Source organism: Prunus mume, linkage group LG5 (genome assembly GCF_029339155.1).
Source record: "Prunus mume cultivar Tortuosa linkage group LG5, ASM2933915v1, whole genome shotgun sequence".
Lineage (NCBI taxonomy): Eukaryota > Viridiplantae > Streptophyta > Magnoliopsida > Rosales > Rosaceae > Prunus > Prunus mume.
In genome coordinates this window covers 10,146,403-10,218,491 of record NC_142702.1, presented here as the reverse complement: position 1 = coordinate 10,218,491, position 72,089 = coordinate 10,146,403, and the positions used below count along the sequence as shown (strand labels likewise).

General features: G+C 39.3%; 1 protein-coding gene, 1 long non-coding RNA gene and 1 pseudogene across 2 annotated transcripts; 2 read left to right on the top strand and 1 right to left on the bottom strand.

Moving 5' to 3' along the window:
• The first annotated feature begins 43,561 nt into the window (after nucleotides 1-43,561).
• Nucleotides 43,562-44,921, top strand: LOC148916872 (uncharacterized; annotated as a pseudogene).
• A 7,998-nt stretch (nucleotides 44,922-52,919) lies between these two features.
• Nucleotides 52,920-55,279, top strand: LOC103331073 (Duplicated homeodomain-like superfamily protein). Its single transcript, XM_008233688.3, has 2 exons — nucleotides 52,920-53,484; nucleotides 54,673-55,279. The coding sequence occupies exons 1-2, from the start codon at nucleotides 53,120-53,122 to the stop codon at nucleotides 54,998-55,000; spliced, it is 693 nt and encodes a 230-aa protein (XP_008231910.1). The 5' UTR covers nucleotides 52,920-53,119; the 3' UTR covers nucleotides 55,001-55,279.
• Nucleotides 55,280-58,287: 3,008 nt separating this feature from the next.
• On the bottom strand, nucleotides 58,288-60,720 carry LOC148916871 (uncharacterized). Its single transcript, XR_016127289.1, has 3 exons — nucleotides 60,349-60,720; nucleotides 58,968-59,041; nucleotides 58,288-58,526 (listed from the first exon to the last, which is right to left on the bottom strand). It is a non-coding gene; the product is annotated as an uncharacterized LOC148916871 (long non-coding RNA).
• Nucleotides 60,721-72,089: the final 11,369 nt, after the last annotated feature.

Here is a 72,089-nt window from a genome sequence, read left to right as displayed (position 1 = left end):
ATCCTTGGAGAAGCGTCACGCAGGACTCGATGCTCGTGGCCGTTGTATTGGTGGTATCGGCAGAAAACTCATGTATCCTTGTTGACTTGCCGAGGGAGCTTCCGGAGGCTTGGCTTTGGAATCATCTGATTTTCGGCCATGAGGACATGTTCGTAGGTTGAGTTAAGAATGGTGAAGACCTCGTGATCGGTCACTTTTGGTACTTGAAGTCTCGCCACCCTTTATTACGTTTGCCTCCATCCTGCCGACCCTAGAACAAATCCCTTCGCCTATCTCTGTTGTGCAAGGTGCGGGCACAGCGGGTGCCGTTGGTAAGGAGCTTGATTAGTGTTACGGTGTGGCGGTCATAGGTGGATGCCAAAGGATGACTTGCACTTCTGTCGGCGAGAAGATGCCGAAGGCATTCCTTTAGAGTTGAAGTATTCGGCCTTGGCGTGAATGGCTGCTGATAGGTGGTCAATTGCTGCTTGTGTACTAGGTAGCGAGTGGGAGGCTCGGAGACCACTATTGAAGGCGCCAGAAGGCTGCTCGGTCATCGGTTTCGAGCAAGAGTACTCGTGGCTGAATCTAGCCACGTACTCCCGAAGGGGCTCACGCCTCCTTGCCGAATGGTGTGCAGTCGTCGGCAGAGTATAGACGATCGTCTGTATCATAAAATGATTGAGAAAATTTTGTTTTAAGCTGGTCGAAAGAGTCTCATGCACAGTTTCAGCCGATAAAACCAATTGAGTTGCCCGGCCAAGGTAGATGGGAACAACAGGCATTGGCCTTCATTGGTGAGCCCCTTGCAGCCCAAGGCCGATTGAAATGTATGGATGTGGGTGACGAGGTCTTCCACTCCCGAGTAGAATGAGATTCGGAGGGCCTGTACCTCTTTTTCAGGTCGGTAGGATCGGATTCGACTAGTGAATGGTCCCGGTTGTACCTTTCCCCAGGTTGGTGTCCGAATCTAATTCTACTCTTCCTCGATCCGATTGACTTTTTGAAGGAGGAGGAGGATTGTAGGGTCGGTAGAAGGGAGGTCGGTCCGAAGGTTCTGCCGTTTGGGGGCGATTGGGGCGACCCGCGTGTCCTTGTGCCTCGTGCCCGACCGGACTTCTTGCCGCCGATCGTTCCTTCGGCCGATCCGGATGTCGTCGGCCCAGTGGGAGTGTCGTGCCAAAAGAGGTTGGAATGTAGTCGGATTCGTCTGTTTCCTCTAGGCCGATCATGTCGTACCTCCGTCGATGGGGAGATTTTGGTCCCAGTACGTCCAGGATGCCGATCGTTAAGCTTCGCTTGGATGGGAATCGGTGATGCCTGCCGTTCCCGTCGTCGGTCGTTGATTCTATCGCAGCAATCGGAGTAGACTTGGTATTCCCGATGGTGTTATGCCGAAGTTGGCATGAACAGTCTTTGGGAGGCGGACGGTTCGCCTCGAGCTAGCTGCTTTCTAGCCTGTCGATTGTTAGGCCTTGGTACGCTCTTGATGATCGTTCGGCCCGAAGCTGCGTGGTTTGTTCCAGACCATCCTGCGGTTGGGCTAAATGTGATTGTTGCTCGTGAAGCTGTTTCTGGGTGTCGTCCAGTTTGGAGGAGAGGTTATTGTTGTGCTCCTGCATCCGATCATTTCCATGTAGGGCTTCCATCCCGTCTTCCGGGTGTTTTGCCCGACTAGGCGTTTCCACTCGGGGTGTCTTGCGGGTAGCGAGGTTCTCTCGGTCGCGAGGCGAGGATGGGACCGGCGACGCGAGCGAAGCGAGGTTCATAGTTTAAGGAGTAAAAGGAGATATGGGCTGATTGTCAATCGGCTTCCCACAGACGGCGCCAATCTGTTCGCGCTAAATTAGAACATATAAGAGTTTAGGCTAACTTACAAGTGTGCTGATGGTTGAGGATTGGATTGACCTTCTTCCGTGATGTCCGAAGGTTCAAGCGGGGGTCGGATCTGAGCTGAGGAGGGGATACCGGTGTGGTACCTGCCAAAGGCACTCCGATGCCAAAGTTAATAACTAAGAGCAATTCTATTGATAGTGGAAGCACTAGTCAAGTCAGAAAGTCTTACCACTTGGCTGGGCCAAGGGACTTTATTTATAGAGAGCATTTGTGATGCTCTTAGCACTTAGTTTCGATGTGGGACTCGTGGGAGTGTCTTGGAGGTCGACACGTGATTGGCGAGCTCTGGCGGAATTCTAAGGTAACCTGTCAGAATCGGATTGATGTGATGGTTAGTCGCTCGGTAGACAATACCGAAGGTTGGCAGAGGTAGTGATACTACGTTATCAACCTGAATCGGTCTTGAGTGCGAGAGAACATTTAGGTGTGGCCAGTTGAGTGGTCTCTGGCATGAGGGCGTTCTACGTGTCACGACGTGAGTGGGTGGTCAGATATGGTACAAATAGCTCCAATTGAAAAAGCGCTTTGAGTTTAAGACGCCAAAACTAAAGAGAAGTCAAAACAAGGTTAGTCTTTTCCTTTGCTCTTTTCTGTCAGAGTTAGACTATGTGGCCCATTAAACTATTAATTGAGAGTATGGGAATTTAAAGAGGCAGCGTCTGTTTGTCAAAGTATAGAGCTACTTCTTCTCTGTTTTTTTTTTTTTTTTTTTGTGGCTTTTCTTCCTTTCTTTTGTTGGTTTCTTCCTGTTTTTCCAAAACCCCCTTTTTTTGTTCTTGCTTTCTTCTTCCATCTTGGGCATGGCAAGAGGTTGAGGCTTCTTGGCTTGAAATTGATGAGCCATCTTTCCCTTTTTGCTTTTGGACTGAACCATTAATTTGCAGCCCTGTATACGATATTGGCTGTTTGTCGTGCACCTTTGTTTTTGGTGTCGAGAGAAAAGGAAAATAAACTCTCTTCTCTTTTGGGATCTTTGTGATTTTATTTTCATCATTTCCTGGAAGTCTTGACTATGTTTTTGTTGGGTCCAAAGACAATTTGGAATTCTCTGCTCCCTTCCAATGTCTTGGTGATTTTCCTTTTCTTATTTGAACTTTGTAACAACGATATGATGCTTCGGTGCAATTTTTCTTTTTCATTTGATTGCATGTTTCCATTTGTAGTCTGAGATCTATTGGGAGGGTTATCATACCACCAATTGAGATAATGACTTTGTTTTTGTCTCATTTGCCTCACGTCTTACCAGTAACATAGTGAGAACATTTTATGATATTTGCAAATTGCTACATAGGAGTGTTGACAAGTTCCGACCCAAATTCCACTTTGGAATCTGAGCCAAACCCTGTGCGTGTCTGACAGGAGCCAAGCATGCTTGACCAAATTGCCTTCCTAACTAAAATTCAAAAATTTCTTTAGGGTTTGACTTCTGGCAAAAATTCGGCTGAGTCTCCTCTGTAAATTGCTCGTTCCCAAACTTTTTCACATGTACAACAGGAATTCAAATATCCACAACTGTTCAACATGAACAAAGTTAGAATTCATGTAACTCAACAACAACTCTTTATGGCCTAAGGCCTTACAGAAATCCTAGGGTAATTTCAGAGCAATCTAATTCAATAATTTACAAAAAAAGAATAGTTACAAGAGAACATCCTACATAGAGGAAAATGAGGAGTGATGAGTGATGACCGCCCTGTCGTGGTGCTCAGTACACTACTACTGACTCGGCGCAAAACATTTAAAAGTGCGAGCGGACAAAAGAAAGTTTTGGAAAAAATAGAATATCAACATACTAACCCCACTGTTAAAAAATTTTAAAATTCATTTATATCCATATTCTATATTCGTACAAAAATCAAGACTCAAGGGACACTTGGTCAACCTGAGCCACATCCTAAGACTCGTGGGGCAACTGTCAAATGCACGATAACTCAACCGAAGGCAATTAGGATGTCCGTGGACATCACTATAATGAAGGCAACAATTTATCCGAAGGCAACATTTTGGGTCATTATGGTGGTTTAAAAACCTTTCCTAAAAAATTATAATACTATTTCTCCTTAAATCCTTAAATCCTGTTATCATCTCCTTTTCTACCTTCCAAGCCATTCACATTTAAACATAAACATAATTTAATAAAAATATTTGAATTCAAACTAATTGCTTGGAAAGCAAAACCATAAATAATTCATTCAAGCGAAATAGTAAAACTTTTATTTCATAAAATTCATTTACAAAACAAAAGTCAACTCACTGAGCATCCGAGCTAGCCTGACCCTTCGAGGGTCCTTCCTGTGGGTTCAATAAAGCCCGAGTACCTTTTTAAGCAATTAAAACATAATAAAATAGTTCAACCATAAATATTCAATCAAAACCCTGACCCCCCGCCTCAAAAGTGCGTGTACATAACTTACGAAGGTTCCAAGGCCCATTATCAACATTTTAGACAAGTGGAATGGTCTAAAAATACTCGAGATTGAATAAGCGATTAAATTTCCATATTGGTCATTTAGGTCCTCGTGGGGTCCATGACCTACGATTTATCAATCCGAGAGTTCCAATAGGTTCAACACAATTTACTAAACATGCCCTGCAGGTTTGGTCCGAACTAAACAGTCGGATCGCTCGCGATCGCAAGATCGAGCGATTCTGTTTACCTAAACTTTGTATTATTGAATCAAAGTATCCAGGATTCCGATTCTTGATCGGCGAATTTCTACACCATCCAAGAGCTGCCTAGATCAACATATTTGAAAATAATGTCGATCCAAAGGTCCGAACATATCGAATCCAGATAACGCCTAGTATGCAATATCCGATCAATATTCAAACGGTAACCAAAATGAAATCCGAGCATACCGTCATGCTCGGGACGACGTGGGGATCATTTTAGGACCAAAACCCAACCTTGATACCCCGCCGACGAGCCGCCACCGCCGATGGGTGTGTAGAGCAATTTTCCAATGATCGGAAAACTCCAAACCTCCGGCCAGTATTCATACCTACAGATCAAGCACAACAAGAGGAGTAACTTTATACCTTGGCTCAAAGATCAATTCAACCATTAAAGCCCTCGAATGAACGATTTCCTCTTTGAGAGAAATCACATAGGGGAGGTAGGGGAGTGTTTTGGAAATGATTTGGTGGCAGGTGGAGGCCGAAGTTGACCGGAAATGGCGTCGAAATTTCTAGTTTCAAAACACCCCATTTTTGGGCTCTGTTTTCTATTGATTTTCTTGTGTAATCGCTTAGAATCATGGCCAGATATAGGTATGTATGGAAAGAGGAGAGAGAGATGGAGAGTTTGCAAGTTGTGGAGGAGAAGAAGAGATGAAGAAAATTTGGGTTTTTTGAAAAACTGAACTTCGAAATATTTGCGATTATGCCATTAACCTTCCGTAGATCATAATTTCTTCAATATAACTCCGATTTGAGCCAACTACATGTCTACGGACTTATTTTGACGTGCTCTATGCAACGGTACAACTAGAATCCCAAGATTCCTTCTTGAACGAAAGGTCAACTTTTAAATCCATTAAAATATTCTCGGGGTAAAATTGTCTTTTACTTGAATAAATTAATAATTAATATTAATTTAGGATCGGGTTAATACACTCTACCCCCTTACAAAAATTTTGTCCTCGAAATTTCATACCAGTCACTCGTAGAGGTAAGGGTACTAGGCCCGCATCTGCTCCTCGGGTTCCCAAGTGAACTCTTCCACAACGTGACTCCTCTCGAAATTTCATACCTGTCACTCGAAGAGGTAAGGGTACTAGGTTCGCATCTGCTCCTCGTGTTCCCAAGTGAACTCTTCCACAATGTGACTCCTCCATATGACTTTTACAAGTGGAATTTCTCTAGAACGTAATACTTGAATCTTCCAGTCCAAAATCTGAACTGATTGCTCCACATAACTCAAATCATCCTTCAATTATATTGGTTGCGACTCCAGAACATGAGAAGGATTTGAAATATACTTTCGGAGCATGGAGACGTGGAATCGTCTTATGGCTGAGAAAGTTCCGAAGGTAAAGCAAGTCCATAGGCTACTGGGCCCACACACTCCAAAATCTCATATGACCCAATGTAACGAGGGCTTAACTTCCCCCGCTTTCCAAATCTCACTACATGTTTCCAAGGTGACAACTTTACGAACACCCAATCACCAACTTCAAACTGAAGATCCTTCCTTCTATTGTCTGCATAGCTCTTTTGTCAATCCTAGGCTACCTTGAGCTTTCTCTAATTAGTGTAACTTTCTCCTTTATTGCTTCAACGTCTTCGGATACTTCCAATCTTTGCTCACCCACTTCATCCCAATAAATTGGAGTTCTACACTGCCTTCCATACAAGGCATCGTAGGGTGACATCCCAATACTTGATTGATAACCATTACTATATGCAATCTCCATGAGAGGTGGTTTATCATCCCAATCTCCCCGAAACTATAGCGCACAAGCTCCTAACATATCTTCCAAGGTTTGAATCATTCTTTTTGACTGTCCATCAGTCTGCGGATGAAATGCAGTACTGAACCTTAATTCAGTCCCAAAATCTTCATGCAACTTTGTCCAAAAACGAGATATAAACCGAGGATCTTTGTCAAACACGATAGATATTGGTACCCCATCCAATCTTACAATTCCAGCAATAAAGATTTTGGCCAGTTTATTCAGAGTATAAGTCGTTTTCACTGGCAGAAAATGAGAGGACTTGGTGAGTCGATCCACTATTACCCAAACTCCATCATGATTGCTCCGTGTCCGAGGAAGTTTGAACACAAAGTCCATAGTAATGCGCTCCCACTTCCACTCAAGAATAGGAAGTGGTTGCAGCAACCTCCATGGTTTCTGGCACTCTGCCTTGACTTGCTGATAAATCAAACACTTACTAACATATTTTGCTATTTCCTTCTTCATAAAAGGCCACCAATAATGCCCCCTCAGGGTACGATACATTTTTGTGCTGCCAGGATGCATGGCGAAGGCCAAACAGTGGGCCTCCTCAAGAATTTCCTCTTTAGTGCTTCATCCCCAGGAACATACAATCTTGTTCCTATTATCAAGGCTCCATCATTCCTCACCGAATAATCTGTTCTTGTACCATTCTCGACTTCCAACCTTAATGTGTAAATTAACAGATCCTACATTTGAGCTTTGATAATTCGTTCAACCAACACCGGTCTTACGTAGAGAGTAGCAAGTAAAGCTCCCTGATCATCCAAACTTAACCCAACTCTCGACTTCCTCAACTCCACCAAGAATGGAAGATACTTCCCTCGGAGATGAGCCAAATATCCGGACGACTTCTTGCTAAGAGCATCAGCCACAACATTAACTCTCCAAGGATGATTTTCAATGGTGCAGTCATAGTCCTTTATCAATTCTAACCACCTCCGCACGTTTCCCCGTAAAGATAATGTCGCCAAATCTTTAAGGCGAACACCACTATAACAAGCTCCAGATCATGAGTGCTGTAATTCAATTCATGCTTCTCAATTAGCCTAGAAGCATAAGCAATTACTTTACCATGTTGCATCAGCACACAACCTAACCCTTGTCGTGATGCATCACTGTAGATAACAAAGTGTCCACTATCATCAGAAAGTGCTAATATTGGGGTAGTTGTCAACCTGGTTTTGAGTTCATTGAAGCTTTCTTCACACTCATCTGTCCATTCAAACTTAACTTTTTTCCTTGTCAAATGAGTGAGAGGTGTCTCTATAGTAGAGAAAACCTCCACAAAGCGACGATAGTACCCGGCTAGCCCAAGAAAACTCTGTACCTCGGTGGCAGTGGTTAGTCACTGCCAGTTTACCACCGCTTCCACCTTTTGGGGATCCACATATATACCTTCAGCAGAAATCACGTGCCCCAAGAAACTCACTCTGTCCACCCAGAATTGACATTTGCTGCACTTTGCATACAACTGCCTCCTCCTTAAAGTTCTCGACACAATTTCCAAGTTCTTATGCACCTTTTCACTTTTAAAATACACAAGAATGTCATCTATGAATACAATCACAAAGCGATCTAAGTAACGTTGGAACACTCTGTTCATGAGTTCCATAAACACTGCTGGCACATTCACTACTACAAAAAGTGAAAAAGATGACCAGAAAAAGACGACGGTAGAAGAAAAAACCGTCGTTGTATTTAAAAAGACGACGGTAATAAAAAACCGTCGTGGATAAGTGACTTAAACAACTAAAAACCGGAGGTACTGTTGAATATTTTTTATAACAGCCACAAATAAAAAGCGTCGTCTTATTAAAAGGTTTTCTTGAGTTAAAATCGACCCAAAAAACGCAGGGTATGACAAGCATCGTCTTTTAAAAATCAAGTGTCATTTTTTTGGTAAAGATGTGGTTGTTTTGATAAAAACCGTCGTCTATTATATGTAAAGATGACGATTTTCATACAAACCGTCGTCTATTATATGTCAGATAGCGCTTTTTATAAAAACCGTCGTCTATAGTATGTAAAGATGACGCTTTTTATAAAAACCGTCGTCTATTGTATGTAAAGATGACTCTTTTTATAAGTCGTCGTCTATTGTATGGAAAGATAACGCTTTTTATAAAAACCGTCGCCTATTGTATGTAAAGATAACGCTTTTTATAAAAAAAAGTTGTCTATTATATGTAAAGATGATGCTTTTTATATATAAAAAAAGGTCGTCTATTGTATGTAAAGATGAAGCTTTTTATAAAAACCGTCTTCTATTGTATATAAAGATGACGCTTTTTATAAAAAACCGTCGTCTATTATATGTAAAGATGACGCTTTTTATAAAAACCGTCGTCTATCGTATGTAAAGATTACGCTTTTTATAAAAATCATCGTCTATCGTATGTAAAGATAACTCTTTTTATAAATCGTCATCTATTGTATGTAAAGATGACGCTTTTTATAAAAATCGTCGTCTATTATATGTAAAGATAACGCTTTTTATAAGAAAAGGTCGTCTATTGTATGTAAAGATGACGCTTTTTATAAAAATCGTCGTCTATTGTATGTAAAGATGACGGTTTTATAAAAACCATCGTCTATTCTATGTAAAAATGACGCTTTTTATAAAACCGTCGTCTATTGTATGTAAATATGACGTTTTATAAAAATCGTCGTCTATTCTATGTAAAGATGACGCTTTTTATAAAACCGTAGTCTATTGTATGTAAAGATGACGCTTTTTATAAATAACAATCGTCTATTGTATATAAAGATGACGCTTTTTATAAAAACCGTCGTCTATCATGTAACAACTCGGTCCTTAATTAATTTTTAATTATTAATTTATTCTGGTAAAAGACTACTATACCCCTAGAATATTTTAATAGTATAAAAGTTAACTTTTTGACCGGGAAGGAATTCGGGGATTTCAGTTAGACCTTTGCGTAGAGTGCGACGAAATGAGTTCACAGACACGTAGCGGACTCAAATCGGAGTTGTAACGAAGGAGCTACGATCAAAAGAAGTTCAGTGGCACAACCGTAAATATTTCGAAGTTCAGATTTTATAAACCCAGATTTTCTGGTTTTCGGGGGGGAAGCCAGCCGACTTTGGGAGCTGTTTTCTCTCAGCTCCAACCTCCGATTCCGGCAAGACCAGTGCCAGACGGACCACCAAACTTCCCTCTTCCAACCTCAGCCCTTCGCCCCCTCTATCTGCCGCCATAGTCTCCGGAAACAACCGCCAAGCGGCGGTGTTCGATTTTTTCGTAAACTTTCACCAGCTCGTTCTCCGTCATCCGGCCATCATTTCCGGTGATCCAGGTATGGAAACTCATCTATTTCTCGAGCCCTAGCTACTGGTTGGGTAGGATTTCAGAAATTTCTAGCGTATATAACTCGATCTTGGATCCAAAGTTTAGCCGAATTTGGGTTGAGATTCCAGCCACTTCCAGCCAGTTTTTGGGGTAGGTCCAAGAACAAAAGTGGTTCCAAATAGGGTGTTTTACCTAGGATAGGAGTCTTGAGCTTAGATGTTGAGATTTTTTCGGCGAAGCGTTATCGCTTTAGGCACCACGCGGCTGCGTGGCGTGAGCGAGAGGGTGGAGACCACAGTTAGTCCTAGAATGATCTCCTAGTGCTCATGAGCGCATGTGATTTTGCGGATCTTAATTCGGATATCGTTTGAACCCCGAACGGATCTCGCCTATGTGCGATTTTCGGGTTCAATACGTTTGAACCGTTGGATCGTAGTTAATTCCAAGTATGTTAATCTAAACTTTCCCAGGATCGTATAGTATTTGACAGATCGTAAAATGGAGTCCCGGATACTCCAGAAATGTCAGCCCTAGAGTGAGGTTTACTGATAAAATAAACGATTCTGGTCGGAGCAGAGGAAAGAACTACGTGTGGCTTGATCCTCGAAAGGCGTGGCGACCTACGATTATCAGTGCAGCCACGAATCGAGTCCCGGTTGTATTCTTGTTTTGAGGACATTTTGGTCATTTACGACCCACGTTTACAGTGTCGATTTTAAGCGAGTTTTCACTCGGATTCCAAAGTGGAAATTAGGTCAGTCGTTTCATATCGTATGTAAAGATGACATTTTTTATTAAAAAAACCGTAAATCTATTATGCGTAAAGATGACATTTTTATTAAAAAAACCGTAAATCTATTGTATGTAAAGATGACGCTTTTTATAATAAAACTGTTGTCTATTGTCGATAAAGATGATGCTTTTTATATATAAAAAAATCGTCGTCTATTATATGTAAAGATGACGCTTTTTATAAAAAACCGTTGTCTAACAATTAAGAGTTTATCTATACTTTCGTTAAATATAACATAAGATTTTGTGGTATCCACTAGTGTAAATATTTTAAATTGAAGAAAAAATTCAGTCATTGTATTCATATAGGGTCAAGGAGTGTAGCTGTAAAAAATCATCAAAATCGGAGTTAAAATAACCTTTAATTCATGATTTTTCATTTATAACCATTGAAATTTTTTGTCTCGTTACTTGATCTCTAAATGTTTATTTTTTCTGATTTTTTGCGTATATGATCTCGAAGTATAAACAAACAAGTTTAACGGTTGGATCGTTGAAACTAGTTTCTTAGAATGAGTATGCCATCAAAACAATATATTCACTAACAATTAAGAGTTTATTTGTACTTTCGTTAAATATAACATAAGATTTGTGGTATCCACTAGTGTAAATATTTGAAATTGAAGATCAAATTCAGTCATTGTATTCATATAGGGTCAAGGAGTGTAGCGGTAAAAAATTATCAAAATCGGAGTTAAAATAACCGTTAAATGATGATTTTTCATTTATAACCGTCGAAATTTTTTGTCTCGTTACTTGATCTCTGAATGTTTATTTTTTCCGATTTTTGGCGCATATGATCTCGAAGTATAAACAAACAAGTTTGATGGCTGGATCATTGAAACTAGTTTCTTAAAATGCGTATGCCATAAAAAAAAAATATTCACTAACAATTAAGAGTTCATTTATACTTTCGTTAAATATAACATAAGATTTTGTGGTATCCACTAGTGTAAATATTTTAAATTGAAGATCAAATTCTATCATTGTATTCATATAGAGTTAAGGAGTGTAGCGGTAAAAAATCATCAAAATCAGAGTTAAAATAACCGTTAAATGATGATTTTTCATTTATAACCGTCGAAATTTTTAGTTCCGTTACTTGATCTCTAAATGTTTATTTTTTCCGATTTTTGGCGCATATGATCTCGAAGTATAAACAAACAAGTTTGAAGGTTGGATCGTTGAAACTAGTATCTTAAAATGCGTATGCCATAAAAAAAAAATATTCACTAACAATTAAGAGTTTATTTATACTTTCGTTAAATATAACATAAGATTTTGTGGAATCCACTAATGTAAATATTTTAAATTGAAGATCAAATTTAGTCATTCTATTCATATAGGGTCAAGGAGTGTAGTGGCAAAAAATCATCAAAATCGGAGTTAAAATAACCGTTAAATGATGATTTTTCATTTATAACTGTCGAAATTTTTTGTCCCGTTCCTTGATCTCTGAATGTTTATTTTTTCCGATTTTTGGCGTATATGATCTCGAAGTATAAACAAACACGTTTGACAGTTGGATCATTGAAACTAGTTTCTTAGAATGCGTATGCTATCAAAACAATATATTCACTAACAATTAAGAGTTTATTTATACTTTCGTTAAATATGACATAAGATTTTGTGGTATCCACTAGTGTAAATATTTTAAATTGAAGCTCAAATTCGGTCATTGTATTCATATAGGGTAAAGGAGTGTAGCAGTAAAAAATCATCAAAATCAGAGTTAAAATAACAGTTAAATGATGATTTTTTATTTATAACCGTCGAAATTTTTTGTCTCGTTACTTGATCTCTGAATGTTTATTTTTTCCGATTTTTGGCATATATGATCTCGAAGTATAAACAAACAATTTTGACGGTTGGATCATTGAAACTAGTTTCTTAAAATGCGTATGCCATAAAAAAAAATATTCACTAACAATTAAGAGTTTATTTATACTTCCGTTAAATATAATATAAGATTTTGTGGTATCTATTAGTTTAAATATTTTAAATTGAAGATCAAATTCAGTCATTGTATTCATATAGGGTCAAGGAGTGTAGCGATAAAAAATCATCTATTGTATGTAAAGATGACGCTTTTTATAAAACCGTCGTCTATTGTATGTAAAGATGACGCTTTTTTTAAAAAACCGTTGTCTATTGTATGTAAAGATGATTCTTTTTTATAAAAACCGTCGTCTATTATATGTAAAGATGACCCTTTTTATAAAAAAAACCGTCGTCTATTATATGTAAAGATGACAAATTTTTTTAAAAAGCGTCGTCTTTTAAAAAAAGCTAAAAAATGGCCGCTTAAGTGAATTCGCGCTCGACAAATTTCAAATTTTCACCCGTCTTTGAAAATCTTATCTTTCATTAACAAGCGTCGTCTTTTAAAACACGCTAAAAAAAGTCTACTTAAGTGAATTCGCTCGACAAATTTTCAGAATTTCCCCCGTCTCTGAAAACATTATCTCTCCCTCCTTGAAACCCTCCTGCACTCTCTAAAACACCCTCATGAAACTCTCTACAAAATTATCAAAAAATCGATATCAATAAAGGAGTTGAGAGATTGAGGTCTTAGGAAATCCATAAGATGTAGAGGGATGTTCTGTATTTGAGAATCAAAGCTGTTTGAAATGTTTGATCTGAAAGTCACCTAATCTCTTAATACCCTTCTATATCTTGCTAGTGAATTTTGGATTAGTCTCTTTGTGTTTTTGGTATGTTTTTTGTCTCCCTAATTTCATATTTTGTCTCTCTTGATTTGTCTGATTTGTTTACATATTTTTTTTATTTATGGTTTCTTTTTAGATTTTCTGATTTGGTTATCAGGAGATGAGGAGGAAGCTTGCAGATTTATAACTTTTTCTTTCAGGTTTTCTATGTGAGTCGTATGTTTTTTTGTTGTTGAAAATTTGCAGGTTCTCGATGGTCTTTTTTATGCTCATTTTACAAGTTTTCTATGGAAATATGGACCAATGGTAAAATTTCTCTTCCACCTAATTTTTTATGTTTATAATCTTAGCTTCTTTTTTTTCTCTCTTTGTCATTTTGATTTATTTACAGGGAGGACGGAGGAGACTTCAGTTGTGCATCATTTGTATGTTTGGATGAGGAATGCTTGGATTAGGAGTACGTAAGTCTTGTTAGGAATTATGTTTATTGTAGAATAAAGATTGGTTAACTATGTAATAACTATTGAATCTTCAAGTTTTATGAAAGAAACTATTTTTGATAAAGCATTATGGTTGGTTTTCTAGTTAAAATCGTTGTATAGCATCATAGGAAGTCAAAAAGCATTATTGTACGTAAAAATGACGTTTTTTTATAAAAACCGTCGTCTATTGTATGTAAAGATGACACTTTTTATAAAAACCGTCGTCTATTGTATGTAAAGATGACGTTTTTTATTAAAACCGTCGTCCATTGTACGTAAAGATGATGCTTTCTTATAAAAAAACCGTCGTCTATTGTACTTAAAGATGACGCTTTTTATAAAAAACCGTCGTCTATTGTACGTAAAGATGACGCTTTTTATAAAAAAAACCGTCGTCTATTGTATGTAAAGATGACGCTTTTTATAAAAAAAAACCGTCGTCTATTGTATGTAAAGATGATGTCTTTATAAACAATCCACGATGGTTTTCATAAAAAAATCGTCATCTTTACGTACAATACACGACGATTTTATTAAAAACAGTTGTCTTTCCTCCTATAATTAACGATCTTGACCTCTAAACAACGACGATTTTCTTTAAAAACCGTCGTCTTTACAGATAAACAACGATGGTGAAAAGCCGTCGTAGTTTGAAACCCAAATAGACGGCAGTTGATTTCACGACGGTTTGAAAACCAAATACACGACGGTGAATTCCCGTCGTCTGTGGCCTTTTTTGTAGTAGTGATTAGTCAGCTTAAAAGGCATCACCAAAAGCTCATAATGGCCATACTTCATTCGGAAAGCAGTCTTAGGTACATCTTCTTCCTTGATCCACAACTAATGATAGCCTGATCTCAAATCAATCTTAGAAAACACCTTAGCAACCTTGTTCAACTGTTTGTAATCAGTGCACAACCTCATGGTGTCATCCTTCTTCTTCACAAACAGAATTGGTGCACCCCAAGGAGAAAAACTAGGTCGGATGAAACCCTTGTCCACCAACTCTTGCAACTGAGTTTTCAATTATCTCAGTTCAGCTGGTGCGATCCTATACGGCGCCTGAGAAATAGGATTTGTTCATGGCATAAGTTCAATAATAAATTCAATCTCTCGCTCCGGATGTAATCCAAGAAGATCTTCTGGAAACACATCTAGGAACTCCTGTGCCACCAGAATTTCTTCCAACCGCAATCCATTATCCTGTGTATCGATTACATGAGCCAAGTATCCTGATGATCCCTTCCTAAGTAACTATCTCGCCGTCATGGCTGAAATGAGGCAAGATGGAAGAACTCTATGCTCCCCATAGAAAGTCACCTCAGGTCGATTGGGACTACTAAACACAACCTCCTTCCTAAAACAGTCAATCTACGCATGATGCTTGGCTAACCAATCCATACCCAGAATAACATCTAAATCTATTATATCCAAAAGGATTAAGTCCGCCTCCAAGAATACATCCCCTACTAAAACCAAACCATCTCTATACACCGCACCAACCATAAAAAATCTCCCATGGGTACAGAAATAGCAAGCTCCTCACGCAGGGTAGCGAGTCTCACATCAGTGTTGTTGACAAAACTATGTGCAACAAAAGAATGTGTAACCTCGAGATCGATCAAGACACGTGTAGGAATTCCAAATACTGGTAACATACACTGTGATGGCGTCTGGTGATGCCTATGCCTCCTGCTGAGTCATATTATACACCTAGCCGATTCTGTAGAGCGTCCACCACGTCCCCTTTATTGATTTCCTCCCCTGCTAGCCGCACTAGTCCAGGCCCCCTTTGCTAGATGAGGCTCCCACAAGCTGAGATGTACCACTGCACTCGACTCTGTACACCACTCTCCTGAGGTGGCCCAACATTAATTTCTCTACCTTGCAGTATCATCGAGCACTCGCTCCGAAAATGCCCCGATTGCTCACAATGATAACCTTGTGTGTGTCCGATACCTGGCAGGTGCCTAACACACTTGACCAAATTGCCCTTCTAACTAAAATTCAAAAATTTCTTTAGGGTTTGACTTCTGCCAAAAATTTGGCAGAGTCTCTCATGTAAATTGCTCGTTCCCAAACTTTTTCACCTATACAACAGCAATTCAAATATCCACAACCATTCAACATGCACAGAGTTAGAATTCATGCAACCCAACAACAAATCTTTATGGCCTCAGGCCATACAGAAATCCTAGGGCAATTTCAGAGCAAGCTAATTCAGTAATTTACAACAAAAAAAAAAAGAAAAAAAAAAGAACAGTTACAAGAGAACATCCTACATAGAGGAATAGGAGGAGTGATGAGTGATGACCCCCTGAGGTGGTGCTTTGGTACACGACTACTGCCTGGAGGTGCAAAACATTTAAAAGGGTGAGTGGACAAAAGAAAGTTTTGGAAAAATAGAATATCAAGCATGTGTATCTATATTCATTTATACTATATTCGTACAAAAATCAAGCATGTGTATCTATATTCATTTATACTATATTCGTACAAAAATCAAGCATGTGTATCTATATACATATAGCCAATCATGCATTCAGTCAAATCGTCAAAACCAATTAAAAGCACTGAAAAGTGATAATTTCCTTCCACCTAGGTGTAACCATTATAAATCCGTTAATTCCTTGTGTCACATAATGCGACACATCCTCGCAAGCCTCATTAACACAAAGTCGACCCGAGCAGCATTCCTCACAAGACTCAGGGGACACTTGGTCAACCTAAGCCGCATTCCTCGCTCCTTATGGTCTGGATATCCTTAAGACTATTAGGACAATGGTCAAACATGGGCTGACTCAACCGAAGGCAACTAGGATGTCCGTGGACATCATTATAACTGAAGGTAGCATATTATCCAAAGCCACATTTTGGGTATCTATGACAGCATACAATACTATTTCTCATTAAATCCTTAAATCATATTGTCACCTCCTTTTCTACCTTCCAAACCATTCACGTTTTAACATAAACAGAATTTAATAAAAATATTTGAATTCAAACTAAATGCTTCGAAAGCAAAACCATAAATAATTCATTCAAGAGAAATAGTAAAACTTTTATTGCATAAAATTCATTACTAAAACAAAAGTCCACTCACTGAGCGTCTAAGCTAGCCTGACCCCTGACCCTTCGAGGGTCCTTCCTGCGAGTTCAATGAAGCTCAAGTATCGATTTAAGCAATTAAAATATTTAATTAATAAAATAGTTCAACCATAAACATTTAATCAAAACCCTAACCCCTGGCCTCAAAATTGCGTGTACATAACTTACGAAGGTTCCTAGGTCCATTATCAACATTTCTGACAAGAGGAATTGTCTGAAAAGACTCGAGATTGAATAAGCGATTAAATTCCCATATTGGTCATTCCGGTCCCTGTGGGATCCACGACCTCCGATTACCAATCCGAGAGTTCCTATAGGTTCAACACAATTTACTAAACATGCCCTGCAAGTTTGATCTAAATCAAAGAGTCAGATCGCTCACGATCGCACGATCGGACAGTGATTGTTTACCTAAACTTTGAATTATTGAATCGAAGTATCCAGGACTCCGATTCTCTTTCCACGAATTTATACACGATCCTAGAGATGCCTAAATCAACATATTTGAAAATGAAGTTGATTTAATGGTCTGAAAATATCGACCACGAATAACGCCTAATATGCGATATCCGATCGATAGTCAAACGGTAACCAAAATGAAATCCGAGCATACTGTATTGCTCGAGACAACATGGGGATCATTTTAGAACCAAAACCCAACCTCGACACCCTGCCGATGTGCTGCCAAGTGCCGCCACCTATGGCAGGTGTGTAGAGCAATTTTTCGGCAATCAAAAAACTCCAAACCGCCGGCCAATATTTATACCTACATATCAAGCACAACAAGGGGAGTAACTTTATACCTTGGCTCAAAGATCAATTCAACTATTAAAGCTCTCGAACGAATGATTTCCTCTTTGAAAAACCTAGAAAGTTTTGGGTTTGGATTTGACAATTTCAACTTGAAACTGGGTCGGGATGGGAGGTACAGGAGTGTTTTGGAAGTGATTTGGTGGCTAATGGTGGCTAATGGTGGCCGGAGTTGGCAGGATATGGCGTCGAAATTTCAGGTTTCAAAACAGCCTAGTTTTGGGCTTTGTTTGTTTTTGATCGATTTTCTGGTTCAATCATGGCTAGATATGGGTATGTATGGAAAGAGGACAGAGAGAGAGATGAAGAGTTTGCAAGTTGTGGCACCAGATTTGGTGGTCGGACAGAGGAGATATCTCTATATGAAATTTACTGTTCGTGGAGGAGAAGAAGAGATGAAGAAAATCTGGGTTTTTAAAAACTGAGCTTCGAAATATTTATGGTTATGTCACTGGGCTTCCGTAGATCATAACTTCTTCAATATAACTCCAATTTAAGCCCGCTACATGTCTACAAACTCATCTCAATGTACTCTATGTAGTGGTACAACTAGAATCCCTAGATTCCTTCCCGAATAAAAAGTCAACTTTTAAACCCATTAAAATATTCTTGGGGTAAAATTGTCTTTTACTTGAATAAATGAATATTTAAATATTAATTTAGGATCGGGTTAATACAAGTGTTCCCTTAGTAACTTGCGTGGGCCATCTGGCTTGGGATTTGTTGGCAACTTTTGGAGCACAAGACAAGGATGTGAGTCATCAGCTTTTGCAAACTTTCTAGCAATTGGCACTATCTGCATATCTTTTAATATTTTCTTTTATATTTTCTTCTGTTTATGCATATGGGTAAGACTAATTTATAGATATGGAATTTCGTTGTGCAGAAGGTGGGTTAGGATATAGCACACCTTTTAATATTTTTGGTACTCAAGATCACTCGCAAGGTCTTCTCCGAGTACCACAACGTGCAAATGGACACTCGCAAGGTGTTCATAGCACTCGTCTGATGGGTTCTTGCAAAGCCCATCTGTACATTCACAACAGAGAGGTCCTTGCAGGAGCTCTCTGTGTAAATAGCATGATTACTGCCAATTTGAGAGGATTTGTTTACATCTTCCATTGCTGAAACCTCTCTTGATATCGGACATTTCTTAATATGAAATATGGAGGAATTTCAGGCTTCTATACAATAGTCTCATACACATTTTTTGCCTGCAAGTTAGTTGTATAGAAAAGGATACTTAAATGAATTAGTTTATACCTTCTCAATGGTATTGTGACAGAACTTCGTGTCTTCTTTGCTTGTTTCTACAACAGTTTTGGTATTTCTCTTCTATTATGTTTTCTCTCCTCTGTGCCCTTTTTTTTTTCCTCCTTCTTTTCTGCCTAATGGTCCTTGTTTATAGACCCAGAGAAACTAAAAGGAGTGGAGCCAGTTATGGGCTCGGGTACCGTATGTGGGAGTAACTTCTCATTTTCAGTCAGCCCCTCAACTCTACACTCCAAAGTCACGTACATGAAGCATATCTGTTAGTGCTTTCAATATATTAATATTTTCTTGTAAAAATATTAATATTAATTCATTTTGGGCCTAAACCAATTTAGCAATAAGTCCACAAGACCATTTTAGCTATGAGCCCAACTTCTTTAAACTTGGGCCATAATTTAATTTGATGTCAATGAATTTTTTTATTTCCACAGTGGCGCTGCCACTTCCAGCCCATCTTTCGATGTCGTCTGACCTCCGTTGCCGCTGAAACCTTCACGAAAAACACGGCTCACATCCTCCATAAAAGATTCAACACGATTAGCCAAATGATAGCTCAAATTTTTAGTTAGAAAAACAGCCCAAAAATTACCCCGTCAGTGCTGGACTTTCTCAGTTCAGTCCAGCCATCTTCGGTAATCTTTGGTCGAGATCCCTTCATGAAAAAGTTTCCCCAGCCCCTCTTTTATGTTTTCCCCAAAAGATCCGGCCTTATACATTGCCGGAAGCCCAAACCGACGTCAGAGAAATCAAGGGTTTTCTCGTCCAAGGACCTTAAAATTCGGCCACCTCCAGTCACTTTTAGCCTTCGTCTCAAGTATAAAGAAAACCTTGAACCCAAACAGACTATCATTGCATTGTTGATTTTGTTGGAAAAGTAAGTTTCGTAATCTTAGGTAGAGAGGAAGTGACACAAGAGAGAGAGAGAGAGAGAGAGAGAGAGAGAGAGAGGCTTGGATAGAAGGAGGACAGAGAGACATACAAAATAGGGAGGAGAGATAGAGAGCATGGAGAGAGGGAGGAGAGAGAGAGGCACGGTGGGTTAGAAAAAATAGGGTGTATTCAACTTAATAATTAGGTTGTTTTTGAGTTGTTCTTGAGCTTGAGTATTTAAAAATAGGGCTACCAAACATGTTTTCTTTGTCAATTTCCTTCATGAACTAGTTTTTTTTTTTTTTTTGGTAAATTAAGGACTTCAACTATTTTGTCGTCAATTTTTTTGGATGTCCATCTAAGTTTTTGTCATGTGACCTGCACGTGGTTGGGTTTTAAGAAAAATGAGAATAACAACAAAAATTTAAAGAAATTTTATGACAAAACATAAATATAAATGTTGACTGAGAAAATCTTACGGCCTGGTGTTTGTGCCGAATAAATCACGGTCATAAAGCTGACCGAAGGACCTCCTCTCGGCCCTAGCACCTTTGCTCATGAACAAGCGGCCACGTTTCGTTAGGCATTTCGCCCTCCACGAAAACAAGAGAAAAGCTGCGAAGCGCAGAATCCTCTCGGTCTCGCGACCACGGTATTATGGGCCAAAACCGAGGGCCATAAAAGACATGGCCGAAGATACTGCGGTCAAATCGCCACGTAGCCTCAGGGTTCCACGCCCCATTTAATGAAGTAATGCCTCTGACTATCGCAGCAAGCCCACTAGTCACAAGAAGCATTTAATGCACGAGGGAATATGGGAAGTGACTAAAGTCAAGATTTGGTAATAGAGATCAGAGTGGTTAGGCACAAACATTCTCACAAGTATGCTTACAACTTGAGGTCAGATCACCAACCACCAGACCAGGGCATTAAATGCATTCCCACGGCCAAGGGGCAGAACCCACGATCAGGGCGGTGGCGTGATTTACCCGGACCCATGGGGGTCACACCACCATGCTTCACGATCCTAAATGCCGATTTGACTACCCACTTACCCCAATCAGACTCCACCACGCAGATCTTTTCAGCCTCGATTGTCCCTCCAGGACTCCCCCTATAAATACTAAGCTAAAGACTACATTCAAAGGATTCAAACACCAAACCAAAAGCCTCCCACGGAGCAAATTATATTTTCCTGTAATGCACTTTCAATACCTTTATTTGCTTTCCTAGGAGTAGTGGTAGATTGTAAGAAAAATCCATTCATCAATATATTATACGACCCTTGATTTTCAAGGCGCCGGAGCACCACCTCTGTCGTCATCTCATTCACCCCATATATCATACGACCGTCGCTCTCTGAGCAATACGCCGGAGCACCGCCTAAAACCCGTCACCAACACCACCATTAAACGGCCTTGTAGCTCAGGCCGTGAACCTGATGGCCGAGATCAGTTCCTCTCTCGGCCACAATCATTTGATCAGGAGTCAAACTCGAAACAGACGCATCATTTAAACCATCTTCGACCCAAACCTCATCACCATCTCGACGCCTTACGGTGAGGCCGTCTTTGCACGCCAGCACAACCACACCGCATCCAAAAGAAGGGCGTCCACGTGTTAACGCGCACATCCCCTCGGCCGGAGCACCCGTGAGATTTGCGCAGCCAACACTTTTGCACGCCCGATGGGGCGCTTGTCAAAAACTTTTGGTGGAAACTAGGGCACAGGCAAAGCTCAAAAACAAAACAGTCGAAATGACTTCCGAGGCTCCTGAGTCCATCTCACCAATCACTATCGCCGAGATCGAACACGCGGTCGAGAATCTCGGCTAAGCGTTCCAATAACGACGGATCATGCGGCCGAGTCCATGGGAGAGCAAGCGTAGTGGAGGATCTGATGGCTAAGCGAGGCCTACAGGATAGAGACATCCTTTATGGCGTAATGGGCAGATTCTCCTCGAGCTACGGGCGCTCTTTGGGAGAGGATACGGTGGCGTCATCGCGGCGCCTCCCGAGCCGGACGGAAGTCAAGAGCCGAGAGGTTTGAGCCCTACGGCGAAAGCAACCTCGGCGCCTCTGCTGCACCCAAGCGTCGAGGCTACGGCCAGGCATTCTCGACCACCGACAAATAGCGGGGCAATCCCAGCCGATATGGGTGAATCCCGAACCGACCGCCCACGAAAGCGACATCGACCCACTCCACGCTTTGGCGTATCAGCGGGCAAAGCAACCCCACGCATTCAGCGGTGCGGCCTTCGGCCCGATTCACTGCTGTGGCCGTACAAACCATCTGGCCCAAGCAGCGCGACGGCGCCTCGTCCGCGATGCGGTCGAGTAATCCAACTATTTCACCATTACGAGTCGTTATTTACGCGGGCTCCCACCTTGATGCGGTTCAGCCATTCCATGATGACACATCGCACCTGGTCAAACCTCGGAGCTTATCGATGCCGCCCGGCTCGATTCGGCGGCGAACCCCTTGTTCAAGTGGCCCGGCAGATAAAGCCGCGAGCGATGCGCAACAAGTCCGGCGGCCACTTCCAACCAGTGAGTCGTCCCTCGGGATCCTCGGACCGAAGATGTCGGCGCCACGACCAGGGCGGCTTAGCCTAGAGGCGGGGCACCAAGTTATCTTGAGTCGTACCCACCCGAGAAGCCCAGGACTTGGCGCGACTTGCTTCCTAAGGCTTTTTGGGCACGCCACGCATCAAAACACTCGGCCATGGGCACCTCTCCTTTTGTCTTGACCTACGGGCACGACATTGATAAACTAATGGAATTAGAGGTTCGATTTCTTCGAGTTTTCAAGCGACTTAGGCGAAAGACGAAGGACTACGCTCAAACCTCGCCCCGGAGTTCAGAAAATTTAGAACGGTCAAGGCTCGACGCTTACAATTTGGTGCGTGTTCAAGAAAAAATGGCACCAAGGGCCTACAACAAAAAAGTCAAAAAGAAAAAGAGGGGGAGGTAGGCGAGCGAGCTAAACAAACGATGTGGCCAATATAAAGCAAACAACATACATTCAATCATTCAGAGAAGAAGGCATACGCCTTGTATATAGATTAAGAGATTTTTTTTTTTTTTTTTTTTGCAAAAGAAAAAAAGAACGACAAGTCATGGCGATCAGAACAAAAAAAGGGGAAGAGAATATATGCGTATATTTATGTGTCTGTATGGAACAAGAAGAAAATGTTTAAATTATTACATCCCAAAATCTTGAAACACCTGCCCACCTAAACCCCCTCACTGAACATCCCCTAGATTAGGCATGTTATCCTTCTCCAGGCAATGTCCCCACCATCTATATCCGTCTGCCACCTCGCGGATCAGCTTCCTTTCGGCTAGTGCCCTCTTTTTCTCGATGCCTTGAGGATTTGCTGGCGAAGACTTGACTTAGTTCCGATTGCGACCGTACCATCTCAGTGTTGAAGGATGAGATCTCGACGGGCCTGAAGCTTGGCGATCTGAACTTCGACCTGCACAAGTTCCTCATTCTCTCTTTGGACAACAAGGTCATTTTCCTTCAGACGGGCCATGGCAGGTTGGACTTGTTCTTTTATCACTGATAGCTCTTGCTCGAGCAAGCACCCCTCAGCCATCCTCATGTTTGCCTCAGCGTATCGATTGATCATCTCTTCGCCCTCGGCCAAGCGAGCCAGTAGCTCATCCAGGTGGCCAGAGCCCAGTGACCTAACGTCGTGGCCGTGTCTAGGCAAGACCTGAACTTCATGAATGCCTCGGCGGTGGTCATTTGGTGAACCCCAAAGAATAAGAACTCTCGGAGCCTTTCAGCGACGGCCCTGAATCCTCATCCAAAGGAGCCGAGGCCGAGCTGCCTCCTTCTTCATGGAGGCTGGCGTATAACTCCTCGAGATCATCGGAGGAGGTGGTCTCCTGAAAATGGAAAAAGATATTTAAATGGAAGACGACCAGCTGGGACATGAGGAATGACAAGGTGAAAAATCTAAATACACACTTCAGCGGCCGACGGCGCACCAAAACGCAACCACGAGCTCGGTCGGGTATCAAAGAGACGGCGGCGGGCTCGGCGTCGATAGCCATCGCCTCCACCATCGCATAGCTCGGTCACTACCGTCGAGTCACGGGACAGCGGCGCTAGAGGCATGCTCACGGCGACCATGGATAGCGGCGGCGACGGCCGGGAGGCTGGAAGCAAACATTCGGTCAAAAATCATGTGGCACAATTCTAAAAAGTAGAACAAAGTATAGTGGGAGCAAAAGCGCTTACGGCGGATCATAATGCCGCTTGGGCGGCGAGGAGCGGATGGCAGCGGCTCGGCGAGCCGCAGCGAGAGCGGCAAGGACCTCGTCGTCTGGCATGTCGCGGCGGCCTCCTCGATGGTGGCACCTCTCGGCTGCTGCCTCGACATCGGCATTCCTACCACCTCGGCGGTGACCGCCACCTCGGCGGCCTCCTCCTCGGCCAACTCCTCGGCCCTTGCCTGCATACGAGAAAGGACAGATTATCGGAATCGACAAAGAGGGGGCGTGGCCTGAAGAAAAAGGGAAAGGGTAAAAATGAATCAAGGAAAAGTACTTACGGTCACGAGAGGGGCTTCACTCACAATCACAGGAGGAACTTCCCCCTCGTCCTCGCCCTCCGAAAGAACAAGGAGGACCCTTTTTCTCGATCGCTCTAACACTGTTGTCTCAACCACAACACTCTCGGCCAGCCTCAGCCGCTGCGACTTCAATGCCAGGCCTCTCAACCCCTCTTGCGACCCGGGCTCGTATACAAAGAGAGAGGCAAAAGGGTAAGTAAAATAAACAAGGGCGGGGTGGCTCAGTGAGGCCGGCGAAAAATATAAAGAAAGGAGGCTTACCAGCGGCGTGATCGGTCGAGCGGTAGGCGGATGGCATGGTCCTATGTGCGGGATTTTCCGCGCCCGTCTGTCGGCGCTCTGGAGGTTAGAGCGCGGTTGAAGCCATGATTCTTGCTCGGCCAAAAGATGGGCCGCCACCACAGGTGCGGCCGCGGTCGGCGTACTCGGTCGAAAGCCGCAGAGGCCTTCTTCCCTTGCCGGCCTTGGGAAGAAGGGGTCCTAATTTGCATTCTTCAGGCCCCCTCACGGCCTCTTCAGCGAGCCGAATGAATCTGGCGAGATGTACTCTTCGTGCGGACTCTTCCATCCTCGTCATCGCATTACGATGCGGCTAAAGCGTCGAGTGAGAAGGTTATCCCTTTGAAGTTGGAAGGAAATGCCACCACGCCGTCTTCTTTGGCGGCGTCGGCCCTCAAGGCGAGCGGTTGATTGACAGCGGGAAGTAGCACCGTCTGGATCGGCGAATTGCCTCGCCACGAAGTTCGGCAAATAAACCTCGGTCCCGACCTTGGGCGAGGCGCGATGGCGATCGTCGCGACGAGAATGAGCCCAGATCTCCCTCGGATCATTCTCCGTTTCGCCGTCGGGAATCACGGAGAGGTCGTGGGCCAGAACAAAGTGCGGCCAAGCAAGGCACACCGGAACTCGTCTGGTCCTCTCAGCAAGCCATAGAAAAATTTGTAGCGAAAGTCGAGTGTTGTGCTTCACAGGGGCGGCGAATCGTTGGCCAACTAGGTGTCGGCAATATTGACCGCCCCCTCGGCTCTGGGAAGTAAGCTTGCAGCCAGTGGAAGGCCCATAGTGGGCCACCGTGCTTTGGCTTCATCCCATCCGTGGCGGCGTCGTGAAGTGTACGGTAGATATGACTAAGGAGGAATAGGCCGAGTGCGAGCCTTCCGCCTTGAGCAAGATAGTCGGCGGATGGGCCAACTCGGGTGACTTTGTTTACTGGGTGCAAAACACGAACTTGCATAGCGATCTGGCAAAGCGCGGCATGCTCGACCTCGCCTAAAGGGCGATAGAGTCATCATCATTGTCCTCCACGCCGAAGTTGTTGTAGAAGGCTGGAGTAGTTGAGCATGTTCTTCGCCTTACTCCCAGCAAGCTTGGCGACCGTAGGCCAAGCGGCCTTAAAGCTCCTTCAGCCTCGGGGCAACCAAGCGGCGTTTACTTCCACGCCAAGGGAAGAGGCGAATAGGGCGGCCATGTCTAGAAACGATCGGCGTCATCATGCCAAACCGAAGGTTCATAGTATTTGTGGCCGACGACCAGATGTATAGGGCGCGGCCAAGAGCGGCCGGTCCATGATGAGTGGCCGATCGAACAACTTGATCAAGTGGTAGATGCCTTGATCCTTCCATTGTTGGCGAAGAAGTGCTACATCCTCGGCAGCCATTTTCCCGATCCGGGGTCGAGGTTGGCCATTGGGCTGCGGCTGGTGACATTCCAATCTTGAAGTCCCCGTCAAAGGCGAGAGGTCCACAGTTGTTCTTGGATGAGCCACCAGCCTCTCTAGCATCCGCCATCTGAGAGGGCCGAGGGCGCGAGGAATCGATGGCGGTGCCGTCATCATCGGTCGAGCGTGGCGATGTTGGGAAGGACCGAGCCTGGATTTCTCGGCGAGATATCTTCAAACTCGATCTGGAAGATTTGGGACCGAGCTTCAGCAGATGTAGAAGTCTTTGGAGGCCATCAAACAGATTGAAGGCGAGGGTGTTAAAAGAAAAGGGTGAAAAGTTCGTAAGTTTTAGAAATACAAAGGAAACAAGCGAAGTCGTTGGTTACTAACAAAGGGATAGCCCAGGCGAGAGAGAGGTGGAGTCTTTGAAATGTGAAGTTGAAAGGGTTGAGGAATTAAGAGAAGGGTTTGGCGAGTTTGGGGATCTGAAAATTCGATCGGTCATAAATCGACCGAAGGACCTCATCTTGGCCCTAGCACTGCTCATGAACCAAGCGGCCACGTTTCGTTAGGCATTTCACCCTCACGAAAATAAGAAAAGCTGCAAAGCGAGAATCCTCTCGGCCTCGCGACCACGGTATTATGGGCCAAAACCGAGGGCCATAAAAGACATGGCGAAGATCTGCAGTCAAATCGCCACATAGCCTCAGGGTCCCACGCCCCATTTAATGAAGTAATGCCTCTGACTATCGCAGCAAGCCCACTAGTCGCAAAAAGCATTTAATGCACGAGGAAGAGGGAAGTAGTGAAGTCGAGGATTTGGTAATAGAGATCAGAGTGGTTAGGCACAAACATTCTCACAAGTATGCTTACAACTTGAGGTCAGATCACCAACCACCAGACCAGGGAATTAAATAGATTCCCAAGGCCAAGGGGGCAGAACCCACGATCAGGGCGGTGGCCGAGATTTACCCGAATCCATGGGGGTCACACCACCATGCTTCAAGATCCCAAATGCCAATTTGACCACCCACTTATCCCGATTAGGCTCTACCACACAGATCTTTTCAGCCTCGATTGTCCCTCCAGGACTCCCCCTATAAATACTAAGCTCAAGACTACATTCAAAGGGTTCAAACACCAAACCAAAAGCCTCCCACGGAGCAAATTATATTTTCCTGTAATGTACTTTCAATACCTTTATTTGCTTTCCTAAGAGTAGTGGTAGATCGTACGGAAAATCCATTCATCAATATATCATACGACCCTTGATTTTCAAGGCACCGGAGCACCACCTCTGTTGTCATCTCATTCACCTCATATATCATACGACGTTCGCTCTCTAAGCAACGCGCCGGAGCACGTCCTAAAACCCACCACTAACACCACCATTAAACGGCCTTGTAGCTCGGGCCGTGAACACAACGGTCGAGATCGGTTCCTTTCTCGGCCACAATGTCGTTTGATCAGGAGTTGAACTCGAAACAAGCGCATCATTTAAACCATCTTCGACCCAATCCTCATCACCATCTCGACACACGGTGAGACCGTCTGGCATGCCCGCGCACAACCACACCGCATCTAAAAGAAGGGCGTCACGTGTTAGCGCACATTCCTCGGCTCGGTGCACCAGGCCGTGAGATTTGCACAGCCAACACAGGTGTTTCGAGCTAAGGGGATATGCGCCAACACAGATTATCCTAGTTTGTGTTGGATGGGGTATGCGCAGGAGTTCTAGGACGGTCTGCCGTGCATTTGATGAGGATGCATACGGATAGATGGATGGATTAAGTGTGCCTGTTTGATCTAACTTTGGTCAAAGCGATTATGGCTGAGAGAGGAACATTCTCGACCATCAGGTTCACGACCTCAGCTATAGGGCCGTTGATTGGGGTTAGTGGTGGAAACGATGGTTGGTGGATTTGGATGGTGCTCCAAAGACTCACTAGATTGTGAAGGTTGTATGATATATAGGGTGGACAGAATAGTAGTCGGGATGGTGCTCCGGCGTCTTAAAAATCAAGGGTCGTATGATATATTGATAGATAGATGGCTTAGCTTTAACATTACTCCTAGGAAAGCATTTAAAGATATTGAAAGTGCATGATTAGAAGATAAATGACAGGAACAGATAAGTTGCTCCGTTGGAGGCTCCCTTTTGAACGTTGTTGAGGGTCTTGTTTTTATAGGGAGAAGATGAAGCATGGGTTGATGGATGCGAGGCCTTGAGGGGCTGCATCTGCTTTTCTCTTTTGGCAACAGGTCCCTCAGGTAGTTGGTTCAGGATTTGTTTATTCCTAGTGGCTTTAGTGGCTAACAACCAGCACATTTCTAGAGATAGTGGACATGTCAGAATTCTTATCCTCGGTCAAGTACTGTTCATGGTGGAGGTTGAGTTTTTATCCCTCGTCCTAATCTAATTGGAGGATGTCAGGGACTTTGGATAGATGTCAAGGAAAGTGGCCTTTTTCGTTTGTCACTAATGATGGTTTCTTGTAGCTCATTCTAACAAATTCCAACACGTGCTTTTTCCTAATGTGGAAAGTCTTCTCCTTTTCTGGAAAGTCTTCTCATTTTCTAGAAATCACGTTCCATGTTTCCCTTAGTGTGCCACTTTTCCAGAAAATCCCACTCCAGGGTTTACTCAGTATGTAGTCCTTTTTCATCTCCTAAGAAGGTCGCCACATCAAGGTGTTATCCCTTAGTTGGAAGATAGGTTACAATTTGGATTGTGGTCAGGTCCACTGATGGAAGACTCGGCCATGGTTAATTCTGTCATGTCTTGATAACTTGGGAACCTATCTTGGGACGAGCCTGAATACTAGGCTGAGCTCATTCGTTGAGTTGAGCTTGTCTGCTGCGTCGAGCCTCCTATTAGGGCGAGCTTGTCCATTAGGTCGAGGAATGGTCGTGGAAACCTTCAAATAATAAGCTTTGGATGTGAGTCTATGATGTATGGGCTTAAGTTTGAGCTAAGATTCTGGCCTATAGGCTCCAGGTATGTCATTGTGGCTAGGAGCAGTTTAGGATTCAATATTACTATGATGGAAAGGTCTCGTGAATTTAACTTCTTTAAACTGCTTTCCATTCATATCTTTATCCATGGACTTGTTACTTTGTGTACATTATGTATCTTAGAGTAACATTCACGCCCCTTTGAATATATTAATTATATTATATCCCTAGAATATTCCATTTTATATTGGCTTCTAGGGCTTATATCCAACAAGGTCATGCCCTAACAAAATTAGGGGTCAAACTAGAGTACCAAGTGAATGCCTTACTAGACAAGGAACTACCAAATAACCTTAATTTAAGTAGAGGTTGTGTTTCTATAGATACATATTAGGTAGAAAATCGCCCTACATGCTCTACCATTGCCCCCATTGTTACCATTGCTGATGCTACTAGCTTCATTGGTAATATTGTTTGTGGTAGTAGCCTGTTTCCATCGTTCTCTGTACCTACCCCCTTGTCCAGGTTTTGGTATACTTGGAGGAGGTAAAGCAGATCTATGCTATGGATTTTGATACTTGGCTTGAACCACTTTTGGTGTTGTTGGTTTGAGCATAGTCTGCTTGTCTTTGCCATTATTTGGCTAGACAATAGTATTCTCTGGGATGCTCAAACCCACAATTAGCCGAATATGTGGTAAGAAGGACAATGGATTATGGAGAATTCTGATTAGCATTCCCATGACCACTAGGTTGGCCTTCAAATAGAATCGAACTCCCAATAGATGTTGTAACGGCTTGGAAACTGGCACCTTCCTTCCTTGGACTAATGGATTTTTGCTGCAATAGTTCAGCAGTTTTGTTGTAACTAGCCTCAACTGCCATTGTGATGTCATATTTTTTATTTTGATTCAAACCAGTAAGACTCTCTTGTATTATGTTGAATCCCTCTTTCATGACTCGCAACATGTAGTTGAATTGCTGCAGTGAAGGGATCATTGTTACCAGTTGTTCCTTCTCTTTGGTTTGAACATAAATAGCATCTGATCCTACGGAAAGTGCCAGTTTTGTTAACCATACTAGTGATCCTACCATATGGGTTCTTTCTGGATGGGTTCCATTTGGTGAGCTGATTCCTTCATATAAATCTTTATGCGAGTTTTGTTAACCATACTAGTGATCCTACCGGAAGTGCCAAAAATATGTACTTGCCAAAGTGTTTGTGGGCTTTTGGAGAACATTGCGATGCCCCAAGTTCTTTGCAGGCTGTATTTTGGTTGCATTGCATTGCTTATTGGTAAAGAAAAGGTAGTTTGGGCCCTTGGGTTGGGCTCAAAGCTTACCTTTCCTTTAAATGCTTTAGGCGTGCCACTACTAGTGTTTTACCCTTCTAGTAGGAAGAGAAGATGAATGATTAGATAATGTGAAGATGATGTTGCACTCGCTATGGAAGAATCTGATTAGATAAGAGGACTTTAACATTTCACTTGCTATGGAATAAAACTTGGAAGAAATAAAAACTTTAAACTGATATCGAACATAAAGCACAATAAAAATCTAAAGGTAACAATGTCTGAAAGGCATAATATTGTTACAAGAAAGCAAATACAAGTCCATATGAACCAAATAAACTTAATTAAAAACAATAAGTACCTTAACAGAGCACAAGGGAAGCTCATTGGACAGAAACATCATTCTTTGGACACCACTGTAATCTACTTGAGACGGTACAATGAGTCCGATAAAGATTGTCAACAGTATTTGGAATACTCAAAAAAGCTTGCATATACGAATTTGATCTTAGATAAGCTAGAATGAACGTCTAACTTATAAAATCATACCAAGGACTAATGTTGTCAAAGCGTTAAGGTTACAAACAATAACGATGTAATTCCTATTAGGAGTTGTCAATTGGGAATTAGACAGAGTATGTGTTTGGGAACATAAAAGAATTCCAATAAGAAGTTGTCAATTGGGAACTCAAGAGATTGAGAAAGGATTTTATTCAAGTCTTGGCCTTTGGTCTACTAGGAGACGCGTTTGTGAAGTTGTTTGAGTCGAGTATATTTGAAGTTTGTTCAAATAAGTTGTTCATTCTTTAGAAAATTGGATATCCTTTGAATCAAATCTTCTTTGGTTATTTAAAGCCTTTTTGGTTCCTTGGTTTTGCACGCTTGGTAAAGAAGTATCTTGGTTGAGTACCAATTTCTTCCTTTTGGAGGATCTCTAACCTTCCCTTCATCTTCATGATCTAGCTGGCTTTAAACAAATCAATGCTGCTGAGCCTCACGGTTCAAATCGCATTTAATGAGGTTGTCTCGCCTCCTCTTCTGCTGTCTGACTTTCTATCAGTTGTCGAGGTCAACTTTGAGTTCACAATTGGATGTTTACGCCTTTAACCAGGTAAAAGCAACAGTCCTCTAGGATTAGTTAGAAACCTTTAAATAAACAAAATCATCAGATATTTTGTTTATTTAACTCAATAATTTCTTTTTTCGGAACCAATTATGGCACGCCATGTGTTAGTAAGAAACTTGATTTCCCTTCTAATTCATAAATTGACATTGCCTTGCTAATTTATGAGTTTTTAAGAAAAGAAATAAACTTGTTATTTTGGGATTCAATCATTATCTGTTTCATCATTCATTTAATTTTGGCTTTATAAACATTAATATAATCCCCTTCGGACATATTTTGTCCAATGAATTCTTGTCTTTTTTGGTTGACCAATTGTTGGGCAATTCTTTTAAGGGAGTTTTACTAAAACACCCAAAATGGGAGCTGAAATTATAAAAAAACCCAACACTCAAAACACTTTATAAACACACCCAAAATCCATCATTACACACACTCAAATCTCATTTATAAACACACCCAAAAAATATACAATTGTTGACTTTGGGGTTGATTTTGGGTGTGTTTCTATGTTTAAATAGTGTTTGGGTTTTTTTATAAATACATGTCTAGGATTGGGTTTATTTATAAATTTATATTCTTTTAATATCCGGTGCTATCAGATGAGCTTTTGGGGCTTTAATCAACTATTCACAAAATCGGCCCCTTGATAGTAAAAATTGAGTTGTGCTAATTTTGGTCCAAACACACGCCATAAAGGTGAGGCTTTGAATCTTCTTCTCTTCCCTCTAACTATTTTGAGATGTTTTATTACAGTTTCTGTTTACCCCAAAAAGGACTCCCCGGCATGTGCGTGGGGTTTGGTCGTGGAGTTTGCTAGTTGCGATTGCGAAGGCGTGCCACTGTTGGTATTGAAAAAGTCCAACAGATTGAAAATGGTAAGACTGGAAAATGCACATCGATATTGACTTTAATCAATCGATTGTGGATTGGGCAGGGAACTGACCAAATACAAGTTCTTTTCTATGCCTTAATTAAGAGGACTTCAATATTCATCTAGTGCAAAAATGGTAACTGAAAGAAGCTGAAATTGAACAGTAATGGAAATGATAGAAGTTTATCATAATATTTCTCTATTAGAAAACTTGAAAGAAAAAGGAAATACATAAACAACACAGCCTGAATATTTCTCTATTCAGACCTGGATATATAAAATTAAAATGAAGATTGAAGATTTCTCTATTCAATCTTGTACAAGAAAAAATCATACCAAGAGTTGGCAAAGCAAAATAAAGAAAATTCCTCACGAGTTGTCAATTGGGAATTCAGAGAATGAAAAAGGAAAATTGTTTTAAGCTTTTGAGTTGAGTTTATAGACGTTGAGTCTGGTTTTTGTTGGTTGAGTTGTCTTTTTTTGCTGATGATTTCTCCTTCAATTTATAGAGAATGAGGTCAATTGAGTGTTGGGACCAGTAGCCAATTTGAAGTACCCACTTGCCATTGATTTTGGTGAGTGAGTTGCTGAAAATACAAGCAAACCCAAAAAAGTTGCTAAGAGGCTTAGATGAGAAATGACAGAAGTTGCCACTATTAGACTTAAAGAAATCCAAAGTATTAGTCCACTTGCCATTGATTGGTGAGTGACAGCCAAAAGTAGTTGACTAAAGAAAAAGAAATGGAGAGATAATGACCACCATCTCTACTTCTTTCTGTATTCATTCTTTAAATCCACTTGCTTTATTTCTTCTCTTCTTTCAAGCTTTTCACGTGTATGTTGAGCTTTGTCTTTATTTTAATATTCTTCATCACAAAGCATATTAAAAGGTTTCCATCCACCCATCGTTAGGTGAGTGTAATCAATTAGGATTATAAAGCGTTTAAAAAGATTTTAAAAATCTTGGTGTATTCAATTTGGATTTAAACAAACTTTAAAAGAAGTTTTACAAGTCTGGGTGTATTCAATTCCAATTTGTATGAACTTTTAAAAAGTTCATTCAAATATGGGTATATTCAATTAGGATTATAAAAAAGTTGAATCAAATCTAGGTGTATTCAAAAGGTCATATATTTTGAAGGATTTCATTAAGTGATAAATTTTCGTAGGCTTTAAGGGGAGAGCTATAAATAACAAAGGCCATAATAAATCCAACCTCCCCCAAGTATTTCATCAAACATTTTTCTCTTGCCCTAGCTTTTCTCTCTGCAACAAAGGACGAACAGCTTCCTTCCTCCATCTGTGAAGGTATGCTCCCTATTTTTTCTTCGATCAATACCTCGTTGGGTTTTTTTTTTCCATGATTTTTCTTCACCGTGTTTTTCTTGTTATTAGGGTATAGTTTGGGGTTAGAGTTTATGCTTGTTACTATTTCGTTAAACATAATTTTATTTCATGTTGTTGAAGGAAAAGATGTTATGAATTTGGCTTTTTATTTCATGTTGTTTAAAATTGTATTTCATGTTGGTACAAATCAAGTATCAAAACATCTCTTGAAATTGGATCACCATTAGATACATTGACAACAATGCTACTATATAAAATAATTTTACTTTGTATACTTTCCATCTATTTTATTCATTTATAATTTGTTACGTGTATTATTAACAGAGACATTGATAGGGAGGAATTTAATAAAGTCATGGCTTTGATGAGATCTCAAAGCAAACAAAACAAGGATGGCCACAGGCTCAAAGTTTCTGTAGAAGACGGAGGCCTACTTGAGCACTTCTTTGGCAAAGATGACAAAAAAAGTCTCACATGAAACATTTGAGTTTTTTTCCTCTGGCAATCAGCTGATCTTTCCCCATTTGTTTTCCTTCTATCTATTTCTGAATTTGAAGTTTGGAAAAAAAGCCATACAAATATTTAGAAAGTTTATTAAAAAAAATTATATAGAAGTCTTCTGAAAGTTTATCAAGTTTTATACAAATTCTAAATTTTCATCAAGTTCTATGAAAGGTGGCACTTAAACAAAATCTTTTTCAACGCTCTAGAATCCTAATTGAATACACCCCTTATTTTATTCTTCTTTGAATCAACTCACTTGTGATGAAGTCCGTCCCTCCATTTACGAAGTGAAACTTGATTAGCAGCTACTAAATTTCTTCTCCGAACATGCCTTGATGCATAATAAACTGGGAATGCTAGATTGATCCAATTGCTGCCAATTTCGGATATGTTGTTCCCCACATAAGTAGGAACAACATTCATGACGAACTTAATTCCATTTGATAATTCCATTTGAGTGATAGAAAATCTGATTTAGCATGGTTGCAACTAACTGGTCGTCACAGACTGCTGTCATGAATAGAAATTATGATTAATGCCCTGAAGATTCAATACTTGTGCAAATGATGCCAAATTTGGATATGTCATCGTAGACATCCAAATAAACAAATTTCATGAAGAACGAATGTTCATTTGAAGACTAGAAGCTGGCCCAAATTGGGCCATAATTAGGCCCGAATTGCCACTGTTTTCAGCTTTTGCTGCTGCTGGTATGCTTCTAATGTTTAATGTCGCGAGGATTCCACATTTATCCAAATGATCCCAAATTTGGATATGTTGCAATAGACATAGAAATGAACAACTTTCATGAAGGATGAAACGTGATTTGAGATATGGAAGTTGAAGTTTGGGCCCACTCCAACTGACTGCAGCAATGCATGTCTAGCCATATTTTGGCCATTTTAATGTTCATGGAACATTATGTTCCATTTTAGGCAAAAATGCGATTTTTGGTACAAACAGTTTCTTTTTTTGGCAAATACCTTTATTTTGTTTCAGTTTCAAGTTCATGCCTTGTGCTTTATGTTTGACTGGGTGTTGAAAAGGCTTTGCTCAACAAGACTTCATAATTTCCAGAGACGGGTGAGAAGTGGGTTCTATTGTTGACCACTTGGAAAGCGCTCTCTCTCTCTCTCTCTCTCTCTCTCTCTCTCCTCGCCACCTGTTTATGTCGACATGTAAGCCAAATGTTAACACTATTGGTAGTCTTGTGCTGCTTTGAAAGAAGCGGATAAGGTCAATAATAAGAGCCATGTAAAGGATGGAAAAAAGCGTGGTGGGCCTTCGTATCAAAAGGAGCTTTCGGTACAAAGGTTATTTCCGATGTTTTTATATGTACACATGTCATAAAGTCGTGTTTCTATGTCATGCCTACGTGGACTTTTAAATGTAAATTATTATAACTCGAAACTTTAATTAAAATCGAGTGCTGTCACCCCGTCTTATTTCCCCATTTACTTTATTTTCAAATTTTTAAAAACAAGTTTACCTTTTTGTAAAATAACTTATAAGGACTTAGGCCCAGTTTGGGATTGCTGTCACTTTTAAAAGAAGTTCTTCTGTGTTTTGAAAATAATTAGCTGTAAAGTAAAGCAGATCCATGTTTGGTAAACAATATTTTTAAAGTGCTGTTTGTACAAAAATCAGTGTCAAAATTGTTTGGTAAATTTTAATATAAAATTGTTATAACTGTGAATAATGATTAAAATAGACATGATGTTAAAAGTGTTATGTACTAATCATGTGGTGGTAGTGGTAGTGATGGAGTGGAGGTAGTGGTGGTGATGAAGGTGGAGTTGGTGGTTGTGGTAGTAGTGGTGGTGGTGGTAGTGGCAGCATGGTGGTGATTGTGGTGTTGGTTGTGGAGGTGGTAGTGGATGTGGAGGTTTTGGAGGAGGAGGTGGTGGTGGTGGTGGTGGTGGTGGTGGAGGTGGAGGAGGTGGTGGAGGTGGAGGAGGTGGTGGTTGTGGTGGTGGTGGCGGAGAATGAGGAGGAGAAGGATGTGGTGGTGGTGGTGAATATAGTGAATGTGGTGGTGCAAGTGGTGGAATTGGATGTGGAAATGGAGGTGGTGTCATTTTTAAAATGAATGATGGTATTTTGGGAATTAAAAAAAATCATTAAAAGTTCATCTCTGGTTCTTTTGAAAGCGACTTTGAAAAGCAACCCAAAATCTGCTTTTAAAACTGTCAAAAAGCTTTTTAAAATAATCGGGATATTTTATTTTTACTAAACACCTTAAACTGCTTAACTTTAAAGTGAAGCAGATTTTTGGCCAAAAAAGGCAATCTCAAACGGGGCCTTAGTAACCCACCTAAAAAAAGCTAGAAACTAAATTCATCTGAAGAGTTAATTCAATGTGAATTCTAACAACTTTAAAAAATTATATTATAATATTAAAAAAATATTTAAAATATCGTAAAAGAAAAACATTAAAAACTTGGAAAACCCATCATCACTTCCCATCATCACTTCCTTCTTTCCTAGCCCCAGCCAACAAGCCACCACCCAAATAGCACCAGCCATCTAGCAACCGCCATATACCACAACCCCAACAACACCCACCTGCCCAGCTAGCTCTCAAGATACCTAAGAACATTTGCAATCATGTTCCTTATTTTTTAGTTAAAATTTAGCTAAAAAATACACAAAAGGTATTTTAGAGCATCTCCAACACAGTTGCTATACTCTGATCCTTAGCCATTTTGGCTAGACTGAGGGCAAAACACAGCTCTAGCAGACTTGTTATTTGGCTCTCTATTTTGGAGAACTCCCCGTTTGAGTTTGGTGACTCTCTACAATTAGAGATGAGGAAAGAGAAATTGAGGGTTCTCTCCATTTCTTCCTCTTCTCTTTCCCTAGGCCCACAACCCTACCTCACCTCTTACTTTTTGATCTTTTAATGAACTTTTAATTTAGATAGGAGGAGAGATAAATAATAAAATATTAGAGATTAGCCAAAATAGAGAACATTGTTGGGAAAAAAAAAAATTTAAGTAGTTTGCTATAATAGCTTTCTAGCCATTTTGGCTAAAATTTAGAGACTCTCCTATAGCATCTCTAGCATAGTTGTTATACTCTGATCCTCAGCCATTTTGGCTAGAATTAGGGCAAAACGCATCTCCAATTGACTTGCTATATGGCTCTTTATTTTGGAGAAATCCTTATTTAAGTTTGGTAGCTCTCTATATTTATAGAGGAGGAGAGAGAAATTGAGGGTTATCCATTTCTTCGTCTTCTCTCTCCCTAGGCCCATAACCCTCTCTCACTTACTTTTTTATTTTTTTTTAATGAACTTGTGATTTAGAGAGGATAAGAGAGAGATAATAAAATAATATGGATTAGCCAAAATAGAGAACATTGATAGAAGAAATATTTTTTAAGTAGTTTGCTATAATAGCTTCCTAGTCATTTTAGTTAAATTTGGCTAAAATTTAGAGGCTCTCTTGGGTATACTCTTAGGAGCTCTCTATAAAATTTGAACTCCAATCACACTCCCTAGTTTAGGGAGTCATAAATACTATAATTATTTTTTAATTCAATATAATTGGTGGCTAAAATTTAGAGACTCTCTTGGATATGCTCTTAGGAGCTCTCTATAAAATTTGAACTCCAATCATACTCCCTAGCTTAGGGAGTCATAAATACTATAATTATTTTTTAATTCAATGTAATTGGTCCATCTCTATACAAAATAATATTAAAAAATAGTTAGCATTAATTAAAAGTTTAAAATTGACAGGATCCGCCCCGGATTCCCTCTTGGAATCCATGACGAACCCTCCCTTTGGAATTGTTTGCCCGTTTTGCGTTCACTCCTGTGATGGAAGGGCAAAGTTCCCCACTGCCTTGAGAACCATAGACTGGTTGACAAGTCAGCTTTCTTTGTGTGCGAGCGTGCCACTGCTAGCAAAACAAATTCTAGCAGACTTAGTTTGGAGTAGATAACTTGCGCCCCAAGTTACTGATTTCTGCAAACAAACGATTGTGAATTTGGGTGAGGAATATCTCCCAAGTAAGTTCTTTTTCTTGCCTCAGACGGGTGAGGACTTTAACAATTTATCTCAGTATAAACAGTATTACGGCGAGAATGGTTGATGGAATTTAAACTGCTTTGAATGATGGGATTTAAACTGCATTTTTAAGCCGATGGAATTTGAAGCTTTTTTAGCGAGCGCCTTTTACAAAACTATAACAATAAATACTCATGCTAGAGATGAAGATACAATTGGAACTCCATTTTGCTGGATGGGAGGCTCATTACAATTTGAAATGTCAGGCCGGATCCGAATTTGGATTGGAAATGTCATGGACTGGAATGTTGACAACTCTGATTGCTAAATTTCAACTTTAAATCGATACCAAAGGTTGGTTCTGGCAGAGCTTCAATGTACTTTAAGCTTTTGTGAAGTTTACAGTGAGTGAGCTGCGGCTTCTTGGGCGTATGGTCTCGAGGATTTCATGGGCTAGAGGCTGTGAAATTTGAATGACTTATTTTCTAAGTCCGAACCTTGGAATTCTAATCTAAAGCTGGTTTTCACTTGGAATTCAAGTGAGCTTCAGGCTGAGTTGTTTGTTTGTGTCTTGGCTCAATGAGCTTTGGCTGCTTCAGTGTTTTGAAGTCATTTTGAGTTTTTGTTTTTGATTGATTTTCTGGTTTTTTGAGTGTCCTCTACCCTGTCCACTCCTCCTTGTATTTATAGAAAAACTGTTTCTTCTCTGGAGTAGGGTGATTATGTTTTTTTATTGGGCGGCAAAGATATTTTCCCCCTTTTCCTCCTCTTCTTCAATTACAGGTGATAGGCTTTGGATAGGTGATCACTTCCTGTTTTTAGCTGCCTTCCGACAGGCTCCACCTTTCTGCTTATCCCTCTCGAGATTGTAACTGCGTATCTATCTTGGGAGATTTACCTTCTCTGTAAAAGACAGAAAAAATCTCTGTATATACATATATAAGGGGGACTTAATCTTCAGTTCTTCTTGATGTCACGAACCCTTCAGTCACTTCTTCTATGGCAGTTGTTATTGCGACTTTTTCATTTCGAGGCTGCCTTTGCGACTTTTCATCCTGCGACTTACGCCATTGCTGACTTTTATCCCGAGGCTGCCATGTCTGTTGTTCTCTCTTCAGTGCGGACTCCTCTTCCTATTATGTTGGGCTGTGAGGCCCAAACCAGCTTTGTTTGTTACGATGGGCCTTGGGCTGGATGTGTCAATTTTGGTCCAAACAGAATCCATGACGAACCCTACTTCCCATTCGACATCTACCGGATGTCGGACCCACTTTACCCATTTACCATATTTAAGCGGATAAACTGTTAGACTTCTACGAAATTTGGCAGAGTCTCCCTTATAATTGGAACAATTCCCAAATTATAGTACCTGCAAACAAGTACATAAATAACCCCAAATTCCAGCATACACAAGGTAATGGCACACACAATATATAAAATTAAGGAAAGGAGCCTCACGCCTTCTCCCTAAACTCAAACGAGCAACCAGAGCAACTAAAAGTTTAATTTACAACCCGAGAATAATTAAAGTAGGAAAAAGATAAAGAAGAAGTTCCTCTGAGTGAACAGTCGATCATGATGCTTCGATGTGGTGGTCTCGACCTTGGATATCTAGGACCCGGGGGAGCAAAACATAAAATGTGAGTGGACAAAAACAAAGTGTTTAACATAATTTATATGCAACGTAAATAACCCCTCCGTTTTAGAAAATAATGGCAAGCAACAAAATCCTTTGTTTGCGTACATATATACAAATTGATACTTGAAAAAAATAGTCCAATTTAATATACTTATAACAAAATATACGATAAAGAAATTCATTTAATTAATACTTCTCACTTTCTTGGAAAACATGAACTTAATCATTTAGTCTTTAATGTAATACCATATAATCGAAACTTCCAAAATAATCCCGTTAATGTAAAATATAAACATCAAAACCCAAAATATCATTTTTCTCCCGCGACCATACCCTTTCTTAGGCGTATGCTTGCAAACATAAAATGTCAAATAATTTGCAAATACCCAATGTCAATAAGTATCTACAAACTTGTACCGGGAAAGCAATCCAATCTGGGGATTGTTTGACTAGATCACATGGAAGAATCCTCAATAACCATGTGGCTAGGGCACGAGCCGTTCAACCGGGGTGCTGAGCTCCCAGACAAGAATAGTAGAATCCTCAATACTCATGCGGCTAAATTAAGTCCTACGCGAACAGACTGTCAGGCCAAGGGCTTATGAAACACCTCGCCAAGTGTGTCTGGGTTCCGACATATCCAAGTATCCAAGTGTTGGGGAGGTATATAGGGTGGTGCTAATAGCACTCCAATATAGTATATTCCATATCCCAACTCATATACCATACCCATATCCCATATACATAATATTTCAATGTACCCAATCCCATATACATAGACATTTGGATAATAATAGCGTCCATAACTCAATACCCAATATTTATACGTAATATAAATATCAAACTATCAAAAGCATAAATTCCATAACGCAAAATATTCTTAAACCCCAAATATCAAAATAAACTCCAATAATTCCATAAAATACTATAATCCACAAAATTAACAATATTATAATTTCATAAACTCTATAATCAAAATAATCAAAATTAGATAAATATGCAAGACAATCCATAAAATATTCATAATCAAACACATATCACTCAATCCATATACTTTAATGAAAACCATAATAACACTAATAATCCCTAGAAAACCCATGTCACAATCCGATAAAATCGTAGTCAAAACATATATCAAATCCCAATAAACCAAATAAGCCAAATTCTAAATCAAATCTCATTCATACATGCAATTCCATATTGGAAAAATAATGCTCATTTAAAACAATGTCCACTCAGAACAAGTCCACGCTGCTCAATCCCGAGAGACCTCTTCCTCTGGAATACACGAAGCAAGAGTACCTAGTTCGATGATTTTGGCTGAAGTCACCAGAAATCGCACAAATACCGCCGGCGACGAAACAAAGGTTTTGGCTCGGTTTCAGTCCAAAATCACAACCAAGTTTGGAGTTTTAACGTTGAAAATCGGTCATGAAGTTACAAAAATATGCGAATTAAATTATAGGGAGCCACTAGGAGTCTTTTCTCATTTCTCATATTTATAAGCTCTTAGAAGTCTCCCTATTTTAGGAGGTCGATAGGGAGCAGCATTGTCTTTTGTGTGCGAGACGGAGAGAGAGAACGATGACCCCTAACCCATATTTGAATTTGGGTTCTTTGTGTGTAGTGTGTGTGTGTGTGTGTGTGTGTGTGTGAGAGAGTGAGAGAGAGAGAGAGAGAAATCGAGGGTGGTCTGTTTTCTTAAATTTTTTCTCAAAAAAAAAAATTATTCATATTTTAATCAATTTAGTTTTAAGGAAGCGAGTCCCACATTTGCCACATCATCACTAAACAAATTCTTTAACAGCCATTCTAACGGCAGAACCACATGACAACAAATTTGTAAATATAGGGTACTTTATTGTTAAAATTGAGTTTTTAAGGACAAACATGCCTTAAGGGTGAGAATTCAGAGTACCAAACTGAAATTAATCCCAATCTAAACATGCTACCCAGAGTAACCATGCTCCAAGGCTGCAGATTCAATTTAAATACCAGTATAAACAATACAAATTTATAAATAAACCCAATCCTAGACATGTATTTATAAAAAAATCCAAGCACTATTTAAACATAGAAACACACCCAAAATCAACCCCAAAGTCAACTTTTTGGGTGTGTTTATAAATGGGTTTGAGTGTGTGTAATGATGGGTTTTGAGTGTGTTTATATGTTTAAATAGTGCTTGGGTTTTTTTATAATTTCAACCCCCATTTTGGGTGTTTTAGTGAAACCCTTCATTTAAATATGAATGGAAATTAGTCAAAAGGCCCAATGTTAATATTTTAGTTGAACACCTTGACAAAAATTCTATTTATATTTTTTGACTCCAATAGTTTAAATTAAATTAAAATAGAATACGTATCCATAAGACATGTTTGTCTCTGCACTCTCAATTTTAATGATTACACACCCTAAGCTTTTCAATTTTTTACAATTTAGTTACGGCGTTAGTCTTATCATTACAATTTTTATTAATTGTGGGTATGGCATATGTGGGACTCATCTTTTAAAACTTAAATGGCTTAAAACATTAAAAAATAATTACAAAAGGAAAAGATTTATAAACCTAAAATAAAACCCCATCAGCTACCCCCTTCCCCGATCCCCAATTCCTAGCTCCACCCCCACAGCCTCAGCCACACCACCCAGCACTACCCAACCACGAAGACAGAAGACGCCATGGCAGGACCTCAAGGATGAGGTCAAGCAAGGTTATGGACCTTGACAACCTTAAACCCTAACAAAAACAAAAAAACAAAAAAACAAAAAAACGAACATGAAAAACATAAAGTCTCCTTCCCCAACCAAGTCCCAGCCTCGCCGCCCAACCCGCCACTAACAACCAGCCAACCTACCCGCTACTCAACTCTCTTTTTCGCGCCCACTGCCTAGATTCATCCCCAAAAAGGCAAGGCCTTCCATAACCCAACCAAATTCGTAACGCCTCTTTTCCCCAAGCCCTATTCGTAGTGGCTTTCGACGACGCGGTTCAAATAAGCAATGAGAGGTTCAGTTCGTTACCCCCCACTGTCAGGGTTTTGATGGCTTCGGAATCTGGGTGGAAGGGTGGGGATGGGGAATGGTTTCTTTGGCATGCGTTTCTGCTGATCCGATTTTCCTGGGAACATAGAAAAAAAAATTTCGAATTCAATTTCTATTTTGTGTCTTCTTTCTTCGGACAAATCCCAGCTCTTGGTTCATGTGGTTGTTGGGTGGTGGATTTTCTTTCTCTTCCAATTGCAGAGGAGTAGCATATTGTGGCGTGGGGTACGTCCTGTGGTTGGGGTTGAGTTGGGGTAGTAAGAGCACTTCCAGTTAGCCGTCGTGGCGAGTAAGTAGTCTATTCATGTGAATAGTCGCGCAGAAAAAAATTGTGTTCCAGAATGCAAGAACTTGCCATGGCAAATACTATTCATTTTTTTTTTTCACAACTTTGTTTACTTAAACAATTAATTTGGATAATATTTTCGGATAAGATTTTTGGGTTCCTATGTGTCAATACTATTCATATCGGATCAGATTTTGGTTTCAAATTTCAGATAAATTTCAGATAAATTTCAAATTTCAGATAAATTTCAAAATTCAAATTTGAGATAAATTCAAAATGTCAAATTTGATACATTTCAAAATTCAAATTCCAGATAAATTTCAAATTTCAAATTTCAGATACATTTCAAAATTCAAATTCCAGATAAATTTTAAATTTCAAATTTCATGTAATTTCAAATTTGAGATAAGATTTTCACCCTCTAAAATTGCACGTGTCATCTCTATCTGCTTAAATTTTTCTATAAATGCAGAGGCTTAGCTCATACCTCTCACACCATATCTTCTCTACATCTTCATTTCTCATATTTTAGATTTCATTTATCATATTTCAGATTTCATTCTCTATTCTCTATTCTCAATGTCAGACGACATGGAAGAGGTTTTAGAGAGGCAAGAGCGAGAAAGGCGAGCAAGAATGCGTAGAAGAGCTGCAAGCAAAAGGGCGCAGAGAGAACTAGATGAGCAACTTGGTGTGGCCATTGCTTTGGAGGAAGAAAACCAGAGCCGCCGTGGTTCACGAGAAGGCCGGGCACCGAATGTGGACAGACATAGACATTCTCGGGGTAAGAATCTTATGGAAGATTATTTTATCCCACAATCTCTGTACTCTGATGTTCATTTTCGAGCAAGATATAGAATGCAACCCCATCTTTTCAATAAAGTCATGCATGATATTTGCAATTATGATGACTACTTTGTTCAAAAGAAAAATTGTGCTGGAGATTTGGGGCTGCTTCCCGAGCAAAAGCTCACAATGTGATACTGAATGTTGGCGTATGGGTCATCTGCTGATCAGGTGGATGAGATTGCCCGGATGGGGAAGTCCACTATTTTGGAGAGCTTAGTGCGATTTTGTGATCGCATGGAAAATCAGTACACGAGGACTACCTCCATGCAGACCTATGCCCAGGGACATGCAACGGCTTCTACAAAAAGCTGAGTCTCGTGGATTTCTTGGAATGATTGGTAGCATTGACTGCATGCACTGGCAATGGAAATATTGTCCATCTGCTTGGCAAGGGGATTATGGGAATCGGAAAGGGCGAAAAGCATCATCCTCAAAGCAGATTGCTGGTTTTGATACATGGGTTTGGCACGCCTTCTTTGGAGTTGCCGGCTCTCAAAATGATTTGAACGTCCTGGGTCAATCCCCGGTGTTCAATGATGTTTTGAGAGGTGAAGGCCCAACTATTACATATCAAATTAATAATACCGTCTACCAGAACGGGTATTATCTAGCTGATGGTATCTACCCGAGGTGGACAACATTTGTGAAAACAATTCCACATCCCCGATCCCACAAGGAAAAACTTTTTGCTGCCTATCAAGAGGGGTACAGAAAAGATGTGGAGAGGTGCTTTGGTATCCTTCAAGCCCGATGGGCAATTATTAGGGGAGCGGCACGTCTATTTGATGAGGAGGTGCTTAGGAGTATAATGATGACTTGTATCATCCTCCACAATATGATTGTGGAAGATGAGTATGATTATGATGCTGCTGAAGATGAGTATGAACCAGATGCAATGAACACCGCCTTAACACGAATTTATGAAAAACCTATGGGGCCAAATGGAGAACCAGTGCAACATGATCCGTTAGTTAGAGATGATAGTTTCATGCATCGGATGATTGAGCGCTACACGGAGATGCAATCGTCATATATTCATGAACACCGTCAAATGGACTTGATGGAGCATTTGTGGGCGGTGAAAGGCAATGAAGGACAATAAAGTAAAGTGAAGATGTGTTTTTAATGTATTATGTTTATGTTGTATTTTTAGTTATGCTTTGTTGTTTTTTTATGCTTTAGTTGTGGTTGGTGTATTTGTTATGCTTTGATTGTGGTTTGTTTATTTTTTATGCTTTGGTTGTGGGTTGCTATTTATGTATGGAATGTTTTGAATAAAAAGGAATGTTGTTGAATATTTTCTTCATTCACTAAAAGAAAATGAATACAACTCATAAAATAAAATACATGAATTACAACTACTTTTTTAAACAAAACAAAAAATACAATGAAATGAAAGGCAAGCAAACTAACTTAATGGTACAATGAAATGAAAGGCAAGCAAACTAACTTAATGGTTTTGATCATTTAACCAATCCGTGTTGCTAGGTCCATCCTCACGAAAAAGTCTTCGTCTCATAACATCCCTTCGTTCTAACTTCCAATATTGTTTTGTTTCGGGGGACATAGGGTTGTATCCATAGCCATGGTTTCCTGATCATTTTTTTCAATCTTTCCTTGGCGTACATACTCCCTTTCTTTTGCATATTCTACTTCCATTGCTCTATCGTGCTCTTGTTGTTTCATATCCATTTCAATTCTCATGGCTTGCATCTTTGAAAGCTCCTCCAAATATTTAGATGTATTCTTGGTAGAATTACTCCCTCTCTTCGCCTTCGCCGCCTTTCTCCCAATAGGCCTCGGCTCTTTTTCGAGAGGTGAGTCTTGACTCATCGGGGAATCCATAGGTGAATCCGATGTCGGTGTCTCATGGAGTGGCATCTCGTTCAACACTATCGTTGAACCCGTTAGAATAATTTGGAATCTCTTACAATTCTTCACCACCTCCCAACATAGGGTATGGTTGAAACTTTTTTCCCTTTGCCCAGTAGCACCAAAAAACATTTGTGCTTGCATAATCTATATATAAAAAAAAAAAAAAAGGTAAGGCAATAAACTTTATAAAATATTGGCAATGCAACAAGTATAACAAAAAATTAATGGAAACACAAGAAACTTTAAAAAATATTGGCAATGCAACAAGTATAACAAAAAAATAATGGAAACACAAGAAACTTTAAAAAATATTGGCAATGCAACAAGTATAAAAATAAAAATAAAAAAAGGAAATACAAGAAACTAAAAAAAATATTAGCAATGCAACAAGTATTAAAAAAATTAATGGAAACGCAAGAAACTTTAACCATTTATTAGAAATGCAAAACAAAATATAAATATTGCAAGAAACATTCATATTAATATTGGAAATACAATAAATATTAACATAATATATAAATTGCAAGAAACATTTAAATAAAATATAATATGACATAGAAATTAATAAAGAAAAAAATTACAAATAATTTACCTCACTGCTTAGGTTTTGCCCGCTTCTATGGTTGTTCATCGCTTTTGTCAAGGCATCTCTCCACTTTCCCAACTCTTTATTAAGAATTTTCCACCTACTAGATAATGCTTGATCCGTACGGGTCGAACCAATTACCCTTTCACAAAAATCCTGATGAATTTTTTTCCACATATGACAGAATTTGATCTCATTGCCCATTACGGGACAATGACTAACTTGGAGCCAAGCCTCACACAAGCTAATATCTTCCGTCATGCTCCATGCTCCTCCACCGGTTTCACTAGAAGAACCCATAACTTGAAAGAGAAAAAAACAACTTGAAAGAGAGAAAAAAACAACTTGAAAGTGAAAAAAATTTGACTACAAAGTGAAAAATAGTAGAATGAGAAGAAAATGTATGAAGAGTTGGTGTTAAAAGTGAAGAGTATTGGTTGGTATTTATAGAAAAAAAATTCAGTATTTTTTTCGTATTTTTTTAAATTTTTTCCTATTTTTTTCTATTTTTTTGGCCAAAAAATTGCTGCCGTTAGATTCTTGGAAAAAACCAATCGGGCGCCAGGAGCTTCAGCGTGGCATAGAGCCGTTGGGGTTCTTGTTTGATTTTTATTCTCGAAAAAATGGCTGCCGTTGGATAAGTTTAAAAGCGGTCGGATGGCCCGACATGCGACATGTGTAATCTTACCATTGGCGGGAGCCTTTGGCGCGCGTCAAATTTTTAAACCGGTAGCGTGTATTGCACGCGCGATTAAAAATTTAAGCAGTGCGACGTTAGCTCAACCCGGTGGGCTCGGGCCACCTTTCCCTCGGGCTTGCCAGTTAAGTGGCCCCACTGTTTGCCATGGCGATTGTTGTTCTTTGGAAACTTGTTTTTGGGTTTGCCCCCAACCCCCTTGGGCCCTCTGGTGGCAATGCTCGTAGAGGTTGGAAGGGGTCGGGATGGGGATAAGGTTTTATTATTTTGTTCTTAATTATTTTTTATATATTTTATTAATATTTTAAGTCATTTTAGTTTTAAAAGATGGGTCCCGCATATGCCACGTCAGCAATTAATAGAAATCTAACAGTAAGACTAACAGCAAAACCAAATTGCAAAAAAATTGAAAATTTAGGGTATGTAATGGTTAAAATTGAGAGTGCATGGATAAAAATACCTTACTGATAAGAGTTCAAGATACTAAATTGAAATTAACCCTAAAAAAAAGAATATAAAACATATTTTTTTCCCTAGTTTACTATAAGGATGATTTTATTTGAACCCCACAATCTTCTCTTTTGACCCCACATACTCTTTACACCCCATAACATTTTAATGAAATTTAAAATTACTCTATACACCTATTATTTCTTCCTAAATTACCCTCTGTTTGTGCCAAAAAATCCACACGCCAGCCCATTTTTTACAAAGGAACCTGAAACAGAAAAACAGAAGACTGGGCCTTGACTCCAAAAGCAGCCCAAATCAAACATTAAGAGGCCCATGTCTTTTTGCAAAATTGGCAGAGGTTAGAAGAGCACAAAGAACAAATAAAATCATCACCAAGCAGGTCGATAAAATTCTAAGAAGAATTAGATCGGACCCAGCTTTTAAATTTCTCACCATTGATCTCAATTCCAGAGTGCAAAGTCAATGGATTTTTAAAGTCTACTCACAAGAAACCCACGTGACTACCTGACTTTGAAAAGTCAACAATTTCAATTATTACAAGGGACTTGACGGGAAATTAATGAAGGCAGGTTATACAGGATGACTTCTCCAGTATTTACAGATCAAGGAAGAAGATCAAAATCCCTTTCTATATACAGAAAAAAATATGCATCAGAGCAGACATCATTTCCAAGGGATAAGTACACTACATTTTCTAAAGAGATAAGTAGGGAGCAAAGAGTTGTTTATCAAGAAAAGAGAACTAACCATCACGGCAGATTGAATTCTTACAAAGAGCAGTTAAAGGTCAAAAAAGGGATTAGGTTTTCTTTTAAAAACAGAGAATTGATCACCATAAGAACTGACTGTTGATGGCCTTTTTGACAAAATAGATAAAATTCCCCTTTTCTTTGACATTTAATATAAAAAGATCTTGCTTTTAGAAAATCTGCCGCCCATTATTAAAAGATTAGAAATCTCACTCCAGCATTTTCTATAAATATGAGAGGAGGTGAACAGATCAAAGGACAACCAAAAAATCAATCAAAAACAAAAACTCAAAATGATCACTTGATCTAAAAAAACCTTCAAAAACATTGAAGCAACCAAAGCTCATTGAGCCACAAGAAACAAGTTAGCTATAAATTTAGAATCTCTAACTTTAGTTCAGTTCAGAGAAATAGTCATACAAATCGAAATTTCTCTCGTTATAAATTTGGTTCAGCATAAGCCAAATCAAGCAAAGTCTGGGTTTTTACAAATATGAAAACCTCAACAAATTTATGGAGAGCCCTGATCAAGCGAGAACATGTACTACTGATGCGGTTCGGCTCGGTAATCATCAAATCCACCATACGCCTTCGGTGAAGAGGTTCCAATTTTGCCCTTTCAAAAAGCCATCCAGGGCTTGAAATAGATTAAAGTTCTGCCAAACTCGAACGTTGGTATCGATTTACAACTGAAACTTGATAGTTAAAGGTGTTGATAATCCAATCCAAAGATAGACATACCCAGTCCGGCCCGGATCGGAAGAGTCTATCCAGGCGAAATTGAAGTCCAACGCTTTTTTTGTCTTTTTTAGAGTTAGTCTTTCCTTTTGAGTTTTGTAAAAGGCAGTTCTGCTTGAAAATAGTTCACTTTCTTATCATTCATTACAGGCGAACTACCAGTCTCTTGTGAAAAATTGTGAAGTCCTCACCAGTCTGAGGCAAGAAAAGAACTTACTTGGGAGATATTCCTCACCCAAATTCACAATCGCTTGTTTAGAAATCAGTAACTTGAGGTGCAAGTTATCCATTTTTAAAGAAGTCTGCTAGGGTTTTTATTGCTAGTAGTGGCACGCTCATACACAAAAGAAAGTTAACTTGTTGACCACAAATGGTTTTCAAGACAATGGGAAACTTTACTCTACCATCACAGGAACAAATCTAAAACGGGTGAACACCCTCACTAACCTAAAAACATCACACACTTTTTTTTTACACGTCATCAATTAACCCCCATTGATCTATAAAATCGTGTGTATCCCTAAACCCTATCGCAAACGACACTACACCAAAAGGTGGCAACTTCTACTGCACATCACCTTCGAAACGCCAAGCTTTGAACTCCAAGGTCTTGAAGAACGACGCCACCAATCCAAGGTCATGAAGAATGCAGGTAAGCCTTTTATAATGTTATGTTTATGAGTGATATTTCAGAAATTGGATATATTTTAGAGTATAGAGATGTATTCATGGTTGTGATTTTGTTCAAAATGTATGTATGGGTTTGAGCCTGGTCTTACAAAAATAGCCATAACTTTCGGTGGGTTACCATCGTAATCGTTTGTGTTTTCAACAATAGTCTATCGAATTTGTTATTGAGTTTGTACTTAATATTTTTTTTTTCATATATGAAGAGGACTAGTAGAGGTACTATTGAGGTTGCATCATCTCAACCTGATAGAGAGCGTCCCATAGCCTCAACCAAGAGACATAGAGTGGCTAGGTTAGCCTCTCAAGAGGACCAACCCTAGCATGGTCCCCCAGACTACTCCGAGGATACTATAGAGGTTTAGAATGTAGCTGCTACTCTTGATACTAATGCTGAGGTAGATGCCGAACCTACTGAGCCATCTCTACCATGACATATCAACGTTGTCATGTAAACTTAATATTGGGTAAAACCATAAGAACCCAATCCATGACCCAAGATCTTGAACTTCATGATTTTCACAATAGCATTAGGCGGAAATTCAATTAGACTTAAATTACATACATACCTTGAATGATTAGTTTTCTACCATATCAAGATATTTGTCTTGAGCGATCCGTAGGCGAGCCGTCAGTGTGGAGGAAATAGATTTCTCTCTCTAGCCTTTTACACGTTTAGAAAACCCTAATACGTGTCTTCATCAGTGTACACATAAGATGAGTATGTGCACTATTATAAGCAGAGAGAGGACCCATTTCCTAGTGAAGCCCATAATCAATTACCACCCATCACGGTAATAATAGGAAATTGCTTCTCTTTATTTGACCAATATAATTATTATGAATAATATTTATTAAACCAATTAAACAATTTATTTACCACATAGGTCACTTCATGTGGGCCACACAGAATATTTATAAAATATTCTTACATGTCACGGATAACTAAATTGTTAGCATGGTTGTATTAGAACTCATGGTACTTTGGTTGTTTTGAGAAATTTTTTTATGTTTGTATTAGAACTCATGGTACTTTGGGTGTTTTGAGAATTTTTTGTCGGTGTTCCACCAAATTATAATGATGCATTCCGTTTTTAGTAGCTTTGTACCAAATTTTAGTATTGTTTGTCGATACTGTTCCACTAAATCAATAAGGATCTATTCAGCATTTATGGTCTAAGAGCATCCACAATAATACTCTCTATTTCTTAGCTAAAATTTGGCTAAGAATATAATAAAGCTATTTTAGGAGCTCTCTAAAAAATTTTAACTCCAACCATACTCCCTAATTTGGAGAGTCATAAATGCTATAACTCTTTTTTGATTGGTCCATCTCTATTAAAAAATAAAATAAAAAATAGTTAACATTAAATACAGGTTTGAAATACTCATTAAATAAAGTAGCATTAAATTATAGGGAGCCACTAGGAGTCTTTTCTCTCTCCTCAGATTTAGGAGCTCCTAGAGGACTCCCTATTTTAGGAGGTGAATATGGAGCGTGGTTAGAGTTGCATTTTTATGATTATTCCCTAAAATTTGTCTAAAGATGTGGTTTAGGGAGCCCATTATAGATGCTCTAATGTCTTTTTTATTTATTTTTTAAAAAGTAGCAAATGGGCTTTATAACAGTAGGAAAGCATAAGAAAACGGGCTTTATTTTAAAGGGAAAGATACATCTTCAATATCAACTTTTGACAATACAAAAATAATAAGTATCTCAAGTGTCATAAATTTATAATCTCTTCAGTATTAAGGGTCAATGTATCCGTAGCGAGTGCATTTTCTTCAGGCATTATGATCACTGTATCCGTAATAGCTACATTCTCTACTCCCGAAAGTTGTTTAAACTCATCCACACACGCTTGGTATAGTTCAGTCATACGATACCGAACCCATTCCCAGGAACTCCACTGTATCCTAAGTTAACAGTCGATCACATACAACCAAATAGGTTCAATGTTTCAGTAGAAGCCCACTGAATTTTCCAATTGCATTTGGTACTGGTCTGCCGAACATAAGTAGCGATTACCATGCAACTCAACACTCGAAAATGCCAAAAAAATTAACTCATGCCTTATTCGAAGCCTCCCTAACTTCAGTCTCACCCTTCATGAATAAATAATAGGTATGTTTTCACAAATATAAGCGTATAAACCTTGTTGGGGTTGTAGGAACATGATGGTTTGACAAATAAGTCTGACTAGGGTTGCAAGAATGCATGTGGAGTGTAGTGAGCAAATTTAAGTTTTTATTCTTAACGGTAATTATATATTAGGGTAAAATAGGTTATTCATGTTTAAAATCAGTGTAGGGTCAAGAGAGCCGATTGTGGGATTCAAATAAAATCACCCTTACTATAAATATGATTCTCTTTTATCAATAAATATTTATGATTTTAGGCTAAAAAAATATTTACGATCTTTAAGGATTCAAAAAAATATTTATTTAGGGACCTAAATACTTACATGTGGACTATGGATGAAAAAAATTCTTTAGCTTGGATTTCCAAAGGAATTTCTATTTAGCCTAAATACAAAGAGGAGTGGCTTCTCACAAACACACTACTAAAGGATTTTAAAATGAATTTGACTGCCTTAAAAAGAAACTCAACTACACGAGCAAATTTTATTGATAACAAAAAATGATACACCTCGTTAAGAGGAGATAATGAGCCATATACCCCTCAAACTGCATCTAATACATAAGATAGAAGCTAGTAAAAAAGGAAAATAATAAATAAACATGCAATGCAAATACAAAATAAAACTATTTAAGTTGCACCTTTCAAGTCTTTAAAGAATTAAAAATAATTAATTATTCATTTATTATTGATATTATCAGTTAATTTTTTATTATTTTTTGGTTGTGTGTAAATACTACATCACATTTTTTATAAGTTGAAAAAATTCATATGGGCTATAACATAGATTCGTTCCTGACTAAAGGTGTATGTGATTTGAACCTGATATTATTTGTATGAAATCAATACTCTTTTTCATTCGCCTATACCCTATTGGCCAAAGGAATTTCTATTAATCCACCTCAGAAGCAATTTTCTATTAACGTAAATTCCTTTAAAAAAAAAAAAAAAAAAAAGTAAAAGAAGCAAAAAATAGCCGCATACATTTGGCACTAGTACAGCTCGAAACGACATGAAACAAATAGTAAAACACCAATAAGGGAAAAAACGTGTTGATTTCGAAGTCTGAGTTGGTCTTTAGACTCTCTCTCTCTCTCAGCACCCAAAAATTATAAAAATATCGCGGCCTTCACAATCCAAAACCTCTCTCTCTCTCTCTCTCTCTCTCTCTCTCTCTCTCTCTCTCTCTCTCCGTCCTCTATAAAAACACAACCTCTCCAAATCTCCCACCAAACCCCTACATGCGAAATCTCCAAGAAACCCCGTCTCATCAGTCTTCCTCCTAAACCAAAACCAAAACAGAACAATAGAAATTAAAAAAAAAAAAGAAAAAAAGAAAACCAAAAAACCACAAATGTTCCAAGAAACGGCGCCGTGTTGGTCGAGTATGGCTCAGTCGGCGTCGGCTCCGTGGACTCGGTTCGAGGACAAGCTCTTTGAGCAGGCGCTGGTCAGGTTCTCCGAGGACTTGCCCGATCGGTGGGAGAGGATCGCCGAGGAGGTTCCAGGCAAGACTCCCGAGGAGGTTCTGGAGCACTACGAAACTTTGGTTCACGATGTGTTGGAGATTGACTCGGGCCGAGTCGAGTTGCCGAGTTACGCTGATGACTCGGTGGTCGGTTGGGATACGGCTAGTCAGATCTCTTTCGGGTCCAAGCTCAATAAGCATGGCGAGCCCGAGAGGAAGAAGGGGACTCCTTGGACTGAACAAGAACACAAGTAATTTCTGAATTTCTACCTTCGTTTAATTTTTTATTTTTAATTCTGGGAAGAAATTTAGCATTTGGGTTTTGCTTTATCGTTCCTTTAATCGAACAATTCAACCAAAGAAAGACAATATTTTGGTTTTCATGGTCATTTAATTAGGTACTTTATCGTACCTAATTTGGGTTTTGCTGGATTTATTGATTTTTGCTTCTCCAAAGTGTACAAATTCTATGAATGATTTGTATTTCTTTGTTTCTGATTTTCATAGTCCACACCTCTTTTGGCCTTCGTTTGGGAGTTGAAAATTTGAGGCAGGAACTCTTCTGCTTCTTTTGTTTATTGTAATTAAAATTTCTAAGTCAAATAGGAATAGCCTAAAAAAATATCTATCAGACTTGTAGCAGTGGGTTTATTTCAAATGTCTCAAATCTTTATTGTTTTATTATTCAAAGTAGTATTGCGGTAGATTCTCTACATTGCTGTTTCAAAATTTGAGTTTGTTGGGTTCTTGAAAAAGTTTTTGCCAAACTGAACCGAAGGTAGAGTTCATTAATCACATATGATTGAGCTGGCAAGCCCCTATTTAGAATGTGATTTTGTTGCTAAAATTGGAATGAGGATGCAACTGCTGTTCTGTATTCAGTCTAAAATCATTTCAAGAGGACATATAGAAGACCAGATGGCAATGGAACTCTTCATTTGGGGATTTCAAGTAACTGAATTTCGTGCTTCATACAAGCTATATGCTTGTAAACTGTTGAAGTCACTTTGTTGTTTTTTAAATAATCCTTGTGAATTATGGAAAAATAAATGCTTGTAAAGTTACCATGTTGACTTTAGAGACACAAAAGAGTTTCAATATGATGCTCTTCTGGCATTTGAGTGTTAACTTATTCAGTAATCTGTAAGGTTTACATAATTGAATCATTTTTCATTGATAGGTCATCGATACTGACAATCCTTAAATCTGTGGTTTTATTCTCATGATAATCTTATATTTGTTTTGGGTGTTGATGGTGCAATTATATACTTATAATTTCTGCATATTTTACTTTCCCGGAATGGGAAATATGTTGTATTACTACTACAGATTTATAGATGATGCAGTTATCTTGGGAGATACTGATCCAAAATTACATTTCTACTTGCCAGTTTAATTCTCATGTTTCAGCACCTGATTTTCTTTTTGTATTCTAACAGGTTATTTCTAATTGGACTAAAAAAGTTTGGTAAGGGCGACTGGAGGAGCATTTCGAGGAATGTGGTTGTGACAAGAACACCAACCCAAGTGGCTAGCCATGCCCAGAAGTATTTTCTTCGCCAAAGCTCAGTGAAAAAGGAAAGGAAAAGATCAAGCATTCACGACATAACCACTGTAGAAAGTAACTCGGTAGCTGCCCCTGCTGATCGAAATTGGATTCCTCCACCTGGTGTTCCGGCTCAACAGCCTCCATTGCAACAGCCGCAGGGTCATTTGCCTGACCAAGGGGGTTCAATGGGGTATCAAGATTTTGGTTATCCGATGTAAAGATGCATTACAATCTCTTGCTGAATACTCTTGTATATAGAGGAAGTGACCTGCTATGACGAGTCCAATTTGTAAAGTTCTACATGTTTTTTGTTCTCTTTTAGATGGTAGGCGATTAGGAGAGCATTGTGAAGTGAGTTTGAAAATTTAGGTTCTGTTTCAAAGTCTTTTGTGAAGAAAAGTATGAATTAATGGAGAATAGATGGGATCGTGTAGGAAATTACTATTTATTCATTCAACAGCAATAGAACCTCTTTTGCCCAGTGGCTTTTTCTCTGTGTTGAAGGTTTTTATTAGCATTATCAACATCCTTACTGATATCCAAACGTCTCTGTTATGGCAACTCCTTTTTTGTAGATATTTGAACTCCAATTTGCTCTGACTTTCTAGTTGTCTTCATACTGAGAGGTAGATATTAGCAGAATCTTAGGGCCTGTTCGGTGGTGTTTTTGGAACTCGTTTTCTGTTTTCATTCTCAGAAAACACCTGAGATTTGCGTTAGGTGGCGAGGTTGAGAGAACGCAGAAAACGTTTTCTGAATCCGTATTCAACCTTTTAGTTATAATTCTGAAAACATCTTTTTGATGTTTTCATTTTAAGAGAATGGATTCAACAAACAGAGCACCGCCACCCAGTCGAACCCAGAGCATCACCACCTGTACCAAATCGAAAATCAAATGCCACCATCAACAATATACATACCAAATTGAACCACCACCATCAAACCCAACCAATCTGCCTATCAAACCCAACAATATACATACCAAATTCCAGAGAGATGAGATGGGCTTTTGGAGAGAGAGAACGAGAGAGGTGGGGGAGAGAGGTATATTTAGCAGAGAGAATCGAGGTTCGGAGGAAGGAGGAGTGGGTGCTGCGGCATGAAGAGAGTGAAAAAGAGGGAAGTAAGAAGAAAAGAGAAAGGAGAGAAGAGGAAGAAAGAAACGGGCCTGGGATCGGGAAGGAAAGGAAGAAGAAAAGGGGAAGAAGAAAAGGAGATAAAAAAAAAATCTGAATTTTTTATTCGTTAAATTATACATTTTTAAAAATTGTTTATAATAATTTTAGCCTTTAAAAAGTATCAGAATTAAAATAAAATAAAAGAATTAGCAAAAATATACTTAGGGGTATGTATTCAATTAGAATTTTAATAGATTGTAATCACATGATTTTAATGTAATTGATTTCAGCAGGATTTGTAATTACAAGATTTTACTTATGATTTTAATAGATTGTAATTACATGATCTCTTTTGATTCACTTAAGAATTTTTTCTATTCTCCAAAGAATCAAAAGATTTGCTCTAGAATTTCATATGAAATAAAAATTATATAATAACATGAATTAATTATGTCACATGGATTAATAACCAAATGATAAAAGTAATAACAATAATGTCATGTAGCAACTAGACATGGCTTAAGGAAAACAAAGTTATTCAAGACGTAATAAAACCCATTATTTTTCATATAATTTCATAAATAAACTTTCATGTTGTGTAGTCTCGGTGGTTCTATATCACCTCTCTTTGGTCTTTATCAATGAAAGTTCATCTTTATCAAAAATTAAAAATTAAAAATTAAAAAATTAAAAAATCGTAGCACAGTGGTCCTTTTCTCCCAAGTGGGACTAGAAGACCCAAACACTACGCATTCAAACCAAGAAATAAAGCATCCTAACGCAAGGATATTTCCTACTGATGAACTTCTTCTAGTCATTCCACCGTCAACTATTTATTAGTATTATATATGTTGAGGCCCAAAAAATCCACAGTTTAGCCCAAATAAATTCTTGGCCCAATGCGATACCTTACCGAGAAGAAACCCGATTTGGGCACGCGGAAGTTCATCATATGCGCTTGCACACATGCCACGCCAAGCGACATGCCACGCCAAGCAAGGAATTATTATTCTACACCTAATCATGCCATAAGTTTAAGTGGGCCCAAGCCACACAAGATGCCTGAGGTTTGCTTGAGTGGATTGTGGTATGAATGGTAATAAGTTGTCATGAAGCCCATTGATGAGCCAAGAAATGGAGGTTTCGGGTTGCTTGGGAGCCTCGGAACCCAAACCAATTTCTTAGGCCAAACATGTGGGTGAGCACAAAGAGAAAATATCCCAACCAAAATAGCCTATTGACTCAACCAAAAAGCTCAACACCTCAAGCCAAACCTTGGTGAAGTTGACCCATTTATTTGATAAGCCAATCCATTGTTCTAGAAGGCCCACATAAATAAAATATAGACTTGCAAAACCATCAACACTTTGCTGGAAAACAGAAGCCATGAAGGAAAGTCTGAAAAGCTACTGAGAAGCTCCAGCACATGGGAGGAGCAGGTTTCAAGCAAAAACTTCCAAATGACCAAGGGACATTGGAGCACAGATCACCCTTTGAACCAGCATGCATACCTATTTCTTTTCCTCATCAGACCTAGCCTTGGAAGATGGGAGAAAAGAAGGAAAAAGATGGCTGAAAATAGGAGTCTAAAACAGCCGCGGGAAAGGGGGCCTTGAGCTCCCAAAAATCCCTGATTTTGTGCAAATGGGTAGAGTGGATTTCACCAAAAAAAGGATGATTGAAGAGATGATGGGAGAAATGAAGGGAAAGACTTGGCCAAATTGGATAGAAGTCATTAGGGTTTCTTGGAAAATGTCAGCTTCTAGCAGCTATAAAAGGGGGCCTCTTCTACCCAACAAGCATAAACCACATCAGAGAGCAAGCTTCCTCTCTTACTCCCAAAACCTAGAAATTTCGTGCTCAAGTCATCCTTTTCCCTTAGTTTTCTCTCTTGGCAAGCTGTTCTGACACTTGACAGAGTCTCTCAAGCTGTCGGAAAAACACTCAAGCCACCTTTTTCTCTCTTTTTCCTCATGCTCAACCAAACCTCTCTGCAAAATCCTTTCTCTCCAACCTTAATACCACATCCTTCCCCTAGGAACACTTAGTTTTCTCTTCAATGCTAAACTCATGACAATTTTGCTCCCATGCCACAAGCTTCTCATGCCAAGCCAAGAATTTATCTGTAAGTTGCTGTTGTTTTGGTTGGTGAAGATAACCAAGATGCTTCCTAAGGCTCTACTGCCCTTTCGAAGCATTTTGGGTCTTGATTTTCGAACTCAGACAAAGAAGACAATTTCATAAATCTGTCTTTTACGGCAGCCCAGCCCATTTACAGCTGCGGAAGAAAAAGCCCCTACATAAATTGGCGACTCTGCTGGGGAACAGGCCGTTATCTTCATCAATGCCTCCGAAGAAGAAGTCCAGAAGCAATAAACCAAAGAGAATAAAAAGATAAGAACATTTCCTCTTTCTTTGTTTTTCCTTTATTGGCTATCTGCTTTACACAACAAGCATAACATGAGTTACTGACATGTGCCTTTTGCTTGTGCCTTATATCTTCATTCTCAAGAAAAACAAGATCTTGTAAAAGGGCTGGGGGCTTAGGCAAATCCATCATTCATGCCATTGAAGCGAACTACACATGCAAACTCCAAAATACTTGGGGGCTTCGTGCCAAGCAAATCTGTAAAAAAGAAAAAAGAGGAGTCAAAATTCAGTTCCAAATGACTTGGGGGCTTCCTGCCAATTAAAAAAAAAAAAAAAAGTCAAGCACAAGCACTTCAAAGTTTTTCATGCTAAACCAAGCTATGCCTCGGTTCCAAGAGCTGTGATTCAACATTATTCACATATTCAACCAAGTCCAAGCTATATACATTCATTCACCACTGTTTCCACCACTTGCTTTTTTTTGTTTTCAAACCTTCTTAGCCTCTACCCTATTTCAATCCATCCTTACAACAATTAAACAACCTCATTGCACCTCTAAAAGAACACTTGAAATGACCTCAACGACTAGCTTGTTCTTCTCATGCTTTGGAACCTCTAAATCAAGTCTTAAAAAAAGATACAGACGCTGGAGAGTTCAACAAACTCATTACATCTGTGAAAGTGACCAAAAACTCACCTTTATTCTATCAAGTTCCCATCAAATCAGTAAGAAGATGGCATTCCTCATGCTTTGGAACCTCTCAATCAAGCCTGAAAAAGAAACAATGGAGTACGTTGGCCAGATTAGGTGCCGGAAGGGAACTCGTAAACGAAAAGGGAGTGTCGGAAGCATAGTCACTATTGAGGCATAATGTTTTCCAAAGACAAGTTGCAAGAGACCAAAACTCACTTTCATGCTATCAAAATCCTAGAAAATTAGACATCTCATGCTTTTTCATGCTTTGGAGCTTCTAAACAAGAGAATACGTTAGCCAAAATCAGACCCTGGAAAGGTACTCATACACAAACAGAGACGCCGGAAGCATAGTTTTATCAAAGTGCAAGCAAACTCATCTGTCAAGCATTTGAAAAAATTCACAGGGCGTGATACCAATTCACATGCCAAGAAATTTCATTTCATTCAAGCATTCCAAGCAATTCGGGCATTTCAAAGCAAATTGAAGAACTCATGCTCTTACGACAATACCATTCCACTTCATGCTCTCACGACAATATTGCTCAAAAACATGCTTTAGCAATACTCAGATCAGTACTCAATGCCAATAGAAAGGACATGCCAAATTCTCAACAAAAAGCAGCATGCCAAGCAAAACTTATACACAAGCTTTCCAACCATCCTAGCTAGAACATCCCACCTTTACAAAATCACTATAAATCAAGCTTACAACCAACAAATCCCAAACTTTCCAGATTAGAACTAGACATATCAAGATTCATTTTCCCAAAATTTCGTTGCATTTCGAGCTAGGGAAGCATGTCAAACAGATTTCTAAAACAGCCCATGCAGCAGAAACTGTACGGCCTCCAGCAACTTAACCCTTATTCCACCAAAAATTCATTTTTTCTTCAAGTGATGCAAGACCAATTCCAACATAACCATTGAGAAGTCCATTTTCATGTCTCAAAATCTCCAACTCAGATTTGAAAAGAAACATTGCAAAAGTTCAAAAAACAGCCAGCAAGGTACTTTGAGATATTTTGACAAACACTTGGCATGCATTACCCAATGAGCTTGTATGACTCTTGTTTATCACCAAGCTAGATCCTAAACCAGAAATTCAACCTCAGAATTTGATTTCTAGTTCACAAATGCTGAGAAATACAGAGGAACTCAAGCATTCAAGCATAGAAAACAAGCATGCAACAAAGGCATCAACATCAACTCATGAACATGCTTCAGAAAAATGGAGGCAAAGAGCATTAGAATGGGTGGATGATCCTCAATTTTGGATATGTTATAAACAACATAATTTCGAGCAAATTTTGTGAAGCAAGCGCAATCATCCAAGCATCATAAGTTAAAAACACATGCAGAAGCAGAATATGCAGAAACTCACCAGCCATGGATGAATGCAGAAGTTACAAACCAGCTTTGAGGTATCAGAAGAATTCAAAAAATTATACAAATTTTACAGGCTATAGTACTCGAGCAGATGAACAACTTTCATCAAGGAAGTTTTCTGATCCGAGCTTCCGAAATATGACTTATGTACTGATGCACAATACCCACGGGTTTGGGCAATGAAAGGAAAAGAGGGCAGCCACTTGCAAATAATAAAAAATTCAAAAGGAAGGGGCAACAGAATTTTGCCCATGTGAAGGCCAAGCCAGCAAGGAGACGACGCGCCCAGCTCTCTTATGCTCTCTCAAGCCCGTATCTCTTCTTCAACCCGCCATGCATAAATACAAGCATTTGTGAATCAATCCACACAAACCATCCAACTCAAGCATTTCACTTGATACAACCATTTCAAGCAAACCAAACTAGATATCACAAGATCAAGCTTTTCAGGCCACACAATCATCATAAAAATTAGAACTTGGCAGTTCTAGCTGCTGGAAGCACAGAGAAGAAGCCATGCTATCACCATATCATGCCAAATTGTCACTATGGCAATGAAGGGATACCCCAAGTTCATCACACCAAGCTACATCTTGATTCAACTCAACCATTAGATTATCCACATCCTCATAGCAAGTCCAAACTAATTATGCCAAGCCAAGTCACGTTTTTTCCAGCACCTGTCATGTTTCAAATACCTTTCCAGCACATGCCCTATTTCAAATATCCTTCCAGCACTTGTCATATTTCAAATATCCTTCCAGCACATGCCCTATTTCAAATATCCTTCCAGCATTTGTCATATTTCAAATATCCTTCCAGCACTTGTCATATTTTAAATATCCTTCCAGCACATGCCCTATTTCAAACATTCTTCCAGCACTTGCCTTATTTCAAACATCCTTCCAGCGCATGCCCTATTTCAAGCATTCTTCCAATATCTAGCCATCATGTCGCACGATATCACATTCATCGAAGTTTTGTTCGCTAAATTCAAAGTGTTCGGAGGCTGGTATTGTAAACTCAAACACAATAGTGAAACCAAGCTTATTGCATCCGCAACTCTAAGATTGGATCCCCACCATCCAGTAGCACGTCTGGCTACTGTCAAATGACATCCACCATGCTAAATGTCCCAAAAGCCATATTAAACCATGCTACCTTAGCCAAAACCAAGCATCCAAGCATACAAGCCAAAATCAAGTGTACACGTCAATGCCAAGCATCCAAGCATGCAAGCCAAAATCAAGCGTACACGCCAATGCCAAGCATCCAAGCATACAAGGCCAAAATCAAGCATACATGCCAATGCCAAGCATCAAGCCAAAATCAAGCATACACGCCAATGCCAAGCACCAGGCCAAATACCAAGCATACATGCCAATACCAAGTCAATGCAACTCTTGCAACCCACAAAAATCAAGCCTCTCTAGTCACTCAAGCAAATAAATCACGCAAGCTAAGTAGTGATCTTGAGCTAATCTACCAAGCATTTTCTTCTATATCATGCCACAAAATAGGTCAACTCTTGGTAACTCTAGTAAGTAACCTCCAAAATTACAGTGTCTAGGAAAGTTTTTCAAGGCAACACCTTGGTGTTTAAGAAGGATTGGGTCTTAAGCGGGACCATTGTGACCCCTCCTACCTTCCCGGAAAAGACCTGGCTGTAATTTCAAGAGACCCTTAACTGGTCATCCTTGAGTTGCTCCTAAACCCATGCCATGCCATGCCATTGCAATTTATTTTGGGCTGGAAATTGATTATTTGGACCATTTCAATACACATTCATTACCCCAATAATCAAGGGGGCTAATGTTGAGGCCCAAAAAATCCACAGTTTGGCCCAAATAAATTTTCGGCCCAATGCGATACCTTTCCGAGAAGAAACCCGATTTGGGCACACGGAAGTTCATCATATGCGCTTGCACACATGCCACGCCAAGCGACACGCCACGCCAAACAAGGAATTATTATTATTATTATTATTATTTTTTTTTTTTGGTCTGAACCAAGCAAGGAATTATTATTCTGCACGTAATCAAGCCATAAGTTTAAGTGGGCCCAAGCTATGCAAGATGCCTGGGGCTTGCTTGAGTGGGTTGTGGTATGGATGATAATAAGTTGTCATGAGGCCCATTGATGAGCCGAGAAATGGAGGTTCCGGATTGCTTGGGAGTCTTGAAACCCAAGCCCATTTCTTAGGCCCAAACATGTGGGTGAGCACAAAGAGAAAATATCCCAACCAAAATAGCCTATTGACTCAACCAAAAAGCCCAACACCTCAAGCCAAACCTTAGTGAAGTTGGCCCATTTATTTGATAAGCCAATCCATTGTTCTAGAAGGCCCACATAAATAAAATATAGACTTGCAAAACCATCAGCACTTTGCTGGAAAACAGAAGCCATGAAGGAAAGTCTGAAAAGCTACTGAGAAGCTCCAGCACATGGGAGGAGCAAGTTTCAAGAAAAAACTTCCAAATGACCAAGGGATATTGGAGCACAGATCACCCTTTGAACCAGCATGCATACCTATTTCTTTCCCTCATCAGACCTAGCCTTGGAAGATGGGAGAAAAGAAGAAAAAAAGATGGCTGAAAATAGGAGTATGAAATAACGGCAGGAAAGGGGGCCTTGAGCTCCCAAAAATCCCTGATTTTGTGCAAATGGGTAAGGTGGATTTCACCAAAAAAGGATGATTGAAGAGATGATGGGAGAAATGAAGGGAAAGACTTGGCCAAATTGGATAGAAATCATTAGGGTTTCTTGGAAAATGTTAGCTTCCAGCAGCTATAAAAGGGGGCCTCTTCTACCCAACAGGCATCAACCACATCAGAGAGCAAGCTTCCTCTCTTACTCCCAAAACCCAGCAATTTTGTGCTCAGCTCATCCTTTTCCCTTAGTTTTCCTTCTTGGCAAGCTGTTCTGACACTTGACAGAGTCTATGTTGTGTCGGAAAAACACTCAAGCCACCTTTTTCTCTCTTTTTCCTCATGCTCAACCAAACCTCTCTACAAAATCCTTTCTCTCCAACCTTAATACCCCATCCTTCCCCTAGGAACACTTAGTTTTCTCTTCAATGCTAAACTCATGACAATTTTGCTCCCATGCCACAAGCTTCTCATGCCATGCCAAGCCAAGAATTTATCTATAAATTGCTGTTGTTTTGGTTGGTGAAGATAACCAAGATGCTTCCTAAGGCTCTACTGCCCTTTTGAAGAATTTTGGGGCTTGATTTTCGAACTCAGACAAAGGGGACAATGTCATCAATCTGCCTTTTACGGCTGCCCAGCCCATTTACAGCTACCGGAAGAAAAAGCCCCTACAATATAAAAAGCAAGAAAGACTAGTTTTAGATCAAAATAAAACAAGGAAGTCTCAAGATGATAAGCATCTGTGCACCCAGTGGCTTCTACTAACGAAACATTTTTCAACAACAATATCTTTAAAATATTATATATCCAATATGACTTGCATCGTATTGATCTCAAAAAATATATATCCCTGCTAACAATTCTGCACATTCTATCGTTATTTGAATAGCTATTCTCCAGTTTTTACAAAAGTAATAAAATACTATTTTATGAGATAATAAATAAATAAGAAAAATTATTCCTAAAGAATGGGCAGTGCACAACAAACCAATTAATCTTTACAGATTGGTTTCTTCGTCTGTTCCACAGCAAAGGATGTATGTAGGCTAGTGCCTACATCAAAGCAACATAGATAATGCAAATAGAGACAAAAAAAAAATAGTAACAAGCATGTGAAGAGAAAAGATGAGAACGTTGTTCACTTCTCAAGTTTGTTCATCTTCTCCCAAAACAAACCAACGTGAAAATCAGATGTAATAGGGTGTGATTTCTTATGGGGTTTGGTATTTATATCACCCACTGAAAAGTCTCACAGAATACATCATTTAATGAAATACCTCAAAATCGGTAAGTTTTTGAATACCACCGTACTTTTTTTAATGTTTTGAAAGTCCTAATTGAATACCACCAGACTTGCATTAATGATTTTAAAATCCTAATTGAATACCATCATATTTTTATTGATTACTTATAAATCATAATTAAATACCACTAGACTTTTAAGCTTCAAAAAAATCTATTAAAATCCTAATTCAATACACCCCCTTAAAAAATAACTTGCATATTATTATTATCAAATTGTACTATCAGACACGTTTTCATTATTTGTATTTTTTGAATATGTTTTCCAATTAATCTATCAGATGCATTTTCGAATCCTGAAAATGCAAATTCATTTTCTCATTTTCATTCTCTGAAAATATTCTCGGAAGACATTCTCCTAAAACATTACTAGACGGGCCCTTAAGCACTTGCTTCCTTTATTTATGTACAGAATCTTAAGACGAGAAGACATGTAAACTAAAGATAAGTGTAACATCCCATCCCGGAATTTAATTTAATTTTCAAATTCTAAAGTGAAAGGACGACTTTAACCTTAGGGTTCCTTGGTGGTTTAGAGTTGACTTTTTGTTCGAGGCTAGTTTTGGACATTCTCTTGGTTTGATTGTGTAGTGCTCGAGCTCACGAGTTCGTAAACACGTGGTGGGCCCAAATCAGACTTGAAACGAAGACATTTTGGTCAATGAAACTGCAGTGACAAAATTGTAAATATTGCGAAGTTGGATTTTTAAGTAGGATAAATGCTAGCCCACGCGAAGGATTCTCTCTCTCTCTCTCTCTCTCTCTCTCTCTCTCTCTCTCTCTCTCTCTCTCTCTACGATCTCTTTCTTCTACCTCTATGCGCAATGCCCGGTAGTGTTGCTTTGGCGCCGTCACGGCTCAAGGCGAGACCAATCGAAAAATGATCGACCAAGGCTGGCGATTCCGTCAGGGCTAGAGCGCAGCCATCCCAGCCCCTCCATGTGATAGCATGAGCTCGAAAAGGCCGAGAGGGTCGGAGATTTTCAGTCGCCTTGTTTGACAACTTCGGCGACCGTTGACATCAATCCAGGTATGGATTTCGATCTTCTCCTTGTTCTCTTGCTGATTGTGTACATGGTTTAGGTTGTTTTTTAGATTTGAGAGTTTGATCTAAACACCAAAATGGTCGGCAGTTTTGGCTTTGTTTCAGGCCACTTTGGCTACTTTTTGTTGTGCTCGAACTGTGGGTATAGGTATTGGCCGATGATTGAAGATTTTCGTCATTGAAAAAATCTCTCGAGCCACCTGTTGGCAGGGAGTGGCGGTGCATGGACTCCATTGTGGCGGCCCATTTTGTTATGAAATATTCCCCACGTCATCCCGAGCACGACGGTATGCTCAAATTTAAATTTGGTCACCATTTCACTATCAAACGGATATTGCGCCTATTATGCAATATCCGGGTTCGATACGTTCGGACTGTTAGATCGATTCCGTTTTAAGTTATGTTGTTCCCCGTACAACTGGGGTTGTGTGGGAACTTACAGATGTAGAATTAGACATTCTGATCTTCCAGATCAACAATTCTAGGTCTAGTTTATCGATCATCGAGCATTTGATGTCGATCCAACCGTCGAATTTGGGTGAAACTTTTGGGACCTAATTGGTGGACTGTTGTGGACGTATAGGAACTTTTGGATCGGAGATTAGAGGTCATGGCTCCGCAGGCCTAGCTGACCTAGATGGTGGGCCTAGTCTGCCCGATTAGGACCAATTGGTTAGGAGGCGTTTGTGATTTGGTTGTTTTTTTTAATATTATTTTATTAAATATTTATGAATTATTATTCTATTGCTTTTACTTTCCAAGCATGATATATTTATGTTTTATTGTGCGGATTTGGGTTGAGTTGATTTTAAATGTTTATGCATATTGATAATTGATGATAGCTTGGAAATGCAATCCTACAACCACTTTATTTACAGTACAAACTTCGTACGAACTTGAAGTGTCCAATTTCTTTGGCCATTTGAGTTCAGATCGAGTCCAAAATTTGGGCAACATCATAATATGGTGGGATGAGTCATTTGGTTAGTTTTGAGTGAAACCAATCACTAAACCTATGCAATGCACCATTTACGATACGAACTTCGTATGAACTTGAAGTGTCCAATTTCTTTGACCAATTGATTTCGGATCGAGCCCAAAATGTGGGCAACATCATAATATGATGGGAGGAGTCATTTGTTGAGTTTTGAGTGAAATACAATCACTAAAACTATGCAATGCGCGGACCACTCCATTTACGGTATGAACTTCGTATAAACTTGAAGTGTCTAATTTCTTTGACCAATTGACTTCAGATTGAGCCCAAAACTTGGGCAACATCATAATATGGTGGGAGGAGTCATTTGGGGAGTTTTGAGTGAAATTCAATCTGTAAAACTATGCAATCGTCCAACCACTACATTTATGGTACGAACTTTAAGTGTCCAATTTCTTTGACCAATTGATTTCAGATCAAGCCCAAAACATGGGCAACAACATAATATGGTTGGAGGAGTCATTTAGTGAGTTTTGAGTGAAATCCAATCAATGAAAATATGCAATGCAACAACCATTTCAGTTATGGGACTAACTTCTTACAAATTTGATGACAGGACCCGACCTAAATTCCACTTTGGAATCTGAGTCGAACCATGTGCGTGTCTGACACCTGACAGGTGCTGGGCACACTTGACCAAATTGCCCTTCTAACAAAAACCAAAATTTACTTCAAGTTTGACTTCTGCCGAAAATTCGGCAGTCTCCCCTGTAAATTCTGGTTTCCCAAAATTTTACACTTGTAAGCAAAGCAATTTATAACCTCAACCGTTCAACATGCATCAAGTTTGAATTCAAGTAATCCAACAACAAAACTTTATGGCCTCAGGCCTTACAGAAAACCTAGGGCAATGTCAGAGCAAAACTACTCTAGAAATTGTACAAAGTAAAATAGTTGCAAGGAAACATCCTACTGATATAACCCTTATTTCGTACATTTTTATTATCTTTCTCCTAGATTCTTGCTATGTTCTTGAGTGATTTTAGTATATTTTTACTTAGTTTTTTGTTTTACTAGGTTTGAAGAGTAAAGATGGAAAAGCAAGCAAAAGGAGCAATTTTGGGATTGAAATATAATGTGAAATCCTAGGAGCAGAATGTGCTGTGCAGAATAGTCAACTTTACAGAATATACTGTACTTCTTCATAGTGAACTAGATGTTGAGCCTTATATCGTTGGAAAGATACGGATGTTAGCTTTCTGTAGAATTTTACGGTTCATGATTTGGACATGTGTGAAGAGAGTTGTGACCGTTTTAGTACAGACAGTTCGGGCAGAATGTGTTCTGCGGGTTTTGCAAAATAATCCATTTGAAGTCCAATCCTTGGAGTTTAATTTGTGTCAATTATATTTGGGAAGTGTCTACAAGGATGTGGAGTTATTTTCTGATGTCTGATCCTATATTTAGTAGGATTTTGGATGCCAACTAATCAAAGACAATTGAAGCCAAACTAGGAAAGGATAGTTACCAAGTTAAAAGAGGATTTGTTCCTTATTTAAAGAAGACCAGAAAATAGGGTTCGGGGATGCTGGAATTTGAAGGAGAGTAAAAGAGCTGCTGCCATCATCAAGTTCTCAAGCATCATCACAATCCATAAGTTTTATTTTATGTTTTCTAGTTTTTCAATTATGTTTTCTTTGAACATGAGTAACTAAATTATTCTCTAGGGCGAGGATGACGCCCGAGCATGGATAGTTATGATTTTTAATGCTATTTATTGGATTCTAAGTTTCTTTCAGATGAATGTTTAATCACTATTTAATTGTTGCTATTTGTTTAAGTTCTTTGATTGATCACCTTAGGGCTTTGCATCTAGTAAATTGGAAGATGAATTTGAGGCAGAGCTCACAATATAATTCAATTAGCTTCTTGTGATTAAGTGTGGTGAATTACATTATTGCTTGACGAAGAATAATGGTTTGCTTAGTTCTCTCATTTTCTAGAACGTAATGAATTCAACTTGTTAAATTTATGCCTTAACCAGGATAGATTGCAGGATTGGATATATGATCTTTGTCTGAACTAGAAAAGAATCTTACACTTAAGGAAAACTATGGTCTGAGTGCCTGAAAAGGACTTAGATATGGGAATTATCATCTAAAGAATCGAAAGAATCTGTTGAATGCATTGAAATCTAACTTGAATTGCTTGTGGTTGATTTCGAAACCCTAGACCTTTATCATTGTTTTTCAACCTTAAAATTCAACCTTTTTATTCTCAATTGTTTTTATGAATTTCTTGTTTGTTTCATAAACTTTCACAACAACAATCTCTACAAATTCACTTATGTATTAGTTAGATTTAATTTAGGTATTCGAATATTAGATTAATTTGGAATCCTCGTAACGATACTTGGACTTGTCAAACGCTATACTACATCAATCTTGTGCACTTGCAAGGACAGACCACCTACATAGAGAAAGAGAAGCAAGGATGAGTGATGGCCGCCTTGTGGTGGTGCTCTGGTACACGACTACTGCCTGGGGGCACAAAACATTTAAAAATGTGTGTGGACAAAAATAAAGTTTTGGAAGAAAAAGGATATTAACATACTAACCCCAATGTTAAAACATTTAGAAAATTCGATTCTATTCATGTTCTATATTTGTACAAGAATCAAGACATGCATATTTATATATATATATAACTAATCACGCATTCAATCGAATTATCAAAACCTTTTTGAAAGCATTGTAAAGAAATAATCTCTTTCCCACCTAGGTGTACCCATCGTATATCCGTCAATTCCATGATCTTTATATTAATTTCCCACATTATACCGTCAATTCCATGTGTCACATAATGCAACACATCCTCGCAGGCCTCGGTGACACAAAGTCAACCCGAGCCACATTCCTTGCAAGACTCAGGGGACACATGGTCAACTTGAGCCGCATCCTCGCTCCTCACGGTCTGGATATCCCTAAGACTCATGGGGCAAATGTCAAACGCGTGCTAACTCAACCGAAGGCAACTAGAATGTTCTTAGATATCATTATAACTGAAGGCAACAATTTATACGAAGGCAACATTTTATCCGAAGGCAACACTTTGGGTACCTATGGTGGTTTAAAAACCTTTCGTGGAAAAATTATACTACTATTTCTTAATAAATTCTTTAGTCCTGTTATCACTTCCTTTCATACTTTCCAAGCCATTAACCTTTAAACATAAACATAGATATTTATGCTTGGAAAGTAAAAGTCATAATAATTCATTCATGATCATTGAATAAAACTTTAATTGCTTAAAATTTGTTTAGAAAAAAAAAGTCCAGTCACTGAGCGTCCGAGCTAGCCTAACCTTTTGGGGGTCCTTCCTGTGGGTTCAATGAAATCAGATTACCTATTTAAGTAATTAAAAACATTTAATTAATAAGATTGCTCAACCATAGATGTTAAATCAAAACCCTTACCCCTGGCCTCAAAAGTGCGTGTACATAACTTATGAAGGTTCCTAAGCCCATTTTCAACATTTTTGACAAGAGGAATGGTTTGAAAAGACCCGAGGTTCAATAAGCTATTAAATTCCCAAAATGGTCAACCCAGCATCCTGTGGGGTCCACGACCTCCGATTACCAATATGAAAGTTCCTATAAGTTCAACACACTTTACTAAACATGCCCTACAAGTTTGGTTTGAATTGAATGATCGGATCGCTCGCGATAGCACATTAAGTGTCCAATTTTTTTGACCAATTGATTTCGAATTAGGCCCAAAACTTGGGTAACAACATAATATGGTCGCAGGACTCATGTGGTAAGTTTTTATTGAAATCCAACCACTAAAACTATGCAATGTTCCAACCATGGCACGAACTTCATATGAACTTGAAGTGTCCAATTTCTTTGACCAATTGATTTCGGATCGGGCCCAAAAGTTGGTCAACATCATAATATGGTGGGAGGACTCATGTGGTAAGTTTTTCTTTAAATCCAACCCTTAAAACTATGCAATGTTCCCACCACGGTACGAACTTCACAAGAACTTCGAATAAACTTGAAGTGTCCAATTTCATTTACCAATTGATTTCGAATTGGGCCCAAAATTTGGGCAACATCAAAATATGGTGGGAGGACTCATGTGGTAAGTTTTTAATGAAATCCAAACACTAAAACTATGCAATGTTCCATCCACAGTATGAACTTCGCACGAACATGAAGTGTCCAATTTCTTTGACCATTTCGGATAGGGCCCAAAACTTGGGCAACATCATAATATGGTGGGAGGACTCACGTCGTAAGTTTTTATTTAAATCCAACCCCTAAAACTATGCAATGTTCCCACCATGGTACGAACTTTGCATGACCTTCGAATGAGCTTGAAGTGTCCAATTTCATTGACCAATTGATTTGAAATGGGCCCAAAACTTGGGTAACATCATAATATGGTGGGAGGACTCATGTGGTAAGTTTTTATTGAAATCCAATCCCTAAAACTTTGCAATCTTCCCACCATGGTACGAACTTTGAATTAACTTGAAGTGTCCAATTTCTTTAACCAATTGATTTTGAATCGGGCCCAAAACTTGGGTAACATTGTATTGTGGTAGGAGGACTCATGCGGTAAGTGTTTATTGAAATCGAACCACTAAAACTATGCAGTGTTCCAACAACAGTATGAACTTCGCACAAACTTCGTACTAACTTGAAGTGTCCAATTTTTTTGACCAATTGATTTTAGATCGAAAACCAAAACTTGGGCCACATCATAATATGGTGGGAGGACTCATGTGATAAGTTTTAATTGAAATCCAACCACTAAAACTATGCAATGTTCCAACAACAGTATGAACTTCGGACGAACTTCGTACAAACTTTAAGTGTCCAATTTCTTTGACCAATTGATTTTGGATCAAGCCCAAAACGTGGGCAACAACATAATATGGTGGAAGGACTCATGTGGTAAGTTTTTATTGAAATCCAACCAGTAAAACTATGCAATGTTCCAACCACGGTACAAACCTTGGGACACAACATAATATGATGGGAGGAATCATGTGGTAAGGTTTTATTGAAATCTAACTGGTAAAACTATGCAATGTTCCAACCATGGTACGAAGTTCGCACGAACTTCGTACAAAATTGAAGTGTTCAATTTCTTTGACCAATTGATTTCGGATCGGGCCCAAAACTTGGGTAACATCATAATATGGTGGGAGGACTTATGTGGTAAGTTTTTTATTGAAATCCAACCACTAAAACTATGCAATGTTCCAACCACGGTATGAACTTCATACGAATTTGAAGTGTGAAATTTCTTTGACCAATTGATTTGGGATCGGGCCCAAAACTTTGGCAACATCATAATATGATGAGAGGACTCATGTGGTAAGTTTTTAATGAAATTCAACCACTAAAACTATGCAATGTTCCAACCAGGGTACGATTCACATGAACTTCAAACGAACTGGAAGTGTCCAATTTCTTTGACCAATTGATTTCGGATTGGGCCTAAAACTTGGGCAACATCATAATATGGTGGGAGGACTCATGTGGTAAGTTTTTATTGAAATCCAACCACTAAAACTATGCAATGTTCCAACTGGGGTACGATTCACATGTACGAATTTGAAGTGTCCTATTTCTTTGACCAATTGATTTCGGATCGGGCCCAAAACATTCGTAACATCATAATACTGTGGGATGACTCATGTTTATGTTTTTATTGAAATCCAACCACTAAGACTGTGCAATGTCCCAGCCACGGTACGAACTTGAAGTGTCCAATTTCTTTGACCAA

Excerpts from the sequence above, each read along its gene's own strand:
- LOC103331073 (XM_008233688.3), top strand. The coding sequence starts at position 53,120 with ATGTTCCAAGAAACGGCGCCGTGTTGGTCGAGTATGGCTCAGTCGGCG. Across the intron at positions 53,485-54,672 it reads TGGACTGAACAAGAACACAA|GTTATTTCTAATTGGACTAA; the intron begins GTAATTTCTGAA and ends GTATTCTAACAG.